Source organism: Bacillus rossius, chromosome 3, assembly GCF_032445375.1.
Source record: "Bacillus rossius redtenbacheri isolate Brsri chromosome 3, Brsri_v3, whole genome shotgun sequence".
NCBI classification, from domain to species: domain Eukaryota; kingdom Metazoa; phylum Arthropoda; class Insecta; order Phasmatodea; family Bacillidae; genus Bacillus; species Bacillus rossius.
In genome coordinates, this window is record NC_086332.1 from 116,720,092 (window position 1) to 116,792,180 (window position 72,089).

Sequence of the window (72,089 nt, forward strand, 5' to 3'; positions counted from 1 at the left end):
ATGGATATAAGAAATTATCTTCCTCTAAATGTTTTTGTTAAAATTTAACAAAAAAAAAAACTTTGCAACATGGAAAAATACAATCTATTGACCAGACATGATTTATAATTTTCATGTATCATTACTCTGGAGGTACAGAACACAGTCTATTTAGTTTAGAAGGAGCCAATTGAAAAAAAAAACTGAAAATGGAAGCAAACACATTTTCGTGTAGCAAAGCATACCGAGAATAACATGCAAGTTAAAAAAATTCTATCGCTAGTGGACAAAAAAAACTGAAACGCATAGAGTACTTACTTTTCTGAGTAATTTTTGGGCATGTTGTCATTACCTATGGGGTACAGATGTGTTTACTGTGAGGTGAAAATCTAAAATTTGTACATTTATTGCCGGTCTTAAGAAAAATTTGTAATGGTACATCAATCTTCATTGAAATTGGAAAATAGGGTACACATTTAGATTAAAAAATTGTGCGTGTCGCTCAGTACATGTGATAAAAGTGAAACTACTTTGTCAAGTCAAACCTCTGAAGTATATATAAGGGGTAAAACTGCGAATGGATAAATAGAGAACAATTTTCTCAATATGTAAACATGAATTAACATAATTACTACCCCAAAATAACCACAGGATATCAATTATTGATCAATAAATGTTGATTAATAAACAATAAATATTACTTTTGAAATAATCACACCTAGAATGTTATATTAAAATACAAATTTTACATGTTTAAAAGGTAAATCAACTTCGATAAATTTTATTCCCAACCACATTTGTAATATTACTTAGTATTGTTCAGCAAAACCATTTATAAAATTTTTATAACATAAAACAGCGTAGTTTTGTTTTGTCTTTTGTTTCTTTTTCAAGTATTTCAGAATCCTAACTTCTTTGTATGTATTAAAAATTTGATTAAAATTAAAATAAATCTATAAACACGAATTTACAAAATTGTTACTCCAGAATAACAGCTGAGGCTATCAATAATTTTTTGATCAATCAATATTGATTAGTTAATAAGTATTACTGTTAAAATACACCAAAGAAAATTTGTTTAGTAATTATCAAAGCTAGCATTGAGAATAATAAACTAATTTTTAATTATATTTTATATTATGTGTAGTTTAGATGTGGTCGAGTATTCTAATAGATTGATTTTAAAGTTCTGTAAATATGACATCATTGAGTTATAGTGCAACATTTTCGGTCAATAGGCTACACAGACATACTGCAATGCATTCATAGGCACTGATAATGTTTTGTCGACGAATGCATGATCAATGACATGCCCACCGGTTCATGACCGGAAAACTAAATGGCACGGACCTTCCTCACGGTGATTCTTTACAATTTAACCATATTGCCACAAAATTGAAAATAAACAAATTTCACACACAGAACTTGTTTCAAAAAAATTTTTAACTAGCATATTGTTCGTTGGACTTAACATATTTACACGCTCCAGGAACACACTCGAGGGCTCATCATTATAATGCGATATGTTATTTAATTCGTAAATAATTTGTGACAATTACCCGGTCAAACTGAAGCGTGAAAAGCATTTTACAAGCAAAAAATTTTTAGTTACACAGCTAAAACAGTACTCATAACACTTGAACAATATTGATTTACACAAGTATTTCAAATACTTGGAAAGAAAACCATTTTCTTGTGAATATTGCCCGTGGTGCGGTGCACAACAATAATCTCAAACCCCGTTGTGTTGCCCTCTGCCCAAATACTCCCCTACTAGATGCCAGCAAGTCGGCTGGCGTCAGGCGCAGGCAGGTCCCTACCGCCGCGACCCGCCTATCCCTGCAGCATGGCGGGGTTCAACCTGAGCCGCACGCCGCCACGTGGAGCCCGCTCAAGGGAACGAGTTCGCTGGATCGTCCGCTACAATTTAGCGTCAGAAATCGTTTCACAACGACGTTTCACGAAAATATTGCATTAAAATTCGGCCTTGAAATTTTACTCCCATCGCACCTAAAGAAGTTTCACTTCATAAAATATGTTTTCATGTTTTATTAAGTCACTGCATCAAAAAAGGCTGAAAAACCGTATCACCACTCAGTTTTTGTTTGTGGGGATGATAGCATTTGGTTGGGATTTCGGGGCGGAAGGGTTGTAGAGGCCTTTACACACGATTAGTCCGACCTAAACAGTCGAACTGCCGTGTGTGCCAGGGCGGTTGACTGACCAACTGATGGCTTCCCATCAAATCGGATTGTGGGTTCGAGAGCCGTGTGTGGGAACGTCTCTTCAACCCAATCAGCTCATTAGCTGAGTGTCGTGGCAAACATCTTTGTGGTTGCTTTGCTATTTTTTTCCCTTCCTTTGTCTAACTAAAAGTGCAACTGCAACATCCAATGTTTCTTCCATATTCTACGATGAAACGATAGATCCAATAGCAACAGCAACCACAAGACTGGTTCTGTGTGGGGAAGGCTTCACTTCAGTCCAAACAGTTCGGGCTGAGCAGTACGAACTGGGGGCTGTACTGACTGTGTGTGGAGATCTTTTATTACCCCCCCCCCCCCCCCTCCATTTCGTGTTAGCCTCAGGGGTAAAACCTATTGTCGAGCCCTCATTATCTAATGTACAACTTAAAACCCCACAAAAAATCTAGACTATTGATGTTTCTGTGGCCATAACTGAGACATGATATGGATCACTTTTTTGTAAGGTTTATGTGTATTATATGTAGTTGTAATTTTCGTCCTATCAAGAAAATCTAAGCATTCGAAAAAAAAAAAAAAAACTGTACCTCTGAAAAACCGCTCCTCTGAAAAACCATCACCGTGCAGGTACTGGCGTTGTAAGACACTAAACACGTTTTAGAGAGAACCTGGGTTTTACCTGGCTGGCCTTTCTGATTTCTACCCACAATGGTTTCTAAAATAACTCCAGTCAAACGCTGAGATTGTTCCTAACAGCAGCATATTGTATTATAAGGGTTTTGTCCGCCATCTTCGGCAATCTTTCAAAGTCCGCTGAGCAGTGTTCCTTCAACTAAGATGTTACGTGATGACAGTGTGTCTTACAAGAAAGTGTTTAACCAGCAGTACTGCTATATCTGTACGTGACTGTGCATTGGGTTGCTAACTGGGTCAGTTAAAAAATATATATATAACGGGCCCGCGTAGTCAGGGGTATATCGGTGTTAGTGAGATAAGTGTGCTACTGTCCCTAATGCTTCTAGAGCTTCTACTGTGTTTATCCTAAATATTATTTAAAAAATGCATTCAAGGCATTTTTAATCTAAAAAAATACAGTGTACATACAAAATACTCAAACATATTCAATACTCAGCATATTCTTAAATGCTTTTCTTAAACAGACACCACACACTGACATCTTGAGCAGTTTTCTAATCGCGTGGGATCTTCTGAAGCTCTACACTCCGTATGTGTGCCCGGGTAGGCCTGGCCTTTCAATGCAGTCTAACAATGTTTTTATAAAATTTCAATAAAAAAAATTGTCTGAAAATTAATTTCTTTAAATAGATACTTATTTCAATGTGTGATTTTTTTTTACCAATCCTATTACGTTTACGGTAATTGTTTTGTATTCGCAAATTATTTTTTCCCTGGCTATGATATATATTATTTTCTAGTGAATTGTATTCATCAGTTCAAATGTTGAGTGATAACGTCACTCGCTCCCACTAAGAAACCCAGGTTACGACCAGGTTTTTCACAAGCGAGGAAAGTGGAGGACATTGTTGTCAACCATTCGCTCTCCCATTTCCCCCACCCATTCATTCCGTTATTGGTTCATACAGTGGCGCGAACACAGGAATTTATTTCGGGAGGGGATATGATAATATATTGAATTATTGTAGGGGAGTGGCGGGTAGTACGGCCCGTCGGGTAGTATGGCCCAGTCATTAGTTCACACACTTGCCGCTAGATAACAGCACGGTACAGAGGTGTGTATGCAGAGCCCACGCCTGTGTACTGTTTGCGAACTGTTGGTAGTGGTCATTGCTGTGCGTCAGAAGAAACTTTTTTTTGTGTGTTTTACTCGTTTCGGCTGCTGTTTCGAATAACTTTTGAGATTAACTGAGTGGAAATAGGTAAAGATTTTAACTATCACTTTAACTTGTGATTGTAGTGCACTATGTGTAGGGAATATCCCCAGACTTTTAAAGATATATTTTCGTTCCTTTAAGTTAAGCGCTATTTTTCTTCCAGTAATGTCGATCGGGTAGTATGGACCATGCTATGTGCGGGTAGTATGGGCCATTAAAATATCAGTGTATATCCAAAGTTAATGGACATAAAAACATATTTTAGAGTCGCAAGTTATACCAAAAATAGTTAGTATCAAATTCTTGACCCCATTAAATGAGCGCAGTTTGTATTTTATTTCAAAATTAAGGCTGTTCCGAATTAAGAAAATCTTTACTTTGCTTTTGGTTTACTTCAGACTATGTTTTTCTTTTGTCCCTAACAGTTTTTTTGTTCAGAATGTTTATTAAGTCTGAAAATAATATGCAGAATGATTCAGTATTCCAGGGACAAATTTTGTAAGACATTAATTTTCGGTAAATTGCAGTTAGAAAAAGTTAGAAAATTTAAACTTTTATTATCGGGCAGTGTTTATTCATAGCCCATGCTGATTTCATTTAGGCCTAATTCATTACAGGGACGATGCCTAAATTTAAGAAGAAGTCCGCTGGAGAAGGGCGAGGAGAATGGTCTGAAGATGCGATGAAATCAGCTGTGCAAGATGTTTTGGAAAACAAAATAGCGGTTCGGGCAGCAGCAGAACGTCATAATGTTCCTAGAACCACTTAACGAAGAAAAATTTTGGCTGTAAGAACAAAATCGCAAGTGGAAATTAAACCTCAGCTTGGAAGCTTCAAAGTAATTTTTGATGAGATGTATGAAAACGAGCTTGTAAGGCATATGAAAGATTTGGATGCACGACTTATGCCATTATCGAGACATGAATTCCTAAAGCTTGCATACGAACTAGCAGAAAGTTTGAAGTTGCCTCATAGATTCAACAGGGAAAGTAAATTCGGGGAAAGATTTTTATATGGGTTTCATGAAACGACAACCCGAGCTAAGTTATCGAAAACTACAATCAACTAGCTTAATGCGATCAGTAGGTTTTAACAAACCACAAGTTGAAAGATTTTTCGATCAACTTACGAAGCTTCAAGAAGACTATTCTTTTCGTCCATCTAAAATGTATAACGCAGATGAAACAGGGGTTACATGCGTTCACGAAAATTAGATGGTGATTTCAGTTAAAGGAAAGTGCCAAGTTGGGAAAATGACTTTGGGGGAGAAAGGTCGCACAGTAACACTCATGTTTGTATGAGTGCAACAGGTCATTTCATACTACCTCTTTTTATATTCCCCCGGAAGATAATAAATGATCGACTAATGATTGGTGCTCCTACAGAAAGTAGCCATTTCCCAACCCCCACCGGATGGATGAATGGTCCAGCATTTTTGTCATGGCTGAAACATTTTGTTTCATTTACAAAGCCTACTGTAAATGATCCAGTTTTACTTATCCTGGATGGGCACAGCAGCCACAAGGAACAAGATGTCATCATGTATGCACGTGAAAACCATGTTCATATGCTAAGTATCCCAGAGTGCCTACCAAGTCGCTTGCAGTTTGTGGATGAGGGCCAATCCTGGACTCAGGATAAACGAATATGACATCGCAAAATTGGTCGCAGATGCATACAGGCAAGCCAGCCGTTTGGAAATAGCAGAAAATGGCTTCAGATGCACAGGAATATATCCCTGGAATTCACAAATATTCACTGATTTGGACTTCATGGACAGTGAGTTAACCAACATATCACTCAGCCACTCGAAATCAATCACACCTGAAACTTCAGCTGCAGTTGCTGTCCAAACCTCTACCATGACATCTCCTCAGCCATCGAGGACGACTGACGTAGGCCTATTAGCTGTTCTATCAACTACTGGAACTTCTGCAACTGTTGTAGTTCAAACATCTGCAGTGTCTTTTCCTGATCCATCAAGGGTGCCTGGCGACCCAGCTGCAGTACCATCGCTTGCTGGAACTTCTGCTGCAGCTGCTGTTCCGATGTCTGCTGTGCTTTCTCCTGATACATCGAGGGTGCCTGAAGTATCAGCTGTTCTACTAATTGTTGAGACTTCTTTGAAACTACACACACATTCACATCTTAGTGTTAGCTGTTCCGAGTTTGTGAAAAACCTCCAAAAATTGTCTCCTCTACCATCGTGTAGTGATAAAAGACTGACAAGTCGTAAGAGGAAGGCAGAAAGAAGTGAGATTATGACCTCAACTCCAATAAAAGATGCACTTATAGAAAAGAAAAACACAGAAATCAGAAAAGAAGCTCAGAAAAAAAACCCAACTAAAATTGGAAAAAGAACAGAGAGATCAGCCAGGACATTCAAAAGGAGCAAAAACTAAATCAAATGTGTTAATGATGGTAAAGACGAAAAGTAAACAGCATAACTCTCATTTTGAGGGTTCATCGGACTTAGCGAATGGTGAAAATGTTGACTGTATTGTTTGTGGTGAATATTTAGATGAAAATTGGATTCAGTGTCGTACATGTGAAGGGTGGGCACATGAACTTTGTGCAGATATGATTATACTTTGTATTACTACTGCGACTATTGTAAACGTAACACTTAATTGCTTAAGTAATGGCTTCATTTGTAAACAATGTACAGTGTTTTAGCACTTCTGTACCTTAAAATGTGTTTTATTCCATTAATATGGTATGGCTTTATGTTATGGGCCATACTACCCTACATCAACCGCTTAATGGTGAATGCATACATTCATGAAATGATACAAAATATGTAATATTTTATGAATTTGAGTTTATGTTTCATCATAGTTGTAAAGTAAATGTGTCACGTATTCTTGTTACAGAGTTTTGCACAATTATTTCTGTAATTTATTATGTTATTGTCATTTTTACTGCCCATCCAGGATAAGTAAAACTGGATCATTTACAGTAGGCTTTGTAAATGAAACAAAATGTTTCAGCCATGACAAAAATGCATCACTACATTTGCAGTTTTGCGATTCCAGTTGTGCTATCACCTTACATTACATCACCCGAAATAACACACTCCCTCCATCGAAATCACTATTGAACGGTCCTGCGCCTGAAGCTGGAGTGTGGATTGTGGATTAGGTCAATGACCGATCGCCCTGACGTCACGGCGGCCATCTTGGATGACGACCCCGGAGACAATTTCTTATCCACCATTTTTATTTCAGTCATTTTGACGTGACAACGTCTAATAAATCGATGAACGCCGGCTGCACGCACGAAAAAGTGTCCCACTACGGATGTGTCCTGTTTGCTCATTGTACGCATGCGTGGCATCTCTCTTCCACTCGATTGGAACAACCATCGATTTGACTTTTCAATTATATTTTCGTCGTTTGAATTATTAATATTATGTAATTTAACGATCGTCCACCGATTTTAAGCACAATCAGTACGGTTATTTAAAAGTAATGTTGAATATTCAAATACGTTTTGAACCAACAATGGTGTTTTACAGTTACACATAATAATTAAAATTACACTCGGGATCTTTTGCACAATGTTTTAAAAAAATATTGTAACACATTGTAAATAAGTTTGGTTTATTTGGGATGCGTATTTGTTATAAAAACGAAATAATATTATTCCCCTAACGTGAACAAAATTTTTATAAATGTATATATAACATCTGAAACGATAATTTTTTTCAAGTATGGCCTCGTGGTCGTAAGAGTCGGCCTACGTAGCGTAGTCGGCAACGCACCGGAATACGGTGCGGGGGCTCTGGGTTCGAATCCCGGGTAAGACATGGTTGTAATTTGTGTTGTCCTTATCGTCTCCTTGGCGCTTATCTATACACCAATAACTACAACTACAACTTCACAACGACGCAGAGTTACATAACAAACATTAAGGGGGGAAGATGAATGGCACATTGGTGACTGTCAAACTTGCCAGTGTGCCAACCAACTAAAAAAAAAAACGGTCATCTACGCTAACTTTCAATCCAAAGGATGTCGGATCGAATCCCGGCAGCTGCGAAATTTTATTTTTGTACTTGTAAAAATAAATACGGCACACGCAACATTTCAAAAGTAATAAATATATTTGAATTAATGAATGCAAATAAATGTAAATTTATTAATTGAATTGTACATTTCATTTCACTCCTTTGTATCCATAGAAAATAGTGATAATTCAATAAAAATGATTCAATTTTATTCATAAAAGTATTAAGAGGTAGATTTTATCATAGAAAAGATAGAAAAATTAAAAAAAATTCTTCCTCAAAAAATATAACATTTTTAATGCCTAACTGGTTTGGTTCCAAAAACCTATTACGGCTCAGTCTCAGGCCGAATATGATATTTCCTTTTCTTCTGGATCAATAATTTCATTAATGTTTTGTTATGACGTCACGTTAAACTATCGTCCGTAAACCGACTTTACAGACAACCAATTTTTTTTTTTCTTAGAATCGAATACCCCACTTCTCGAACGTTGCCATTTCTGGTATGCCTCATATCTTTAAAATCCCTATTTTTAATGCTAGAAAATTAGAAAACAATTACATAATAAAAGTAACTAATTAAAATTAAATAAATACTATTCCAAAATTTTGAAGATTATATCGTCACTGTTACATTATAGTTACAGCCGCCATCTTGAAAATACGTATTTTTAATGCTGGAACATTGGGAAAAATTTTAAAACTAATAAAACATTTAATTAATAAAACTTTAATAAAATCGTACTTATGTCAAGGAGTCTTCGGTTCGAGTCCGGTGAGGTCATTCAATTAAAAATGGCGACAGATACTTCCTCTTCGGAAGCCACCGGCAGGCTGACTTCACCATGTCAAGGAATATATTACATCAATTAGTGCGACATCATGGCCGCCATATTGGATCCTATATAATTTTTTTTTCGTCTGCTAGAGGGCACGCCCACCATGTTAGTTTAATTTTTACCCTCTAGAGTGTAGTATTATTAATTACCTTGACATCGCCATCTTGTTGGTCATCTTTGCCGTCATATTGAAAATCTGAAAAAAAAATACAACAAATCATTGAATAAATCACTTGTTAAAATAATGAATTATACGATCGCATACGATGGTTACTTCGATCCTCAATCAATACAAAAAAGGCAATTTTAGTAAACTTACCATAAAAATGATATGTTAAGAAAAAAACTTTACAAATAAAAAAAATGAAATAATTTTTACTACAAGAAAAAAAAAAAGCAAATCACTAAAATTTCTCGATTTCTGCATCTTATACCAACGAATTGAAGTGAGGTGAGAAGCCCTACCACTTGACATAGGATGGTCTATTTCTTTATTTAAGAATCTTCTCCATCAAGTAGTTATCGAGATACACCGTAGGCTGAAACTCTTCGGCATAGAAGCCACCCCTAATAGGCTATTGGTCCAAATCTTCGAGGTAGTAGGTCCTAGGCTTCGATTCGCGAACGTGGGTTACATGAAAAAGTTCGGGACTCCAATTCGCAGTTAAACCTTTCTCGAAGATGCCTTTCTACTTGGAGATCAACACGTTCACCGACATTAGCTCTATGCTTTCGTGGATCTTTCTTCTTTGTGTTGGAAAACACTGTTCGAAGGAGGTGATCGTCCTTTTAAGTCTATAGGCTTCATTTTCGTGGTAGAGTGAACTGTGGAATTGTATTCGCTTATTAGTTTCGGCAAGATATCCAACCACTTGAAATTCCCGTTAGCCGTGAACTGTCGCCACATCTTGGTGCGCAAAGTTCTGTTAAACTTTTCAGAAACAGAGGCTTTGACATTACTCAATGTAAAGTAGTTTTCGATGCCACACTTCTTCATCAAAGCCTTGAAGGTTGCATTTTAGAATTCTTTGCCCAGATCCGTTTTCAGGACGATGGTACACGCCCATCAAACAAAATGTCTGACATGGCCTTGGTTACGTCGGTCACATTCTTAGATTTCACAGGTCTGGCCCAAGTGAACTTGCTATACACATTGATGACCATCAACCTGTACTTGTAACCTTTATTCATTCGGGAATACGGTATAATCTTAACGAGGTCAACCTGGAATAAATCAAGACCACGTACTACGACTTTGTGCCAAATATATTTCCGTCTTGCAGGAGCATGAAGTTCGCGAGCGATTCCGGTTAGACTCATTGGATGTAGCCGGCTGCCCTCAGTTATTCGAGTATGAGGACTATTTCGTTGATGTGCGTATATTTTCCTGCATTAAGCGAAGCCTGCAACAGTCTCAGACGATCGATTAATCCTCTGGTCGTCCCAATACACATAGCCTAAGTTCTGACCACTTTCTAGCTTTTCTAATCCTTCACTATGTACTGCTAGTTCACTGAAGATATTGGTGAGAATATCGATTTTTTCATGATCTTCATCTTTATATGTATATGCCACTTTCCGGATCGTTATTATGAAAATGGGCATAAGTTAGCTCTAGTAGTTTTTTGTACTCTTGGAAATTTCGTGAAAACAGCCTTTAGGTACCCTGTGAAACGTCAAATTCGTATTACCTATAGTCCCGTGTGTTTTGTACTCCTCTGCACACACGACATTTACTAGTAAAAAGTCTATTTTTGTAACACCGAGTAACCACCTGATTTTTTTTTCGGTACACTCCATTGGTCGTGTTATTATTCCGACTTGTCAAATATCTCAAGTATGGCCTGATCATTGAATTAAACTTGTGTACGCATTTCCATTTTTATTCCTTGTGCATAGACTCTGTACTGGTAAAGTCCTCTACTTCTGGAGCTAGTTCATATTTCCTCTTATTTTTAGTAGGCAATTCGACCTAAAATTCTGTCTTCACATTGTTGGGTGTATCTTCGTTATTTTTAAGTTCATCGAGAAGATTAGTGATTGGTTTAAATAGGATCCTCATTTTACATTTCACTTGCAAGTCTGGCTCTTCTAGCAAGTAGATATATTTTACGAACCGACTGTAGAGCACAATGAAGATCATTGTCCAGGTCCGACATTGTACTGGCTGAAAACATATAACAAGACATTCTTTTATACTATTTTATTCGTTCGCAGAATCATCTTCCCTGTGGTTAGCAATATCTGTTTTCGTTGTCAAGTGAGTTAGTGATGCATTCAGGATACTTTGAAAAGCTCTCAAATCATCACGTCTTTGTGCATTTGATATTTCGATCATATCGCGAATTCGAGAGTCTGAGGCCTCCACACGCTGTTTGATGGCTAGAAGGTACTCTAGTAATTCGTTTTACATACTTTCTACTTTTTGAGCCAGTAGCGAAATGTATTTCCGAATATCGACATCGTGAGACTCGAGAACTATGCAGTTCGGTAGTGCGACTGCTACGACCGAATTTCTAAATGCTATGACTCATGGTTTTATATGTAAACATTACTCGGAATCCATGCCCGTTTTTAGCCCAAGGAGCACATGTCTTTGAATTCCTGAAACGTCATGTCGGTGTTTACATGGTCGTTATAAACGTGACACAAATCAAGTTCGTCCATGAAAACAACACGATGACATTCGTATTGTCACGCAGCAAATGTTTTGAATTCGACAGAATGTTTGACACAAGTAAATGCAGTCTAATTTTGGGTCTTCTCATGGAAAAGTACTCTTGAATCAAGCCTTGCTTCTCGCACATGACGTCGTCGAAAACAAACATGGAATTGTCCACATCTGCATTATCGTTAAACGGAAAATACTCTAGGCCTTCCGCCAATTGTAGAATCGTTGTTGGGCGCTGGTAATTTGGCTCTTGAAACATCTTCGAATAGAGGTACTCATTTTCGAACCTAACAACGTTTGGTTCTTTAGGAAAACATAGTAGAACCCGTATTTTCCCGCAATAGGATGGGTCCGCCATAAAGAATCGTACAGTAGAGGACAATAAAAAGACATGCTGCAATTAATGCGCACTGGCTTCGTCCTCTTGCGTAATTTTCATGAGCAAACACACTTCTTGCTTGACGACTTGCATTGTACTGACGAAATTGTATAAATGCAAACACATTTATACTTTCGACTCAGTTGTGTGTAATGACTTGAAGAGGTAACAGCTAGAAACAAATCGGCGCAAATCTTGTAAACTTGCTAATAAATAATCTGCCTTTTGATCTACATATTAGGCTACAGATTCAGTTGTCCAGGAACTAAACTAGACAAATGACTAGCCCGAGCACAATCAACGAAAACGAAGCACAATTGGAAGCACAATAAACGAGTCGGAAGCACATTCGACAAAGAGGAAGCACAATCAACGAAAACGAAGCACAAAAAAAAAAGAATAAAACATTACAAAAACCGGTTCTGCCAGCTTGTGAACTTCTTCTTAGTTAAGCAAGGATAGAGTTCTAGTACAAGCCAGAATGTTTTGTTATTTTTTCATTCCTCATTGTTTTTTTTTACTTTTATTATTTTCACTATCGTAATTATTATTTTATAATATGGTTATTTTTTATTTTAATTCATATTATAATTTTTATTAATTTATTTTTGTGCTTTGCTGATATCAAGGAAAACGTGCGTTAGTTTTCTCCGTGTGCTCCTGATTATTCCTGCCAATATTTTGATGGTATTCTGAATGTGCTCATTATTCCTACTGATGTTCTCCAACTGCCTCTGGTTATTTCTGAGAAATCGACCGTATTCAGAAAGATACTCCATACTTTGTAAAAATTAAGGACTCTTAAAAAGGAAGCTTCAAGACAATGAAGATGCATCGTCAACGATTTCGAATTCTTACAGTAATCTGGGTGAAGACACTGACTTCTACGATGGTGTCGACAGTGACTCTGAGGCTGGTGACAAAACCAAAGACTGTGATGAAGCACCTAAATATGGCAAGATCGAAAGGTGTAATGATGCCCTGAGACCGAAACGATGGAAACAGCATGATAAAATATTTAATTCTGATCAAGCTTATGATTAACACTGGGACGAGAGTAATCTTAAAAATATTAATAACATATATTCCAGGAAAATGACGACAGCAGATGAAATTGATTATATGTCAAGGGAAGATCCTAACATATTAGTTGATCACCTGAGACTGTTGGTGGCATCGGTTCGTAGAGGAAACTACTCGCACATCGACAAAGTAGCCTCCATACTTAAAGAACTGAGGGAGGCTGGCTACATACAATAATCACCTGTTTAACTTGCACATGTATAATATTGAAAGATATATAAATTAATTAGATTTCAAAAAAATTAATGTTTTATTTCTTGTAATCTGATTTCTAAGACTGAGTTCTCGTATTATAGCTTCCTTTTTTTATTATGCTACCAAATGTTTCCTTTCTTTATTGTGCTTTCTTTTCGTTGATTGTAATTCCTATCTGTCCGATGTCTTCCAATTTTGCTATATTTTCGTTTATGTGCTTCCTTTTTGTTGAATGTGCTTCCACTTGTGCTTCCTTTTCATTTATTGTGCTTCCTTTTCATTTATTGTGCTTTCAATTGTGGTTCCTTTTCTTTGAGTTGCTTCCAAATGTGATTCTTTCTCGTTGATTGTGCTTCTAATTGTGCTTACATTTTTTATTGTGCATTGAATTGTGCTTCCCTTTAATTAATTGTGGATCTTTAAGTCTGTACTCAGGACATGATTGGACTCATCGTTCGGAGATGTCTGGTCTAAACGCCTGTCGTTAGAGATTTTCTGTTTAAAAATGTTTTTCGAGTATCATCGAAAAATACCTCTTGGTTCGAAGATGCTTGGACTAAACGCCTAACATTAAACAATACCTGATTGCAACATATTCCGAGTATCGAAAAATTAGACTTCCTTGTTAGGCATCGCGTCAACATATTTAATTAGACGGTATCTTGTCCAGAGTTGTTTTTTGTAGAGAGAATGATCAATAAACTCCACGAAAAGTAATGGGAAACAGAATTTAAATTTAATTTAAGCTATAGTTACCCTTACAGTGGTCGAGAATCAAACCAAGGACTGAAATTTATCGCGTGAATGATTTTTTAATAAGGAATTTTTTTGATGAATTTTGGATTTTTTTCAAAATTTCTAGGTCAATAAATACAAATTTCCAAGAAGGCAGTCATATCGGCTTAATGGAGGCTGGCATACGAGGAATTTAAGCTGCTTTTAGGATTTTGAACATGATTTACTAAATAAGTATTTTTTTTTCTAAAAAATGTTTATTAAATTAATCAAGTATCGAACCAAGGATGGATATCGATCGAATCAATCAGTATATAAATTGTAGATTTTTGATGAATTTTGGAATTTTCCCCCAATTTCCAGCTAAATAATTACGAATGTCCAAGATGATGGTTAATATGTCGTCATCGACTTATTAGAGGTTGGTGGTAGAATAATTTAAACTTATTTTAGGACTTTCAACCATATTTATGAAATTAATATTTTTTACGTTATATAATTCTATTTTCATCGATCAAGTATTGAACCCAGGACGGATATCTATCGAATCCACCATATTATTAATGAGTGATTTTTTGATGAATTTTTGTATGTTTTCCGAATTTATAGCTAAATAATTACGAATTTCCAAGATGGTGTTAAAATTTCAAGATGGCGGGCGCTACATTAATAATAAATAATTACTGCACTCTAATGAATAAAAATTAAACTAAAATGGCGGTAGCGCATTCTAGCAAACGCAAACCAAGATGACAACCTCCAGTAGACAAAAAATAGATGGCGGGCATGGTATCATACTAGCTGGCGATATATGTATATTGGCATTAGTGATGGGAGGTCAGTCTGCCGGCAGCTTCAGTGAAGGAAGGATCTGTCGTCATTTTTGTATTTTTGCCCTCACCGGGTGCGAACCGAGGACTCCATGACGTGTGTGGTTTATTACAAATTTATTAAAATTTAATTAATCAAATTTTTATTATTTTTATTTTTTTCTCGATTTTATAGCTAATAAATTATGGATTTTCAAGATGGCGGTCGTGACATCATAATCTAAGATGATGGAGTGTTTTTATTAAAATTAATATTAATTAATTTTTTATAACTTTTATATATTTTTTTCGATATTCTAGCATGAAAATTATTTAATTTCAAAATGGCGGTCGTAACGAAAATTACAACGATCTAGAATCCAATCTGGCGGCCGTAACTAAACTGCAGCGATGATGTTATTTATACACATCCAAGATAGGCGGGTGTAACAAAATTCGCAATTTTTCCTAGAATCGAAGATGGTGACCGTAACAAAATGTGTAACGGTGTTTTTTTTAATAATATTATATTACAAATTTATTAAATATTTTTTATGAATTTTAAATCTTTTTTTCGAATTTCTGGCACAGAAAGTACGGACTTTCAAGATGGCGGCCGCAACGAAAATATAAATTTTAAGAATTAAAGATGGTAGGGGTGAAGAATTTTTTAAAATTTAATTTATTAAGAATTCTTTAAATATAGTAGGTATTAATAAAATATATGTTTATTCTTACCGGGAATCTAACCGAAGACAGAAATCGATTGAGTAACTGAACATTTGAAGTAAGCAGTTTTTAAAATATTTTTTTTTGGATATTTTTCATAATTTTTTGGTCAATAATTACAAATTTCAAGTTTATGGTCAAGGTGAAGGTGAAGGTCGTTACCCCGGTGGCTTAGGGACGGCTTGTCATCGGGGAATTTAAGCCATCTTGGGGAATTTTGGTTCTTTCGAAGGAAAAAGTCTTTTGAGGTTTGACGTAACTAATCCGAATTTTTGAATTTTTGAGGAATTGAAACGGGAATTTTCCCTTCGAAATAGGGAAATATCTAGGAATTTTAAGTCATTTTGAGTAATTTTTGAGTAATTTCTAGCCCAAGATGGCTGCCATGACGTCGCAATCTAAAATGGCGTTGACAATCCACAGCCGGAAGCCAGGTCCAGCGGGAACATTTTTATACTACTGTCAAGAAAAAATGGTAGGATTAAAGGCTTAAGTCAAGCAGTGGCGTAGCGTGCCATCTCGGCGCCTGGGGCGGGAAACCCATTTTGCCGCCCCCATTCTATAGGTGCTTAATTAAAATTAAATTTCACATACAATGAGGTACCTTTTATTGAAGTTAAAATAGGATGAGCGGTTTTACAAGCGGGTTCTACGGGCCTTATGAGCAGCGAAGTCAGAAATAACTTTGTCAAAATCAATATTAGCAGCCAATTCTTGTTCAATCGACAATATAGTCAAGTTTGATAGTCTAGCGGAGTTATGTTCTTATATATTTTTAATGCCTTTTTGGTAATTATATTTAATTTTCGGAGCTCCGAAGTATATAATCAAATTATAATTTTTCGGGGGAATTGTTAAAGTATTTTTTTAGTATTATTATATAGCTATTTTTTATAAGTAGTAATAGGTTATGTATTTTATGATGGATGCACCGATTTGTGATGAAACGATTTTATGATATATATATATATATATATATATATATATATATATATATATATATATTAAATGTTGTCATATAAATTTTGTGTCTTTTTAACTTGCTGCCTCCTCTCACTGTTCGCAACCTTATTAGTATTTTTTAAGCCTGCTATTAGTTTGGGTTTTAATATTTTTTTGGGTTTACCTGCGCTCGCGGTACGGGGAAATATATGAGTTTTACTGTGTCCCGGTTTGCGGAAGTTGTTTGGTTTGCCCTGGGTTAAGGTCAAACTTTACAGTACAATGCGTAGTACTAAATTCAATGAGTGCGAAAGAGAGGCATCGACACGGGCCGACGCGTGAAACAAAAGATTTTGTATGAGTAATTAACATAATAAGGAGTGCCGCTCAACTCGGCACGCGCGCGCCGGGCGGCGCGGCGTGATGCGATGTTGCTGTTCGTATGTAAACAAACAAACGTTATAAAGAGCTCTGTCAGTGATTTCGCAGTTTTTCTTTTAAATAAATATTAAAAAATAGTTGGTGCGCAAAATTTTAGATAAAAATGGAACATTATAGTGTGTCTGACACATGTAATGAATGAATCATAGATCAGATCTCAACCCGCTTCACCGGCGACCCGCCCCCGCGGGCTGCCGCCCGGGGCGGGCCGCCCCCTCCGCCCCACCCACGCTACGCCACTGAAGTCAAGATGGCACCCTTAACGACAAGTGCAATGGTAACGTCATAATTCAAGGGGGCCGCCTTGAAGACAGAATCCACGATGACCAGAGTACACACAGCTACCGAACTATGAACCAGTCCTCGGACATACTTATCTATACTACTTGAGGAGTAGTTCTAAAAACTTGCAAATGCATTACAGTTTATAATTATGAAGGGCTCTTTGTTTGAAAAGGACTTCGCAAACACGTGATGAAGCTTGATACACGCAATTCAGATTCTAAACTACAAACAATACCGTCTGATGATTGTAATGATACATCTCTGAATAGATTACTATTATGGTTTTTATTTGTCTGTTTTTTTTCTTCTCTGCCCTGTTTCTACTGAGTCGTCGTCGTCAGCCTCGTGTGTGTTCGTCTGAGCTGTGCTATGTTTTGTGACTAATTCCTTCCTCGGAATTCTCTGTTCTGTCAATTCATTTAACTTTTGACATCGGCTGATTTTTGGCTTGTTTTTTCCGTGTGTTTGTGTAGTCCTTTCTAGTGGTTTCTCTGCGATATACAATGAATGGTAGCAATGGCGTATGTCCATAAACAAGTATTATATCAATCTTCCCCGTTGCATGAGTCATTCAAGGAAGGTACCTACGTACTGTAGTATTCGTCATTTTTCAAATGTTTCTAATTAGGTACTCCATCCATTTTGGTAATGGGGCTCGCATTTACTAGGCGTGTTTTCCTCCAAACAGTGCAAGGAGTCAGAGGGGTGGGGAAAGGGAGGGGGGGGGGGCAGCTGGGAGGATATCCTCCGGCGGACGGAACTGCGGTTCTCGCTGTTATCACCCGCCGACTTGGGCTGCCCCTGCCCCCCCGCTAGGTTCCGGCCGAGTCGCGGAGGCGACTAGCATTCGGGAGCCGCCGGATAACAATCCTGCCCGGAGGCGGGCGTGGAGTCCAGGGCCGGCTCCAATCAAGGGCTATCGTACAAATATTATGCATTATGTAACTTGAATAGTTTCAAACAACTTTTGACGAAATAAAATGTAAACACATGAATTTAAGTTATATTAAGTATACTCTAAAAAAAGGTAAAATTAGATTTGGGAGAGGAAATAACTGCCCCTCCTCAACAAGCTATCGAGTCACTGCTCAGCGAAACAAACCCTAGTTGTTGAACTTAGTCGCTAGGAAGAACCGTAAAAATGCCACCATGAAGTGAGTACTTTTAAAAAAAGATGTTATCATCAGCAAGGATATTAAACTAAAACGTTTTAGTGTGCATTTTTTTTTTAGGTCGGACAGAGTTATTTACTAAATTATTAACTGCAAAAATTTGGTTCCATTTTTGAAGTGAAACTTCTTTGCTGAGGGGCCTACAATTTTCGAGCGATACAAACATTCCGGTCCCACGAGGGGAATAGTTAGGTACGTGGTGGGGGAACCGGCAGAGCAGGAGAGTGCATCAGCGGCAACGCCACTCCAACACATTCGCTAGCGGTCGAATGGGAAAACGGAAAAAGAGGGAAGGGGGATTGGTACGTAGTGTAGCATGCTGCATGCTAGTTGTAACAGCTGGAAGAGGAGACAGCAGGGTAGAGGTATAAATGACGCAGCAGTGATGCTACGGAATACTTGTAAAGGTACTATTTCGCTGGAACTGCCGACCGCGACGGTCGGCAGTAACTGCGAACCGCCGCGGTCGGCAGTTACTGCTGGGGCATTTCGCTCAAACTGCCCACCGCTACTGCCAGTGTGTGTTAAGCTCTGAAATTGTGTAGTACGAATGCCAATCGAGACATGGATACAGAGATGTTTGCTGCGTTTATGATTGAGGAGGAAGAGGAAGAAGCTGAATTGATGAGCCTGTTGGCTTTGAATATATATACTGTATAGAAGTCGCCAGCCCAGGTTAAAATTTCTAATACTGTTTTGAGGTAGTTGGTTCATTCACCGCCGCAATCGCCACCATCTCTAGGGCATCGACTTGTGGTGGTCCCTAGCGGACAAGTGTCGAACTCTTCAAACACCCCTTCCCCCTCCCGCTGAACGACCTTCAGCTGCAGTGAATGATAGATGAGGGGTGCGGGGAATGACAGCGGGCGACAGTGCTGCGCTCTAACGTGTACATAACAACTAAGACGATACAGGGCGTTACGGCAGCGCACTGCAGCGGTGAAGTTCCCAAGCTGCTCTTCATACGCATCTGAAAAACGTAGAGTAAATCCTATCCACTCGCGACTTCTATACAGTATATATATTCAAAGCTGTTGGTGAGAAGAGAAACAAATAAACTGTACAAATGTAGGAAAAGTGAGGGACATTTTATAACAATCATACAAACCCATTTCGATAATGACGAATAAATGTTCAGAAATTTCTTTGGACTTAATACACAACATTTTGATTTTGTTCTTAGTTTAGTTGGTGACGAATTGTTAAGAAGACCTACTAATGCAATGCAAGAGCCGATTAGTGCAAAGGAAATATTAGCAATTACATTGAGGTACGTACATTTATTAGGTAGATCATGTGATTTGGTTGAAAATATATGCCAGTGACACAAAATGTTTTAATTTGAATCTAAAAACTGACAATGAAAAATAATAACTTACATCCATACAAACGTTTTGCCACTTTAACAATGCATGCGCATATGAAACATTATAATTGATACATTATTGAAAACTATCTTGAAGGACGTTAGCAAATACAGTATTTGTATTATCGTTGCATGTATTAGCATTCTGAGGAAGATGTGCGGTCACATATGTAGCAGATGAGCTTGGAGCTGAGGTAAGGTAGGGAAGAGTGGACATTGTCGCAGATGGCATTTCACTTGTCTCGTAACTAGCATGCGCTTCGAGTCGTGTAACAGTACTTAAAATGTCAATTTTCGCCTGGGAAATGAGATGTCTTGGTAGGTTTGTCACTGACAAAGCAATACTTTTCATGAAGCAATCAAAGTCATCATCATTTTTTTGAGTAGCTATGTGTTCAAGTAATGCTAAACGCCTCTTGCTCATTTCCTCAATGCCCTGCATGCGAGATCTTTTAGATGACGCCGATCTACCTATGCGTGTGGACTGGAGACTGGATTTATCACTTGCAGGAGTGAGTGTATTCTGGCTGCTCGATTCATGTGTAGCGTCTTCGATTTCGTCCGAGGTTGCTCCAAACGAAGAACTGTCACCGTCGTTATCTGATGTGTCGCCGACATTGGTAAATTCCTGAGGCGAAATGTTGCAAAAGGTCTCTCTGAGCTCCCGGCGTACGCTGTTTAAAAATGCCAGTCTGCCAAATAGTGCCCACTTGTTAACCGAGGCCGGTGCTGCAGAGCCTGTTGATGATTTGTTCATCTTTAATATTTTGAAGAAGTTGTCTTGTATATCCGTCCACCGTATTTTACACATTTCAGCTGAAACAAAAACCCTTTTATAAACACACAATAATCATTTTTGGGTTCACAAAATTAACACACACCACACTGAAACCAGTATAGAAAACTCAAACATTTTTATTACAATTGTCACGTGTACAAAATTACTTACATTTTTCAGGTTAGACTATTGGGCTATTGAACGTACAAAATATAGATTAAGCAAACGAAAACATTCAATAATATATAATGAATTTCAACTGCAATATTTTAAGCCCTTTAGTGTTCTCTGTAAATAAAGTTTCTTTACATTAAAATTAAATAGATAACATTTATGATAGTTAATAAAATAAAGGCCATTTCACTGTAAATGTTTACTAAACATAATAATTGTTTGTTTACATAAAAAACTATAGTTCATTAGTATGCTGCTTCATCAAACATTGTGATTTTACTTTTTTTTCTTGTGACAGATACTTGGCCACAGGAGAAAGCTTTACGTCCCTTTCGGCATGCTGAATCGACAAGATAACACTTTATAATCACGAATAGGCACGCGCAAAAGCCTCCTCACCGCGGCGGTTGACCGGACAGACTGCTACTCGAGCAGTCGAGTCTCGGCAGTTGACGGCCAGCCGACGTGACGTCACAGCCGCGAGCGGCGCAACCGTTCCTGCGAAATGACTCTCACCAGATAACAGGGGAAGTCGCAACTGCCGACCGCTGCTGCCAACCGCCGCGGTCGGCAGTTCCAGCGAAATAGTACCTTAACGCTGCTTGAATCTGACCACTCAGTTTTCGTGACGGTTAACGATTGACTGTACCATATTTATTTAATTTAAAGTATATCGAAAAAAAAAGCTTTTTTATTTTTTTATTTCAGACCATACCCGCATCCTTACTATTTACAAATATTGTATCTTATTCAATCAAATATACTAATAAATTATCTCTATCTATACCTAATAAGCAAGAAGTATCACTTCTGTCGCACGCTGACACCACGCATACGGTGGAAACAGCCGCGGCAGGCGTCACCCACCACACTGTCTTCGCTGCGCTTCTGACTGCGCAGCCATGGCTGCCTTCTTCAGCAGTAGTCGTGATCTGCGTCATCACGCGTTACTGCTTGTACCCACCTCCTCCGCTGCGCTTCAGACTGCACAGCCGTGGCTGCCTTCTTCAGCAGTAGTCGTGATCTGCGTCATCACGCGTTACTGCTTGTACCCACCTACTCCGCTGCGCTTCAGACTGCACAGCCGTGGCTGCCTTCTTCAGCAGTAGTCGTGATCTGCGTCATCACGCGTTACTGCTTGTACCCACCTCCTTCGCTGCGCTTCTGACTGCACAGCCGTGGCTGCCTTCTTCAGCAGTAGTCGTGATCTGCGTCATCACGCGTTACTGCTTGTACCCACCTACTCCGCTGCGCTTCAGACTGCACAGCCGTGGCTGCCTTCTTCAGCAGTAGTCGTGATCTGCGTCATCACGCGTTACTGCTTGTACCCACCTCCTCCGCTGCGCTTCAGACTGCACAGCCGTGGCTGCCTTCTTCAGCAGTAGTCGTGATCTGCGTCATCACGCGTTACTGCTTGTACCCACCTACTCCGCTGCGCTTCAGACTGCACAGCCATGGCTGCCTTCTTCAGCAGTAGTCGTAATCTGCGTCATCGCGCGTTACTGCTTGTACCCACCTCCTCCGCTGCGCTTCAGACTGCACAGCCGTGGCTGCCTTCTTCAGCAGTAGTCGTGGTTTGCGTCAGCGCGTGTTACTGCTTGTACCCACCTCCTTCGCTATGCTTCTGACTGCACAGCCGTGGCTGCCTTCTTCAGCAGTAGTCGTGGTTTGCGTCAGCGCGCGTTACTGCTTGTACCCACCTCCTTCGCTATGCTTCTGTTTGCACAGCCGTGGCTGCCTTCTTCAGCAGTAGTCGTGGTTTGCGTCAGCGCACGTTACTGCTTGTACCCACCTCCTTCGCTATGCTTCTGACTGCACAGCCATGGCTGCCTTCTTCAGCAGTAGTCGTGATCTGCGTCATCGCGCGTTACTGCTTGTACCCACCTCCTTCGCTATGCTTCTGTTTGCACAGCCGTGGCTGCCTTCTTCAGCAGTAGTCGTGGTTTGCGTCAGCGCACGTTACTGCTTGTACCCACCTCCTTCGCTATGCTTCTGACTGCACAGCCATGGCTGCCTTCTTCAGCAGTAGTCGTGATCTGCGTCATCGTGCGTTACTGCTTGCACCCACCTCCTCCGCTGCGCTTCAGACTGCACAGCCGTGGCTGCCTTCTTCAGCAGTAGTCGTGAACTGCGTCATCGCGCGTTACTGCTTGAACCCACCTCCTCCGCTCTGCTTCTGACTGCACAGCCATGGCTGCCTTCTTCAGCAGTAGTCGTGAACTGCGTCATCGCGCGTTACTGCTTGCACCCACCTCCTCCGCTGCGCTTAAGACTGCACAGCCGTGGCTGCCTTCTTCAGCAGTAGTCTTGATATGCGTCATCGCGCCTACCTTCTTGCACCCACCTCCTCCGCTGCGCTTAAGACTGCACAGCCGTGGCTGCCTTCTTCAGCAGTAGTCGTGGTTTGCGTCAGCGCGCGTTACTGCTTGTACCCACCTCCTTCGCTATGCTTCTGTTTGCACAGCCGTGGCTGCCTTCTTCAGCAGTAGTCGTGGTTTGCGTCAGCGCACGTTACTGCTTGTACCCACCTCCTTCGCTATGCTTCTGACTGCAAAGCCATGGCTGCCTTCTTCAGCAGTAGTCGTGATCTGCGTCATCGCGCGTTACTGCTTGTACCCACCTCCTTCGCTATGCTTCTGTTTGCACAGCCGTGGCTGCCTTCTTCAGCAGTAGTCGTGGTTTGCGTCAGCGCACGTTACTGCTTGTACCCACCTCCTTCGCTATGCTTCTGACTGCACAGCCATGGCTGCCTTCTTCAGCAGTAGTCGTGATCTGCGTCATCGCGCGTTACTGCTTGCACCCACCTCCTCCGCTGCGCTTCAGACTGCACAGCCGTGGCTGCCTTCTTCAGCAGTAGTCGTGGTTTGAGTCAGCGCGCGTTACTGCTTGAACCCACCTCCTTCGCTCTGCTTCTGACTGCACAGCCATGGCTGCCTTCTTCAGCAGTAGTCGTGAACTGCGTCATCGCGCGTTACTGCTTGCACCCACCTCCTCCGCTGCGCTTCAGACTGCACAGCCGTGGCTGCCTTCTTCAGCAGTAGTCGTGGTTTGAGTCAGCGCGCGTTACTGCTTGTACCCACCTCCTTCGCTATGCTTCTGACTGCACAGCCGTGGCTGCCTTCTTCAGCAGTAGTCGTGGTTTGCGTCAGCGCGTGTTACTGCTTGTACCCAACTCCTTCGATATGCTTCTGACTGCACAGCCATGGCTGCCTTCTTCAGCAGTAGTCGTGATCTGCGTCATCGCGCGTTACTGCTTGTACCCACCTCCTCCGCTGCGCTTAAGACTGCACAGCCGTGGCTGCCTTCTTCAGCAGTAGTCGTGATCTGCGTCATCGCGCGTTACTGCTTGTACCCACCTCCTTCGCTATGCTTCTGTTTGCACAGCCGTGGCTGCCTTCTTCAGCAGTAATCGTGGTTTGCGTCAGCGCACGTTACTGCTTGTACCCACCTCCTTCGCTATGCTTCTGACTGCACAGCCATGGCTGCCTTCTTCAGCAGTAGTCGTGATCTGCGTCATCGCGCGTTACTGCTTGTACCCACCTCCTTCGCTATGCTTCTGTTTGCACAGCCGTGGCTGCCTTCTTCAGCAGTAGTCGTGGTTTGCGTCAGCGCACGTTACTGCTTGTACCCACCTCCTTCGCTATGCTTCTGACTGCACAGCCATGGCTGCCTTCTTCAGCAGTAGTCGTGATCTGCGTCATCGCGCGTTACTGCTTGCACCCACCTCCTCCGCTGCGCTTCAGACTGCACAGCCGTGGCTGCCTTCTTCAGCAGTAGTCGTGGTTTGAGTCAGCGCGCGTTACTGCTTGAACCCACCTCCTTCGCTCTGCTTCTGACTGCACAGCCATGGCTGCCTTCTTCAGCAGTAGTCGTGAACTGCGTCATCGCGCGTTACTGCTTGTACCCACCTCATTCGCTATGCTTCTGTTTGCACAGCCGTGGCTGCCTTCTTCAGCAGTAGTCGTGGTTTGCGTCAGCGCATGTTACTGCTTGTACCCACCTCCTTCGCTATGCTTCTGACTGCACAGCCATGGCTGCCTTCTTCAGCAGTAGTCGTGATCTGCGTCATCGCGCGTTACTGCTTGTACCCACCTCCTTCGCTATGCTTCTGTTTGCACAGCCGTGGCTGCCTTCTTCAGCAGTAGTCGTGGTTTGCGTCAGCGCACGTTACTGCTTGTACCCACCTCCTTCGCTATGCTTCTGACTGCACAGCCATGGCTGCCTTCTTCAGCAGTAGTCGTGATCTGCGTCATCGCGCGTTACTGCTTGCACCCACCTCCTCCGCTGCGCTTCAGACTGCACAGCCGTGGCTGCCTTCTTCAGCAGTAGTCGTGGTTTGAGTCAGCGCGCGTTACTGCTTGAACCCACCTCCTTCGCTCTGCTTCTGACTGCACAGCCATTGCTGCCTTCTTCAGCAGTAGTCGTGAACTGCGTCATCGCGCGTTACTGCTTGCACCCACCTCCTCCGCTGCGCTTCAGACTGCACAGCCGTGGCTGCCTTCTTCAGCAGTAGTCGTGGTTTGAGTCAGCGCGCGTTACTGCTTGTACCCACCTCCTTCGCTATGCTTCTGACTGCACAGCCGTGGCTGCCTTCTTCAGCAGTAGTGGTGGTTTGCGTCATCGCGCGTTACTGCTTGTACCCACCTCCTTCGCTATGCTTCTGACTGCACAGCCATGGCTGCCTTCTTCAGCAGTAGTCGTGAACTGCGTCATCGCGCGTTACTGCTTGCACCCACCTCCTCCGCTGCGCTTCAGACTGCACAGCCGTGGCTGCCTTCTTCAGCAGTAGTCGTGGTTTGCGTCAGCGCACGTTACTGCTTGTACCCACCTCCTTCGCTATGCTTCTGACTGCACAGCCATGGCTGCCTTCTTCAGCAGTAGTCGTGATCTGCGTCATCGTGCGTTACTGCTTGCACCCACCTCCTCCGCTGCGCTTCAGACTGCACAGCCGTGGCTGCCTTCTTCAGCAGTAGTCGTGAACTGCGTCATCGCGCGTTACTGCTTGAACCCACCTCCTCCGCTCTGCTTCTGACTGCACAGCCATGGCTGCCTTCTTCAGCAGTAGTCGTGAACTGCGTCATCGCGCGTTACTGCTTGCACCCACCTCCTCCGCTGCGCTTAAGACTGCACAGCCGTGGCTGCCTTCTTCAGCAGTAGTCGTGATCTGCGTCATCGCGCCTACCTTCTTGCACCCACCTCCTCCGCTGCGCTTAAGACTGCACAGCCGTGGCTGCCTTCTTCAGCAGTAGTCGTGGTTTGCGTCAGCGCGCGTTACTGCTTGTACCCACCTCCTTCGCTATGCTTCTGTTTGCACAGCCGTGGCTGCCTTCTTCAGCAGTAGTCGTGGTTTGCGTCAGCGCACGTTACTGCTTGTACCCACCTCCTTCGCTATGCTTCTGACTGCACAGCCATGGCTGCCTTCTTCAGCAGTAGTCGTGATCTGCGTCATCGCGCGTTACTGCTTGTACCCACCTCCTTCGCTATGCTTCTGTTTGCACAGCCGTGGCTGCCTTCTTCAGCAGTAGTCGTGGTTTGCGTCAGCGCACGTTACTGCTTGTACCCACCTCCTTCGCTATGCTTCTGACTGCACAGCCATGGCTGCCTTCTTCAGCAGTAGTCGTGATCTGCGTCATCGCGCGTTACTGCTTGCACCCACCTCCTCCGCTGCGCTTCAGACTGCACAGCCGTGGCTGCCTTCTTCAGCAGTAGTCGTGGTTTGAGTCAGCGCGCGTTACTGCTTGAACCCACCTCCTTCGCTCTGCTTCTGACTGCACAGCCATGGCTGCCTTCTTCAGCAGTAGTCGTGAACTGCGTCATCGCGCGTTACTGCTTGCACCCACCTCCTCCGCTGCGCTTCAGACTGCACAGCCGTGGCTGCCTTCTTCAGCAGTAGTCGTGGTTTGAGTCAGCGCGCGTTACTGCTTGTACCCACCTCCTTCGCTATGCTTCTGACTGCACAGCCGTGGCTGCCTTCTTCAGCAGTAGTCGTGGTTTGCGTCAGCGCGTGTTACTGCTTGTACCCACCTCCTTCGATATGCTTCTGACTGCACAGCCATGGCTGCCTTCTTCAGCAGTAGTCGTGATCTGCGTCATCGCGCGTTACTGCTTGTACCCACCTCCTCCGCTGCGCTTAAGACTGCACAGCCGTGGCTGCCTTCTTCAGCAGTAGTCGTGATCTGCGTCATCGCGCGTTACTGCTTGTACCCACCTCCTTCGCTATGCTTCTGTTTGCACAGCCGTGGCTGCCTTCTTCAGCAGTAATCGTGGTTTGCGTCAGCGCACGTTACTGCTTGTACCCACCTCCTTCGCTATGCTTCTGACTGCACAGCCATGGCTGCCTTCTTCAGCAGTAGTCGTGATCTGCGTCATCGCGCGTTACTGCTTGTACCCACCTCCTTCGCTATGCTTCTGTTTGCACAGCCGTGGCTGCCTTCTTCAGCAGTAGTCGTGGTTTGCGTCAGCGCACGTTACTGCTTGTACCCACCTCCTTCGCTATGCTTCTGACTGCACAGCCATGGCTGCCTTCTTCAGCAGTAGTCGTGATCTGCGTCATCGCGCGTTACTGCTTGCACCCACCTCCTCCGCTGCGCTTCAGACTGCACAGCCGTGGCTGCCTTCTTCAGCAGTAGTCGTGGTTTGAGTCAGCGCGCGTTACTGCTTGAACCCACCTCCTTCGCTCTGCTTCTGACTGCACAGCCATGGCTGCCTTCTTCAGCAGTAGTCGTGAACTGCGTCATCGCGCGTTACTGCTTGCACCCACCTCCTCCGCTGCGCTTAAGACTGCACAGCCGTGGCTGCCTTCTTCAGCAGTAGTCGTGATCTGCGTCATCGCGCCTACCTTCTTGCACCCACCTCCTCCGCTGCGCTTAAGACTGCACAGCCGTGGCTGCCTTCTTCAGCAGTAGTCGTGGTTTGCGTCAGCGCGCGTTACTGCTTGTACCCACCTCCTTCGCTATGCTTCTGTTTGCACAGCCGTGGCTGCCTTCTTCAGCAGTAGTCGTGGTTTGCGTCAGCGCATGTTACTGCTTGTACCCACCTCCTTCGCTATGCTTCTGACTGCACAGCCATGGCTGCCTTCTTCAGCAGTAGTCGTGATCTGCGTCATCGCGCGTTACTGCTTGTACCCACCTCCTTCGCTATGCTTCTGTTTGCACAGCCGTGGCTGCCTTCTTCAGCAGTAGTCGTGGTTTGCGTCAGCGCACGTTACTGCTTGTACCCACCTCCTTCGCTATGCTTCTGACTGCACAGCCATGGCTGCCTTCTTCAGCAGTAGTCGTGATCTGCGTCATCGCGCGTTACTGCTTGCACCCACCTCCTCCGCTGCGCTTCAGACTGCACAGCCGTGGCTGCCTTCTTCAGCAGTAGTCGTGGTTTGAGTCAGCGCGCGTTACTGCTTGAACCCACCTCCTTCGCTCTGCTTCTGACTGCACAGCCATGGCTGCCTTCTTCAGCAGTAGTCGTGAACTGCGTCATCGCGCGTTACTGCTTGCACCCACCTCCTCCGCTGCGCTTCAGACTGCACAGCCGTGGCTGCCTTCTTCAGCAGTAGTCGTGGTTTGAGTCAGCGCGCGTTACTGCTTGTACCCACCTCCTTCGCTATGCTTCTGACTGCACAGCCGTGGCTGCCTTCTTCAGCAGTAGTCGTGGTTTGCGTCATCGCGCGTTACTGCTTGTACCCACCTCCTTCGCTATGCTTCTGACTGCACAGCCATGGCTGCCTTCTTCAGCAGTAGTCGTGAACTGCGTCATCGCGCGTTACTGCTTGCACCCACCTCCTCCGCTGCGCTTCAGACTGCACAGCCGTGGCTGCCTTCTTCAGCAGTAGTCGTGGTTTGCGTCAGCGCGCGTTACTGCTTGTACCCACCTCCTTCGCTATGCTTCTGACTGCACAGCCGTGGCTGCCTTCTTCAGCAGTAGTCGTGGTTTGCAGCGCGCGTTACTGCTTGTACCCACCTCCTTCGCTATGCTTCTGACCGCACAGCCATGGCTGCGTTCTTCAGCAGTAGTCGTGATCTGTGTCATCGCGCGTTACTGCTTGTACCCACCTCCTCCGCTGCGCTTCAGACTGCACAGCCGTGGCTGCCTTCTTCAGCAGTAGTCGTGGTTTGCGTCAGCGCGCGTTACTGCTTGTACCCACCTCCTTCGCTATGATTCTGACTGCACAGCCGTGGCTGCCTTCTTCAGCAGTAGTCGTGGTTTGCGTCAGCGCGCGTTACTGCTTGTACCTTACTGCTTGTAACCGCTTGTAACGACCTCCTTCGATGCGCCTTTGACGTGACCATTACCTTTTCATATGTATGCCCATTATCTTCCCTTGTGTAGTTCTGAGTTTGAATGATTAATGTCATAAGGTAGATGAATGGTCTTTCCTTTTTTGATGGTATCGTGTTTATATGCAATGAAATATGAAATACACATTTTATTGTTTAATATATCTTCAAACGACCACCTCTATGTGGCTTTGTCACGATGAAGAGTTGCAAGTCAAGTGAAAGTGTTTATTTAATCAATAAACAGCAAGGAAGATTATTGATTCACCAGAGACACTTAGTGCGATTAACTATACTAAAATAAATAAAATTTTAAATTAATATTTCGTGTGTATTAAATTAAAATGTTTGTTATATTCAAAAATTGTCAATGGTTACCTTAGGCGCCTAACAGGTAACTAAAATTACGCAAGGAATTAAATATTGAATTAAAATTTAATAATATGATTTTTGAAGATACACTTCTTTGGGCGCGTTATGTAAAAAAAGATGGGAATGAATTATTACGATTCGCGCTCAGCATGAAACGAATAATTGATGAGATGAAAAAACACTACATTTATGTGAATATATATAATTGGGCATCTGGGCCGAGGCTTCAAGGCTGAGGTGCGGAGGTACCAACCACCATCTTGGATTGTGACGTTACGGCGGACATCTTGGACTCAAAATTCCTCAAAAATGACTCAAAATGGCTTACAATTACTAGAAGTACCTATGTCTATTTAAAAAGAAAAATTCCCGTTTTGAGGGAAAATTTCCCGTTTGATTCCTCGAAAAATTCAAAAAAGTAGTCGTGTATATTAAATTAAGATGGATTAAGAGTCCTAAGAGAAATTCTTAAGTCACCAAGGTCAGAACCTTGACCTTGACCTTTAAAATCAAATTCTTTAATTTTGAACAAAAATATCCGAGGAAATTCAAAAACATATAAAATAAATGCCTACTTCAATGTTTAGTTACTTAATCTAATTCGGTCATTCGTTCGATTTCCGTCAAGAGTAATCATGTAATTTATTAATAAAAATGTAAAAATTATAATTAAACTTTAAAAAATTAATAAAAATTTATTACGTTACGTTCAGACATCTTGAATTATGTAGTAACCGCAGCAATCATCGTTACGGCCGCTATCTTGAAAATCCGTAAATATTTTAAGTTAAAATTGGAGCAATTTTTACATTTATAAAATAATTTATTTAATACAAATTTAAATATAAAATACCCGCCATTTGGGATTATGAAGTCAAGGCCTACATATTGAAAATCCGTATTTTATCAGAAAAATGTGGAAAAAATTTAAAATTTATAAAAATTAAATCAATAAAATTTCAATAAATAATTATTTTAAAAAACGCACTTACATCATGGAGTCCTTGGTTCGAACCAGATAATGACAAAATAAAAAAAAACAGCGACGGATACGTCCTCCAGGGAAGCCACCAACAGACTGACCTCACACCACTAATGCCAGTGTGTGTGTGTGTGTGTGTGTGTGTGTGTGTATATATATATATATATGTGTTAATTTTTTTTTGTATCGACCAAGGAAGGATATCGATCAAATAAAATAGTAAATTAATGAGTGATTATTTATTTATGATTTTTGAAATCTTCCCCGATTTTCTAAGTATATCGTTTCGAATATATATATACACACACACACACACATATATATATATATACATATATATATATATATATATACATATATATTCGAAACGATATACTTAGAAAATCGGGGAAGATTTCAAAAATCATAAATAAATAATCACTCATTAATTTACTATTTTATTTGATCGATATCCCTCCTTGGTCGATACAAAAAAAAATTAATTAATTATCACATCCATTTAACAAAAAAGTGACAGATTATTTGTTAGTGATGTAAATATTGGCAATTAATATAACTGTGTAGTAAAATCATTAATTGGGCTATTTATTTACGAACCCAGTAGTGTTTCCCAAGACAATTATTATAGTTTTAATAATTGGTAACACTATTATATATTACTAACAGCTTATTTTTTATTTGACACAGACGACTGCAACTGTCATAATAATCACGCCAGCTCACGATCGTTGATATCAAGTGTCGGTCATGTGATCTGTCAAGCGGCCTAGTCGCAACAGCATTTGCACCGTAAGCCGCGGCCTGTCTTTGCAAAACACAAGATAGCGGGGTCTGGTCCTTATTTCCCAAAACGCCCCCTCTCTCTCTATCTCTCTCTCTGCCAATGACACAACACACAAATTAAAACTATTCAAGTCCATGTGAGTAATCCTTTAGCTGCCTTGCTTTGCTCCCGTTAGCTCTCACGAAATGACTGGATGGTTTGATAGTTTGATAGCGTTTATGGACCCCACAGAGCTTCAGAAGAAACCACGCGATTTGAAAACTGATCAAGATGTCAGAGTGGTGTCTGTTTACGAAAATCATTTTGAATGCGTTGTGAGTGGATGGGTAGTTAGTTCTTTTATTATATTTTGTTTTTGAGCTGTATTTCTAGGAGAGCGAAATGGGCTGGATCGCGTATTTTCATAATTATTTTTAGGAATGAAACTCCTTGTAAACATTCTTGAAACCACTTTAAAAACTTGCATTACGCTTTTATCTTCGTTTCTCAGTCATATGATATTATGGTCACCACACAAATTTCATAGTTGCCACATGCACGACGAGAACACTGCCTTGCGCTTAGAGGCGATAACGCGTTAGAAGCACCAGCGAGCGTCGCACTTATCATTCCGCCTCACTGACAGATAAACCCCTGGCAAGGCGGGCGGTTGTGCACAGAGGTTTAAGGTGACAGAACATTCAAGATTACAGTGGGCTCCGAAGCATTTTATTGTACTAACTCGGTGATTGTAACCGAGAGTCATGCCTTAGCAACCACGGCCCGGGGACCCGTGATGGAGTAACAATGAACTGTGGAGTAACGTCTCCTCGTCGGAGTCCATCGAAGGGCGAATCAGCAGAACGGAGCAGCGACGGAACGCCTGGGTGGTAGAAACTGGAGTACCTCAAGAAAACACCGGCGCTGCTCCATCTCACCTGGCGTCCTCCATGTCATTGCCAGTCACGTGGTCAGACATACGCAGCAAGGGTTCCATACTGACTACTAGGATAATTGATTCTCAATTGAAGATACGCACAACTTCAAAATGATTACATCTAAGAATCCCAGAAGGAAATTTATTTTACTGAAAACTGTCATTTTTTTCCCGTAAATTAGAACGATCCTAACTTAGAAATAAATACATTACAAATATTTATCTGAAACATTTCAAAACAATTATTATAACACTTAGTATAAGGGTGAATATTTTTTTTTGCTTAAATTACAGAAATCAGTCCACAAATTCATCCTACAAATAATCTTTAATCTTATTGAGCGTATTCAACATTTAAAATTTAACAGTAAAAATTTCATCACGAACTTCTTTTATTTTTCATGATATCGAATATATGCAGTACAACAATTTGTTGTGTCTATACAGTATGATGAACTCTGTGCTATATCTACAATTTCAATGTTAACTAGGGGTTTTCAAAATTATAATGCCAGCATTTTAATATATTTTTTAAGTTGTCATTATTTATTTTAATGACATTAAACGTATACATAAAGTATTAAAACATAGTGTGACTATTATAAAGTGTTATTTTGGAAACCTATGCGCGGTGTAAATTCTACGATATTCACGAAAGCACTATATACGGATAAATCACATGGGTCCGCCAGATTTTCGAGATTTCTAAGACTTTTATAGATTACAGCATCATTACACATTTCCGTTCCAATCGACTTCCCTTCCATTTGCAAAGGGGCGATCTCCCCGTTAACGTTTTCCCCTGTGGCAAATAACGAAAATAGTAGTATTCATTGTGTCACAGTTAGGTACGACGAGGCCGGGCCAGAGCCTGGGTAAATGACTGTGACGATCAAATAGACTACGAAAGAGTTTTCCAGAAGCATCGACCAGAAGTGGAAACCTCCGCCGAGAGAAAGAGAGAGGAAGAGACACCAGGCACGACAGATGGTTGGCTCAGATCAGTTGCTAATGCAGCCAGCACAGTCGACATGTGCGTCGTCGCCCACTGAGACATGATAGCCAGCGCCATACACCTCCATGTTCCACAGTGAGACTGTTCGTTTTTGGCGGAGGGGTGTAGGAGACGGGGTGACCCATATTTTATGGGGGGGGGGGGGGGGATTTAGGCAGGGTGTGCCGCGTGGTTTGGGCTACTTAATTGGGAGTCGGATTAGTGTGGTGATCGCAACGGGGAAGTTGATGGGATCTTTTTGTGGCGCGCCTAGACCACAGCCGGGATCAGCACAGGCCCCCGGGGAGGTCGTCCCAGTGGCGTCTCTCGTGGTGTTTGGTGTGGGTGCACAGTGGTGTGTGGGTGGCCAGCTGGGTCCTGGGAACATGTGTGACGGGCATGCTCGCCCCACCCGACTGCGACCCGCCCCGGAGCGCCAGCTCCTGCCCCTCTGGTCAGCGCGGCGCCAGCCGGGTGGTGACCGGCGAGCAAGCGCGGGCAGGCGGGGTCGCTGTGGCTTGTGGCGCGCGGCCAGGCTGCGCAGCTTTGGGAGCGCCTCTGCCGTCTGCTCCCTGGGTGCGAGGAGGGGGAGTCAGAGCAGTGGCACTCCCTGCTCTGGCTGGGCCGGGTGCCCGCCCTTGTTTGTTGTCTGGTGCTGGAGGGTGCTGCGGGCTGCCACCCCCTCCTCCAGAGGGTGTCCAGGGGGCTCGTGGCTCCTTGGTGTAGCATCTCTCTGTGGCAGGGTCACTGGTCTCCTGTAGCTGACCACCTCCTTCTGGTTGTAGTGCCCAGCTCCCGAACTAGTTCGCTTCTGTGGTCCTGGCCGCCGCACAGAAGCGGTTATTCTTAGTGAGGATTATTTGGACGATGAGGGGGCAGCGCGTAAGGCGATAGAGAGTCCTGTAACGGGTGTATAATATGTCTAGCCCTGTTGTGGTACGATAACTCACTTTTCGGCTACCTGTAGTGAGTGTATTATTCGTGTCGCTGCATAGCCCCACACCTCCGTGGCGTACAGAATGGCGGGAACGATTGTTGCTGGGTAGATTCGGATCTTGATTTTGTGTGGTAGTGTCCTACCCTTTAAGAGGAGGTTTAGTACTCCAACCATGTGCCTACATTAGCCTACTTTGTTGTTGATGTGGCGCTACGTGAGGCGCGCATATAGCTTTAGTCCTAGGTATTCAGCCGTTGGGCGAGGGGGGTTGGAGCGTTGAAGAGGTGAAGAGGTAATGGTGGCCGTGGCCTGCGCCTGGTGAACAGGCATCCTCCAGCTTTCCAGCCATTCTTCCAGCGCCCCAAGGTATAGTCACCGCACGGTAAGTTCGTACTTTTGGGAAGAACTGTTGAAAAATGGAACTAAGAATTTTGGTTTACTATTGTGCAATTTGTTGGACAAATAAATAAACAAAATAGGACGACATAATTTATCAAGCTATTACGTTTCCGTACGTGTGTATGAATACTGAAATAATTTGTATTTGTTAATTTTATATGTAAGTTTTTAAACACGCGTGGCAACGATATTTATCGGTATGTTGGCTACACACTTGAAGAAATAGTTACTTAGTATGTAATTTTGAACAGCTGAAATAACGATAAATAATGCTTAAAATGTTTCACATATGTTTACTTCCAGATCCTGGAGTAATATTGTTTAATATATACGAAAGTTAAGTTATTTTGCTTACAGATGACGTTGCAAGCTGTTGCGGATGAATCACCTACGTAACTGTGTGTCGGCCCGAGCCATGTTGAACGCTTGTTTGCTCAAAACGACTTCTGATTTTCCGAAAACATCCAGTGTATTTGTGTACTAATTAATTTTCTAATTTTAAAGGGTTGTCATAATTGTTACTTGTAGTGCACTTTTGCTTTTACAGTGTAACTTTGTGTTAGTTATTAAGGTTTGTTAGGTTATTAAAATGAATGTAAAGAAGGAGACAACCGGTCATCAGAGACAGCAAGATATTATCAACGTGGCACGAAGAGTTACGATGTTAATGAATACAGGTCAACTGGAACAGGGTGATGTCGCAGAAATGACAGCATTTCTTCTAGATCTGGGCGTCACGACCGTGAAAAAGTGAGTGACTAATTAACACGTTATGAAAGTATGTGCGTGAAAACGTTTCGTTAGGTTGGGGCGTGTTTGTAAAATAGTGTAAAAGTACCTTCCTCGCAGCTTTCTTGTTTTGAATGTCGGGCAAATTACAAACAGACACGTTCTTATATTTTCGGTTATATATTAGGTAATGTCCCACAAGCAAAACATATTAAATATAAGGGAATGTACACAGATACTAACCTAACATAACCTATCCACAACCAACATAATGTAACCTAACCCAACCCAAATGAGGTTTATTTACATGAAATTAGGTTTGGTAAATTTTGGTTAGGTTAGGAAACATAATTGTCAATAATTAGAATGCATTTTAAAAAACTTGAGTAGAAATTCAACTCTACGTAGGTTGTTGTCATGACTTTTTGTTAACACCTGTAACCATAAAAAGATACAGCATTTGAATATATGCTCAGGGTAAATGTGCTAATGTATGCTTTTTAATTACAGGTGTTCTGGATAACGTGTTTAGTGATATGTAATTTCTCTGCTGTGTTTATATGTGATTCTTAAACATTAGTTTCAATACAGGATATAACATAATATTGATGGTAGTGATAATTTATTGCTGAGTTTCGATTTATTTAATATATTTATTTTATTACAGATTCTTAAGTTAAGTTTTTTATGGAAACAATTTCTTTTCTGCATTGTACATACTTATATAGTTTTTATATGAGACAAACCACATATACACATAAAAATACACACTTACAGAAATGTTTAATGTATAACTTAGAATTTGAATTTAAAATTTATTCTGCTTGATAGAAAATAATGCCTCTAATTACAAAACACATGTTGGTTAGCCATAACCTTTAACCGATACTTGACTCGGTTCGTAGTGCCAGAAAAGTGTTACTAACTTGTTATTTTCTATTCACAAATGACCTCTCGATGTAATGGCAGTGATGTGCCTGGCACTCACGGCTTTAGGAAACTAACAGTTTACATAGCTACCTCATACTGAATAATTTCTTAAAGTTAAATTCTTCATAAATGATACTGACATAATTTTCATGCTTTCAACCATAGCACTTTGTGATATAATAATCTCGAAGCAGCAAAATTTATTTAGTAAAACTTAACATCAATTTTTATAGATATTATGTGAAGACACAGCACCACGCTGGGTTTAAACTCTAAACTATAAAAATTTGCTTAGATTTTTTTATATTTAATATTTGAATTATTAAACATGGTGTTATGACATTTTCTACTGACATTTAACCAATTATAAAAATTGCAGTGTAATTTTATTATCCATTAATTACATCCCTATTTGACAGTTACCCAACCGAAACATTGCCATGTGGGAGTCACATGGTTTTCCACATGGCAATGTTATTGTTGATATTTGGCCGAAGGATACATAGTCACCTTGAAAATAGATCCCAGCTTGAAGCAGGGCTTCCTAAAAGTATGAACTTACCGTGCGGCGACTATAGTCTTGGAGCCACCGCTGGAGCCCTGGCGTATATATGGCGGTGTCATCGACCAAGAGTTGCACTTGCAGGTCCGGCACCTGGGGCGGGTTGTAGAGGGCGCCCTGCACCTTGACCCGGGAGGCACGGCCGGCCAGGAAGCTGCCAGTCAGCTGGACGTGGCGCGGCGGGAAGTGGAACACTAGGCCGACGAGCCAGCCCTCTCAACCTGTGCTCCCTGTCGTCGAAGGCCTGGTTGGCGGCGTCTGAGTCTGGCTTGCGGGCGGGTCGTTGAGTGAGCTCGCAGAAGCCGAACTGGAGTGAGGGGATGGCGCCCAGTCCCTCTGCGTGCGTCCGGAGCCGGCCTAGGATTACTTTCTCCGTAATCTTCCTCAGGGCGCTAAGGATGCTTGGGCAGCCTGTTCCGGGGGAAAGTTGGGTCTTTCTCCGGCTTGGGCAGGGCGATGATGTGCGCTACCATCCAGGCTTCTGGGAAGACCCCTGTGCCCAGTACTGTGGAGAGGGTGCGTGCCAGGAAGCTGAGCGCTCGTTGGGAGAGCCACTTCAACATCGCGCAGCGTCAGTGGACATGAACGACTTGCGGGTCGCTGCCAGTGGCACGTGGCACAAGGACCACCGCCCGACACCGAACTTCAGGCTGTCAACGTTACGCAACGACGTGCGAAGTATACATGGGCGTGTGAATCAACGTAACCAGAGACCAGCGACGCAGCAGACACAGGTGCTACTCGCAGGCCACAGAACGAGTCGACCAGGCGGAGCGAGTAAGGTGATTTTCGTTGCGGAGCCCTTTTCAGCATCTACAGCTGCCGAAGGACGGACCCAGAGGACGAGTTCTGGGACAGCGTGAGGACGAGTGGCTCCAGACTCGCCCACGACCTTACACTGGAGGTCGAGCGAGTTCCCAGGTCCACCATCCTGGACGGGAGACTACCTGGAGTCCATGCCGGGGCGAGCGAGAGACGGCGAGCCGGGGTCCCGCTCGGAGTCCACACCGAAGGTGACGAGACCCTGAGCCGAGTATCACTCGGGCCCGAAATACCCTACAAGCGAGTAATTACTACAGTTCCGCGCCCGTGCTTCGGGCAGGTGTAACCTGCCATGAACTCGCCTAGTGATTGCACCAGAAACTTTCGTCAACGTTAACGCCAACCACTCTTACGTATCAAGAGCAGTGAATAGTGGACTGGGCAGGATGTAAATAACTTGTTTACAAATTTTACACATGTTAGTGCCAATCTGCCAGTATTATTTAGTTATTCGCCATTTTGAAGTATTTTCGGTATCCAAGTTAACGTTTTTGATAAACTTGTCGCCCAGTTATTTTGCTGTTTCTTTTGGATTTGCGGAGCGAGTATATTGTAGATTTAGTTAGTCCTCACACTAGATAATTCATGAAAATAGTGTTAAACAAAATGGTAATATTGAAACCGTTGTGTTAGAAAACACGTTGTGCTTTTTCACGTCCCTTCAGTCCTGAAGTCCTTGTTGGTCTACTCATAGTAGACCTAACACACTGAAGAAATTACTTCTACCATAAACAGTATACCCAGAGCTAAAATGTTTACACATAAAAATAAAACTTGAAATTATCGTTTCTTTGAAATACAGTAACAAACTTCTTTATTTAAAAAGTATGCACGCAGTAGTATAAGGAACTATAAAAACAGCCTGAAGGAGCCCTTGAGTGTAAACACGCGAGTCCCTGCTTCCAGGTTGACTTGCTACTGAAGCGTGCCTACTCGCCGGACGTCCTTCTTAAGGCAGACGCATGCTGGTAGTAAACGCGCACCAACGTGGCTAGTGACTGTGTCTATTCGCCCCTGAAACCAGGACGAAGGAGGCACGACACATCAGGGGTTCGAACCCCAGTTCGAGCGTTCATTACTCGAGGTTTCACTAGACAAGAACAGTTGGGAGTCAGCCAGATGACTCCAGACTGCGTTCCGCTCGCGTCTATGAAGAGGGCGAACATAACAAGCTGAAGTTAACAATCCTTGATGTGTAATCTCAAACTAATGGACGGTATGCATCATACAATTCTATCTCATACAATTCCGTTACTAGAATGCCTGGTACCTTATACATATTTAATTTCATTATCAAAAATTGCTGAAACCACCAAAATATACGAAAACATGGAATAGCAATCTAACGCATGGGTCAAAGAAGCGTGTACAATGAAAAATACTATAAATAAATCTTTTAACAAACACGTTACATGGAAGACGATAAGCTTGTGTCTGGTGAGTTAAGCATGCATCTAACAGTTGAGCTACAACTGTCATTAGCCTTAGTTCAGTAACAAGAATTCTAACGACAAAATTACACGCAATGAAGTTAACACCTATAACATGACTAGAAAAGGGTAGGTTCATACAAATAAATTACTTAAAATAAAGACCAAATTAAGTCATCATGTTGACATTGTCTCTGTGGACCCTACGCATACTACCAAGACCTAGGCAACGACTCAAATTTACGCAACAGATCAAGCAAAGTACACAACCTTCCAAATGAAAATATGAAAATAGTAATGTAAAAAACACTTAAAATATAAAATATATATAAATAGATAATCTTTGTTATTTTATTTATAATAGTACACAAACATGATATTTTTACAAAAAAAACACTTTTATACGGGCAGTTTCGTAAGTGGTAGATATATTTTGGCGCTGCTAGAGTGGGGAAACATATTGACAATGACAATCACGCGGGGGCGGGATGCGTATTGGTTGATTCAAGGTTACGTCGACTGCAAGCTTCGCCTCCAACGGACTTCTCTGCTGCCGACTTCTGTAAATTTGTATTACTGTGTTACTTACCAAAATGTTACTGATCACACAAGAGCAGATTAATCATTCTCTGATCTAATAATTTTGCTCAATTATTTCCAAGAAACTGTGCCCTGAATCTAAACCGGGACAATTTCAACAACCGGGCGGGACACCGGGACAACCCAGTATATCCGGGACTGTCCCGGCGAAACCGGGACGTATGGCAAGTCCAGTTATAATGGGAATATAATGATAAAATATCTAGAGACGACGTAAGCGGTGAAATGGAGCTATAACGACTTAGTGGTGTTTTTCGAAGTGCTACAGAACTATGAACTTTTATAGATTATTCGGCAGAGTGATAAAAAAAAATTCCTGAGCATGTCTTCCAGTACTCGCCAGCGACGCACAGTGGGAGATTTGCCCGAAAACGTGGTCAAAATGCAAATCGCAAACTTAAAATCCCGACGAAACTGGCGATGTGGTAGTAATGTTAGATCATCCCTGCATGGGAAACCGGATATGGCAATGAGAAATTCCCATATCCTGAGGTTTCACGGAAAATGACAAGTGAGGGTAGAGTGAGTTGGGTGGACCTAACTATGTTGAAGATAATTCCATGCTGTACTAAAGTGAATGTCGCGGCCGTAAAAATTGATATTTTTAAGTTCTGAAAAATGGATGCAATTCCTGGAGATATGGCGTCTATATCGCTGCCTTATGTTGTTATATATAAAGCTGTAATGTTTTTTTGCTTTATTTTCTAAAGCTACTTTGTGAACATAATGAAAATTTAGTTTTATCATATTACATCGAGGCTTTTAGTTGGGTATGCCACATTATGCACCTTTCTTTCGAAATAGAGTGTTTAGTTTATTGTTTTAGTAATACGAATTTACAATAACTAGCTGCTAATATGTGCTACCCTTTGTGTACGATATTTTTTCCTTCATTGCTGCACTGGTGGCGACTCCCTGAGGCTATGGCGGGTCTAAGCCGACCCATCATTGTCGACAATGTGCATAGCCCGTTCAATACCAGATGCCTTTTTTCTTATTCCTTCATAAGTTTCACTAATTTTCAGTTCATTCTCGACATCGTCATCGATGTATGTTAAAGTCTGGAGAAGTTTACTAGTGGTGGTCTAGCCTTTCAGAAATCTTTGATGAAAACCACATTTAGTGTTTGTATAGTGCGATTTTTTTATTGATACGGAATTTTTTACTACTGGTAAGAAACAAATCTAAAGTCCTTCAAAGTTGTTCACTAAGAAGGACAATTCTTCTAGATTTTCCAGCTGTAAAATAACCATTTAATGATGGGTGGGTACACACTAACCCATAAGGAATTTATTAAGTTTATGTCTTGTGTTGTTTTACAATTCAATGATTTGCTATCTAATGAGATGAAGAAACTTCCTAAATTAGTTCACGAGACTATGCAATGATGGGATGGAAGAAATGGCAACAATTGAGAAATTTGAGCGAAGTTTAACAGCCTAGGGCTTCAGTGCCAGTGACTGTGATTTGGGGTAGAATCGAAGCATGAATGGAATACAACAGTGAAATGGGAAGTACTCCGAGAAAACTAGCTTTTCTAGGGCCAAGTCAGTTACATTTCCCCCCTTAAGAAATTCCGGATCGACCATAACCAAGAATGAATCCCGCGAATAAGACATTATTCCTAAGGGTCTACTGTTGCGAATGCAAATGAGCACTGAACGAAGAACTTGTAAACGAATTCACCAAAAACAACACAATGTAATGAACAATTTTTGACATCTTAACTATGGTAGAATTTTGTTGACTATTTCTTTGGTATTTTCTTTTTTCACTATAACAGAATGAAATAAAAATATCAGTGCATTTTATTACACTATTGTAATTATATTCAACAAAATGGTATTAATAATTTGTGAATAATATGTTTTTAATATTCCAAATTGTTTTTCATCTATGTTACTCTATTCATACAAAAAATAATCCAAGAAAGGACTCCATTACTGCAAACCAATTTCCCTCTTTCCCCGATCTGAATATTTTTACCCGCCCAATGATTTTAATAAGTGCCATTGCATTGCAGTCATGCAAAATTTTCATTTTAGGATCAGGAGAAGAAGAACTGGCATATACTAGGAGGGAGCTATTCTTAATGCTGAAGGGCTTCTTAACTTCAGATATAAGAACTAGTCTGGAACACCTACAGAAAGTGTTGTCCGAGAAACGGGGTTGCATTATAACAATACCTGCGAGTGCAAGGCCTGCTTTGTCCACGTTTTTTCTAAGCTAAACACTAGCCTAAATGTAAAGAATATTCAAGAAACATTGACTATTTTCTGAATAAAAATCAAGCATGGCTCAGCAAGAACATTTGTTTTCCGGTAAGTAATCCCAGTTCTGGAGAGTCGGCAAAGAAACGTGGATGCCCTTCCGTGAAATTTTGTTCAAGTAGTGAACGAACGAAACGAAGGAGAACAGAGCAACTACGTACAAATGTAGACATGTCGATGTTGTCTTATGCCACTCAGATGCGCCTTCGTTCATCTGGTAATATAGATACTGCCAACATAGTAAAAGACATAACCACAACTACCCCAACAAGAGCTTCGAAATATCGGAAGCGTTATATAGTATGCAAGTCAAGAAGACAATATCTGCAGATGAGGCTTTGTCTACAATAATTGAAGCTAAATTGAGTAGGCATCAATACAGTGTAATTAGATCAACAGCGCGAAAACACAACTGCAAATTGTATCCCAGTTATGAAGCAGTAAGGGAAGCGAAATCGAGGTGTTGTGCACCGCGTACGAGTATCACAGTTACTGAGAAAAGTGCAGAAGTGAAGTTTCAAAGTCTGTTAGATCACACCTGTCAACGTATTTTACTAGTCAAAGAAGAAGTGATACAAAGTTTACATCCCGACGATGTGCGTGCATTAAGTTTAATTTGTAAATGGGGATGTCATGGGAGCTCGGGACACAATGAGTAGATACAAGCAAAGATTCAACAACGATTCTGATTCGGATGAAAATATGTTCTTAACGTCTTTTGTACCATTGCAACTTGTTTCTTCTGAACTGAAATCTCGGGACGAAATTGTTATATGGAAGAATCCGAGGCCTTCATCTCCCAGGTTTTGTAGGCCAATCAGACTGCAGTTTCTCCATGAAAACACTGAATGCATTGTAAGAGAAAAAAAACTATATCGAGCAGCAAATTGAATCACTTGTTCCACTGACTGTAACGATAAATGGGAATGAGATATCTGTTACATACAAAATGTTATTTACCATGATGAGCAATTTTCAATAAAATTACAAACATTTAATATGCATATTATAGACTACAAATTATATGTATTTTTTTGTTATTTTAGCCTCTATAAGATGAACCGCCATTAACTAATTGATTTTAACATTAAATTCGTAATCAGCGACCTCGAAAACCCCTATAATGAAGTTTGTATGAAATAACATTGGTTTTTGTATTTTTGACCACGTTTTCGGACAAATCTCCCACTGTGCGACGTGTAAACATCTGACCTCGGTAACGAGCAAATTCATGTGTTCTCATGTTGTTCATGTTGCAAATAAACTTATAACACGAAACTCGGGAACGAAATTTAATACTTATAAATATTGCCGAGCGTGCTTAGTATGCTGGTAAATAAAATATTCGTTTTTTAAGTAAAGAAATTTCTGGACGTGAATCACACACACGTACATTCTGCGGCCGCTATTCAAATTCGCTGACTGATTCGTAAACGTTTCTTGCTGCCATTAAGCGCAGATAACCGCACGGCTCTTATTAAAGCGAAAAACACTTGAAAAAATCGTAAACCCCGGCTTTGGACCTGATTTTTGACCATGAATTTTATTAAAATACTGCTCATATTGTTAAAATTCACTAAACAGATAATGATATAAATTTCAAAACATTAAAACGATACTTATATGGCATTGCTAAAATATTAACGTGAAACATTTTAAAACACATATGAAACTAAGTATATTGTTACTACCAATACGGGGAGAACTGGGACGTAAGGGAGGACACCCATATTAAGTTTTGTTACAGTTTTATCACTTACTAATATTTGAATTACTAATAAATAATTGTACTTAAAATTGTCCGATCAACAACACTGTCACTTAAAAATTTATATTCGCAAATCACTTAATATCTGTCAAGTTCCACAGTTCGCACTCCTCACTGGAGCTAGGCTCAGCAGTGGTTCGCCGCTTACCTCGCGCCTGTCAACACACAGTCTTGCGCCACTCAGTCGCACTCTCTCGATCCCATCGCTCCGCGTCGTGCCACTTTCGAAGAGTTTTCTCACCCTCTTCGCCGATGTCACACTTCCCTTCACTCACGGAAGTGTCCGAACCCTCAGAAATCGCTAGGAACTCCCGCGGAGGCCGGCGTTGCTGCTTAAATACTTGTGGCGACCTTCTCGAACCGACGAGAGCAGCCGTGACGATTCGCGTCATCCCGAGCCGACCTGACGTCCAAAATATCGAGAATTGCGACACTTATTCATGCCACTCCATGTGTTTGGCCTCTGTAAGCCTGGGATTCCCAGGCCGCTAAAGGTGATAATAGCCCGAGGCGGGTTGATGCGCGGGGAGTGGAGGGTGGTGGAGGGATCGAGGACCCTTGTAATACGACCAGGCACGCGTGGCATGCCTTATGTAAATGGACGGTGCGTGACATCAGTTGCCGCCAGCTTGCGCCGAATTTGGCGTCCATCGCTGTCTTGTCTGCATTCGTAACAATATTTTTGATTATTTGTTTTTGTTTAAACGACTGAAATCAGTCTGTAAATACGTCATACAAACAAACCTTTATCTTATTGAGCTGATTCAACATTATTATTACATAATATTGTATCATGATGACAATAAAATAAATGAAATAATTCAAGCGACGAGGTTTGAACTATGTAAAGAATTCGCCCTGAAGTTTTATAAGCACGCTCTCTACCACTGTGTTACGGAGACTGTCCAGAATTTTGAAGGAGAAATTGTACTATAATTATTTTAATGCCAGTTTTATTACGTTTTTTTTTTAATATCGGGATTACATTTTACTATGACTATTTTACTTTACCAAATATATTGCAGGGTGGTTTCACTATTATAAAGATTAATTTGGCACACCAATACGGTTGGTATGTACCCAAATGTTTACGAAAGTGACTATAAACTGGTTTATGTTGCTACACGTAGATCCGCTATCTTTGTGTCACATTTTCTTTCATTGACTTCCGTTCTGTTTTTAAGAAATGACTCCTACATATAGGTGTATATATATATATATATATACACACACAATAAACATAGTTTGATATTAGATTGTATTCACAAGGAGTATGCCCTACAGCTATTCTTACAATATGTAACAGATAACTAAAAGAAAAATTATCTCAGAAAAAGCCCTTAATCTTAGGAGCGTACGCATAATTTCGTTCGGGGTAGATATAGAACCACCTTTCCTGCTGTTTGCTTTCAGATAGTTACCTTTTGTTAGTGGATATGCTACATTTTTAAAGATTGTACACACCTTCTTAATCTATTTGGTTACCGGCTACTCTATTCAGTCGCTATATGATCATGTGCTGTAAAACCAAGATAATTTATTGATAGGCAAAATGACGCTACATAGAGCTGTTTGGTATCTAGTGTTATCGACAATGTGGTCATTAACATACAGACCTAGGACCACGGTGGCCGAGTTGTCAGAGCACTTGCCTCCTGCCACGGTGTTTCGGGTTTAATTCTAGACGGGGTCTCGCCCTGATTATTCACAAGTGGGAGATGTGGCGGACGTTGTTATTCATTCTGGTTATGCTCCATTAGTAGCTCATATTTCACTATATGTATTGACTTTGATGTCGATGAAACATTCAGTTCATAAGTTTAAAGTCAGCAAAATTAGGAAAACAGTCAGTCATGGCCTATAATAAGATAACGTCCCAGTATTTTCCTGGAGTAATTTCGAAAAACGAAAACAAGAATGAATGGGGCAGGATTCAAACCCGGATCTTCCTGAATATGACTTCATTTTCTTTTACGCAACCTTGTATTGCAAAGTTAATATTCAATTCAGTACTTTGCTGTTTTACACTTCAGTAAACTGCTTTTGACTTACATAAACAGTTTTTTTAGTACCATATACATTTATGATAGTTTAATTAGTACCTAACCAGGGGCCGATGCGAGGGGGTGAATATAAGCGCCCCCCCCCCCTCATAGTTATGAAAAAATTAGCAAAAATATCAGCGAATGCAGTATGTTACTGTGTACGAAGCCACGTTGCATACGACCTATGTTTCAGTGTATAGTAATGTAGATTTTTGAACTACACTTTTTCAAATAATAATTATTTTTTTCTATTTTTTCATTTTCCCCTCCCTTTCACAGAAAAAATTCCTGAATCCGTCACTTACGTTCACTAAATATAAATGTATAACAAAATGAGCAACGATTTTTCACCAACCTATATCACATAAATTTAAGCATCATAATTTTAGATATACATTTACATTTTATACAACTGGTGAATTATCTGCTGAGTCATTACTTTACTTCCATGAACTGAATAAAAATATCCTATATTTTTCAAATAATTATATTACTTTTATGCAATGAAAAATTAACCTGTGCTCTTTGTGTATCCAAATACCCCGAAATTGTTTATTCTGCTTCATTTAAAGTGAAAATGTATAAATTTGATTTTGTAAATTCTATTAATGGCTATTGCTACCGAAGTTGCACGAGTGAGCGGAGAACTCCTGTGAACTTCAGAACTGCCCAGGAAGGTCTTGTGAACTAAGTGCGTTGTAGGCTTCCCGCGCAGAGTGCACGCGGTGAGCTGCAGCGAGGCCGTAACCGTAGCGGCGCATACCTCCACCTGCGCATAATTCCGACAGCGCTATCATAACATAACCTACAATATGTTCAATTAAAATACTTAAACTATATTAATTTACACATAAAATATATTCCAGGAGTAGTTTCAGGACCATAAAGTTGCATTTGGCACACCAATACTTTTGATATGTCACCTAATGTTTACGAAAGAGACTATATACGGGTTTGTGCTGCTACACGTGGGTCCGCCATCTTTGTTACATATTTTCTTTCATCGACTTCAGTTCCATATTCGCAAAATTACTCATACCAAATACCGTATACCACGAGTTAAGATATTTACTCATCAATAAGTGTGAAGTTGCAATTGCTAAATCTAGCGAGGATCTGATTGCTTATAAAAATGTATTCCCAGGCGCAAGCTTCCTGAGATGACAGGCCGTCAGCACTTGCCGCGCGGGCAAGTGACCTCCTGGCCACACTTGCCATCAGTGGCCCGTCCAGGGGCGCCGCGCGTACAGAGGCCATGTTGTTCCCGAGCAGACGACCACTTAGGTGGCGCGCCGCCGCGTGAAGTCACTTCCTGTTTCCTACTCTGTGGCACGGGCTCTGCTTCTGTGTGCCGGGCGCCAGGACTCTTAGCGGCGCCATTACGTCAAGACATCACGACATGCACAAGTATCGTTGCTTGGCTTTAATGACATTCAACATCGAAAACTCACTGACTGAAAATTAACACAGCTGAAATTAGTTCGCTCAAGCAGTGAAGACAACGCCATTACCATTTCAAGAAATATCGAGATAATATAGCTTCAATCCCACCTTCACAGGTTCGTTTGTCTAGTGTGCTTGGTTAATAGATCAATGAAAATCTTATTATGCTTACGTGCAACTTAGCATTCTGAGACATCCAATGTTACGGGCAGTGCCCTGACTAGAGTGCGACACCAATGTGACACCTCGCTCCACCAACTGTTTTTAACTTTGAACAAGTTGTATATTTCTATGAGCTGTGAAATCCCATGTTCTCACAACTTTGAATCATTGTGTAGAGAAGCTTATCGCGCCGGGCCATTAAGTGTGCAGTGGGGTCACAACCACGGGGATAAAACACTCGCTTGTCAAACAGAGCTACACAGTCAACAAGTCCGAGCCTTGGTGAGAGGAGAGCATCTTCCCTCTAACTAGTCAAGGGGCGCCCAGTCAGGGGTGTGTCTGTGCTCGTGAGGCGGGATGAAAAGTGCGACACTCGCTGATGCTTCTAGCGCGGTGCAAGGTTGTGAGATTATATGGCGGATAAATGAAGATAAATATGTGAGTGCTATAAAGAATCTCTACCAATTGTTCTATTCCTACCAATTACCTACTCTGAACACACGCCTTGGAGCCATTTTCTTAACTCTCTTGAAAATAAAGTTTGAAAACTGAATACGGAAACAGAACTACCCCTCCGCCTCAGCGCATTCTTAAATGATTTTCGTAAGCACACTCCACTCGTATATCTTTAGCAGTTTTCAATTCACATGGTTTTTCCTGAAGCTATGCACACTGCATGTGTGTCAGGAAAGTCCTTAAAGACTACCCCACGAGAGGAAAAACCAAGTGTGGCGAAGTACCGCGACCGCTGAGGCCATTCATTCTTCAGGGCCAGCCCCATCCTTGCACCACCTTTGCAGCACCCCTGAACCACCCCTGTACCACCCTTGCATCAACCTTGCACCATTCTTGCACCAACCTTGCACCACCCCTGCACCACCCTTGCACGACCCTGCACCACCCTTGCACAACCCTGCACCAACCTTGCATTTCGCATATATATGTAATAGGGCCCTGCCACTGTGAACAGTACAAAAAATTCTGGCTTGTGCAAGAACTCTATCCTTGCCGAACAAAGAAGAAGTTCACAAGCTGACAGAAGATGTTTGTGTTATTTGAAATATAATTTTTGTGATTCACTGAGCTTGATTTAGCAAAACGGGCGTTGGTTTACTGCGTGAGCTCTTGATTATTCCTGTTAATATTTTGTTTGTTTTCTTCGTGTACTGGTTATTCCTGGCGAGACCTTTGCTAGATTCTACGAGTGATGCTAATTATCCATGAGAAAACATTCCCTGCATGTATTTTTTTTTTGTAATGAGACTTGCAATTTTATTCAGAGTTCCATTTAATTTTTGAATTCCTGTTACCAAATCAGCACTTAACAATATGTTTTTATCAGGGTGGAATTTAGATAAAAAAAATTCACTAAGAAGACGATTAATATGTCTTTAAACAACTGAGAAACACTATCATGCAAGACATTTTCTCTTCCTTTGAGGTCTAGCGAAGCCTTCCTTCTCTTGCGATTGTGAGTGAGCATCCCGAATCCCACACGAAATTATTTACCTTCACGCAACATGTGGTGATATCTGTTGTTGAAAAGAATAATTAATTGGCCATGAGTTTTTTAAAATAAAGATTAACTCTTGCTGATGGGATTACTCAAATTCATATTTAAGTATCTGTTTCTAATTTAAAATCTCACTATGCATCTGGTATTATTCGCAGAAGCTATATTGAAAGTGAAAGTGTTCGACCCTGGTTGGATAATTTTGTGTTTGAAATATGGAGTACGATTATGATCACATATAAAGGACAGCCGGCGTGGTTACAAAAGCAGTGGTGTCATCGTCCGGACATATGTGTCTGTACTATGGCATAACATCCACTAAAACAAAGATCGATGTCATGAGTAAGGCAATTATGCAAAGGGAACTTTGCGGAAAATCCTACGTTGAGACTAGTAGTGATAAATAAGAAATAATCAAAACATGCCAAAGTATACTTTCTTCGTCTACTGAGAAAAATTCAATGTTTGAATGTTTGTGTAATTGACATAAATAATACTATTGCATCGCCTGCATTGATTTGTATGAGTTTCCAGCATCGAAGAAACAGAAACAAGTTATAGTACTACAGGAAGAAAAATATGACAAGTTTTCTAAGATGGGTCATTAAGGATTTGATCTTCCTAAAGAATTCTCTGATGGAGTTAACTGTTACTCAAGCTGCAGTATTAAATAATATTACTGGAAACTATGGTAGCAGCAACAGCTTCACAGAAAGTGACAACAAAATAGAAGAATATAAAGCTACCAAGACAGAATATTGTGATGATGTACTCAGATCAAAATGGTGGAAACAACATGATAAATTAAATTATTCTGATCAAGCTTATGATGGCTACTGGGACGATGAAGATGGTGACTTTAAGGTTTGTGTTAACACTAAACCAAATAATAAACAACATATCTAAAACACTTATACATATAATTCACACAACCCCCGTAATCCACATATTTCAAACAATAATTCACATATCTCAAATATTAATCTACTTTCTTTAAAAATCAAACAACATTTTCTCAAACACATATTTCAAACACTTATCGTCTCATTTCAATCACATTCCGAACAACAATCAAGTTTAAAATGTAAAAATTCAAGGTATAATATAAAACTCTTGACTAACACATAAATATAGACAACCAACATAGGAACACTCACAGACATACTGTCACCATTATACAGCCACTTCCTGGCTATGGTATATTTAACAACAAATATAGCTGGAGGTGCACTATATTAAAAACATAAAAGATTTTAATCGCAGACGTATACCCCTATACATATATCGATATTGATTTTACCAATGATCACTATCTGCTGACTATCAATTGTATGCAGATTTTCAGATAAACTTCTTACAAAAAGCAATCGTTTCCTCTCTGGAGTCATTTTCATCAAGCTGCGTCGTTTCCATTCCAACAGCAGCATGTTGTTTGCAGAGCTCACAGTGTTTTACAGAACACTGAAGACCAGCGACCCCACCCACCATTTCTGGATCATTGTAATGCTTGAAGCATAATTTTTATATATGAAAGTCATCACGGCATGTAGTGAGTTGAAAATGTACCAAAGTGGAAAAATAATTGATAAATTCAAAAGGAAGCAAATCGTCACTGACAAAGAGCAGGAGATAAAATGATGTTCTTTCTGTTATGGAGTGACACGTGCTGGTACAATCTTCTGATTCTCATCGATGCTATAGATGTGGATAGAAACACTAGGATTATTTTTCTCAAACAGAGGTATCTGACGAAGTGGAGTAGGAAACTCAATGTTAGTGAAGTCAAACTTTCTCTCCATGTCATGGTAGCATTGATTGACTCACTCATGATGCTTACACTACACGAACTTGACCAGGACAGCTCACTTAAAACACAGGGAGACATCTAAGTTTTGCAAATTGATTACTGAAAATGTATTTTTGATTCAGGTAGGACACTCGATATAGATCAAGCTTGTTAATTCGCTGCTCAAAATGCTTCACATTAGTCAAAGTCCACCCAGACCCCTCCCCCATGGAGTCATCCTCCTCCTTACAGATCTTAGAGATGGACTCTGCAAGAGCGCCCTCCATCTCACGAATCATGAAAACAAGGGGGGGGGGGGGGGTGTTAAATTTGTGGTTTTGAAAGTCCTCTTGTCTTCGCTTGCATCCATCAGCTTTACTTAATAGCACTCAAGCACAATATTGTACTAAAGTGGACTATTCTCAGTTTCCTCCACAAGTTGTCTTATTAACTTAACCTTAATCGAGTCGAGTTACATGCATATATCAATGACAGAACTGGAGTTGTTTTCTACCACATACATCTTAAAATTATCCACTTCTACAATGATGAATCTGTAGGTGTTGGCCAAACCCGTACCTCTTAAATAATTTTTGTTATAAATTTGAAATTGTTTTAAAATTTCTAACTTAATAATTACGGATTTTTAATATGGCGGATGTGAAATCATAAATAGCAATGACGGAATGTTCTAGAAAACAAAATGGTGGAACCCAAGATGGCCACATGGTCAAAAGTCAAGGTTAAGATCATCCAAGATGGCTACCGGAAATGACATAATCCAAGATGGCCACAGGAAGTGACATAATCCCAGATGGCCGCCAGAAGTGACGTATTGTAAAATGGCCACCGCGAATCCCTGAATCCCGAATCCCCAGCCCCTGTCTCAGGACCTACAAAACCTACCTACTATAACCTCTGAGAGGTTCCTAAAAATAAGACGTTAATTGTATTCAGAAGTCTTTAAAGCTGATTTTAGTTCCTATAATAGAGCATCTACCTCTACCATGTTAAAATCTGACAAACCAAAATGAGAGAGACTATCACATAACTAATACCTACCTTGGACGATTATGGTGACGAGGTTTAGTTATAGAACTATTTTATTTTTATTTTGTATTAAATGTTTAATAATGTGTATTTTAATTGCCTAAATTTGTAATTTAGGTTTTGATTTCTTTTTATTATTAGTTTTTCGGTTATTTTAGTATTTATTTGTATTTTCTATCACTCAAATGGTTTCTTGTATAAAATATATTAATTTATTTTTTTAATTTAATTTAATTATTTATGGAAATAATCTGCAATAAAGGTTATTTATTAATATAAATGATTTGTATTCTTACAATATTACGAAACCGATCGATATAAATGAAAATAATGCTGAAAAATAATTTTATCCACGTACAGTGTAAACTCTATATAACGTCATTTAACGGACTGAGCATTTTTCGGCGTTATAGAGAGTGGTCGTTAAATGGAGTAAAATAAAAGATATCATTTTACTATTCTATAATAATATTTATTTACTAATATAGTACACATTTTACACACGAACATTACTATTCATACAAATAACACTTATTGCGTATAGTCTGTTATTTTTTCTTTGTTTTTCCATATTGTAGACACTGTAGAGCGGCTAAATCCAAAGTGTCTTCCAACATCACTGATCTTTTCCCCCGCTTCTATTGAGCGTATTAATACAACTTTTTCGTCAATACACAAAGATTTTCGTTTACTCGCCATGTTTACAGTTCGAAAGTGATAATGTGTCATGGTATTAGGAAAGAGAGAAGGTAAAGGCGCGCGCATCTTTCCCCCTCCCTAAGCCAGGCTCGTGACGTCACGTGGAAACATCGTCTCCCGCCGAGCCGGGAAGGGAGCGCTGAACGACTGCGGATACTTCCTCGCTGCTCTGTGGCTTGCTCAAGTCTTTGCGGCGGGAAAATGTCACGTTGTGCTGTGTTCGGGTGTAACAATGACAGAAGGAACACTACAGATGACATCAAGTTTTTTCGTTTCCCTACAGAAGAAAAAAACTGCCAAGAAGTGGGTCGTTTCATTTAGGAGGTCAGATTTTATAAACACTAAAACAGGTAACTATAGCCAAACAATGTATCAGAAACCATTTAAAATTTTCGTTTTCTTGTTTTTTAATAATCCTATATTTCCTTTCTAACATTTCAGCACGTATTTGTTCAGTTCATTTCGCAAGTGATTTGTTTTACAAAACTCTTCGGCAGAAATTGCTGAATTACTCACCAGCAAATTCGAGGAAAATACGGAAAGATGCGGTTCCGAGTTTGCTGTTGCCTAACAATGAAGACGCAATGCCCAGCACAAGTGAAGTTTACACAACATCATTTAGAGGTGAAAGGCAGTGGCCGGTAAAAAGTTAAAATAGCAGTTCAGCTCTTATCGAATAGCGTATCTCAAGATTTAGGTTACTTAAAGGAAAATAATTTAGGGACAGGAGATTCCACCGCCACAGCGAATTTTTGTAAAATTTTCAATGACTGGTTCGATGTAATGAATTCATCACAGCCTGATAATGCTTATGGCTCACATAAAAACCAGCAGGACAAAGTTTTAAATGAAATGACAAAGCTCATGGAAACTATCAGTGCCAATGGAGTTAAGAATAAATTGCCTTTCCAAGAAGGTATACAAATTTGTAATAAATCCATGCAAGATTTATTTCACTTTTTAAATGAATTTTTACGTGCTCGATATGTGACTACAATTAAGCTGAATCAGGACATCCTAGAATGTTTTTTTCTTATATAAGAGACATGGAACACCAGAATAATCACCCGAATCCAGTGGACTTCAATATAGAGTGCGAAACTATATTCTGGGTAAACACTCTGCAGCAGTATTTTCTACCAAAACAAACATGGAAGACAAAATTGACGAGACATGCTTAATACATTCATCTGCTGGAATTACGAACTTCGACGTAGCGGAACCAACACAATTACTGTTACATAAAAAAATGAATTTAACCTGCAAGTTACAGAACACAGTCAAAGTCAATACTTTAACTGATTCGCTGGTTACAGACATGACTGAAGTAGAACTACCAAGCGAGGATATAACTTCAAGCGAAGGGTTAAATACATCGCGGGTTATGTGGAATTTCATTTCAAAACTAAGTATCCTGAGCTTGGTACACTTTCATTAGAATCAGATAGCAGTAGCTGGATTAGTTACCTTTCATATGGTGGCCTTCTTATTCCGAGTTCCGAACTTATGAATGCCAACAAAATTTCGGAAGATAGATTTATTGCCATGCATGGCGAGTGAGTTAGTCCGTTTTTATCCGAATCCGAGCGCCCTGCATTACACATGATGCAGTGCGCAGTAGCGCGAGATTCCAAACCGCTAATGCCTGCCCCCTGATAATGTGTAACAACTTGACAAAAGTCTAGTGACCTAGGTAAACATGTGCAAGACCATCATACAAAAACATATGACAAAATTTCTTAAAATCTCGCGTACGTCAGTCGAAGTAAACACGTGCTAGATAATACAACAACAAAACAGCAAACAAAAGAACGCACACAGCTGCAGTTCGGCAACATAGAAAGTACTGCCAAATGATTTACAATGCCGTATTGTTGTCGTTAAATAAAGTGAGCGTGACGCTATATAGAGTGTATTATTGTATAGAAAACAAGGTAAACCAACCAGAGTCAAGCAATTTCGACGTTTTAAGGAGTTTGTCGTTAAATCGAGTGACGTTATAAAGAGTGTACACTGTATATTGTTTACATGAAACACTGTGCAGCGGTCCGCAGCTGAATGTGTAAACTTCCTACCTTTGGATGTTTGCTTAGGAAATGTAATAAATATCACATTAAAATATAAGTGTACGTGAATGTAAGTTTTGAGTAAACTTAATAAGTGCTCTACAATCCCATCTTGAGTGACAAAACCATTAGTTTTTTTTCATAACTCCTAAAGCACCACTGAAAATATTCTGACGAAACGTATATTTATTTCCGCACAAGAAAAAATATTTTCCTTAAACAGTCGATTTTTTTTTTTTACTGTGATGCTAAATATTTTTCTAGCGATAACACCTAAATTGTTGTTTGATTTTAAGTTTATTATGAAAAAAACCTACTTGAATTTATTACTAAAGTAATGAACGTTCCAAGTTGACAATTCACTAGAAACAGTATTTCAAACGTGATTATTCTCCAGTTATGTCTCTAGCTGGGGCAGACCCAGAAGAGCTGATGACGGGTGAGTTGCGGCTGTGGAATTTCTTACCTCCTAGGTAAATAGGTTGTCCGATATTATGAGAAACAATTGAGCTTTAAAAACTTTTTTTTTCCGCATTTCTGTAGTCTTGAAAAGTCTTTACCAAATCTGTGGTTTGATCTGATTGAAATAAATATTGCAAAATACGTAATACGTTTGAAAAATATAGAATTATACATGTTTACAAAAACAATCTAACCAACTTCAAACGCCAAGTGTGGTCCGAAGCACGGTCATATAGTCAGGTCTGGCAACTAACTACCTTCATTATACGTCCGGCCTGCGAACTAACAGCGCTGTAGTAGACAAGCCCATCATTAACATTATACCAAATGGGAGTTTCTTATATGTAAAAGTAGGTAGTCTACATTACAAAAACTGTTATGTTTTAAACGTCGGGTAAAGTTTATAGTTTTTAATTTATTTATAAGCTTTGTAGGGTTTGATCAAACTCATTCATGTTACCATTATATCACCCCACTACTTAACAATCGAAGAAAAATATATTTGTTAGTTTAAAACTTTAGCTGACAATTGCGGCAAAGTAACAAGTTATTTTATGTATTCAAACCATATAAAGCTGCCAAATAAATTAAAAACCCTAAACTTTACCCGACGTTTATAACAAAACAGTTTTTTTTAATACACCTAATTTATAAGAAAATCCCATTTAACACAATGTTACTGAAGGGGACACCTACCACTAGCGCCGTTAGTGACCTTCACTAAGAGGACGGAGAATGAAGGTAAGTTGCCAGACCTGACTATATGACCGTAGTCTGAGTTAAATTTTTTTGTTATCGCTCAAGTTTATTTTTCTACTTGTAGGTGGGATAAGGAAAAAGAGAGACCTCTCCCATAGACCGCCACAGATCTCAAGAGCGACATGTATTTGCTATCAGAAATAAACTTGGTCACGCTGCTTCATGTTGCTCATGTTGGTATTGTCTCGTGGCTGCGTGGCTTCGAGCCGGGCTCGGTACCGGGCAGGAACTCGTGAGGGGACGGACCACGCGCCTGCTGTACGAGCCACCATTTTTCAAAATAAAACAATGTAAACATGGGTTTATACTTAGCATTGCATTTGGCTTAGTTAACAGGAAATTATAGGTAACATTCACTCATGGCACTGCACAGTTGAGGCATTAATTGCACGTTTAATGCTGGAACCACTTTACCTAAACCATGTATCTGAATTTTTATGTTAGTTTTAATTTTAAAAAAACTCTAAAAAATAAATTTATTTAACGCGTTGACCTCAATCAACTTGCGGGATAGTATTCCGAACGTTCTTCAAGTGTTTAAGAGACTCGAAACGTAATGGAAAAGTAGTTTTCAACGTGCGTCAAATCCGACCACGCTAGTACTGTAAGTGCGTGTTCTGTTCCAACTTCACGGCCAGACAGTGCTTGCAGCTTCTAGCCGTGGGCGCCTGCTGAGGTCAGCGCCAGTGTTCTGGCGACACCTTCACGGCAGCTGCAGCGCCAGTGCAGTCAGCATCTGCATCCTCGCGGGCTTACCGGCGCTAGCGGCATAGAGCGCTGAACACATTTTTGGACTTGTCATGCCAAAAGTTGGGATAACCGCGTTAAGATTGGAAATAAAACAAAAATTAAAAAAATAAAAGCTTAAATTCGTTAAAAACAAATTGTGTTTACAAGATATCGGGGCATATTCGGGAAGAGGTAGCAAGGAGGTTTGTAAAGTGGAAAATATAGAAAACAAAAAATAAAGAATCAACACATTAAAAATAACATTACGGGTGGTTTTTGGAATTGAAACACTTTGAAAGAAATTCATTTCAAAGTAGATATTCTGCGTCATCCTTCCAAATAAGTCGCTTTATGGTTTGCAAACGCGATTTCAAATCAACCTTTTCGTTCAACAGGCTATCAACGGGCGACGTAAATAATTACTATCTTTATTTAGTGGAGAAGGCTAGCTGATGTATCCGGAAGCCTACAAGGAAAACACTTTTGCACTGCACGTTATTTCTTATACTCCGTATACAGGATGTAATATGTATATTAAACTCTATATACATTTTAAAATTCTCAAACTACCTTGGCTGAAACTGTTGGGATCTCAGTTGTAAGTAGATGGTCATGGATAACTGGGAACTTGAAGCTTGCAGAGCAGGCGCTGGAGTGTTCCCACGGGCCCGGGAGCAGCAGCTGCCGTCGCGGGTTCGAGTCCAGGTGCTCCGCTGTGAAGGGGGGGGGGGGGGAGATTGACAAGCAGGAGGCCTGCTGCGCAACCAGCGTCTTGAGCAGGGGAGGGGCAGCCCCAGAGACGGTTGTTCCTGGGGAGTCGCGGTGTGTTCCCAGGCCCGCGGAGACATCTGGTGCCGGTACCCGCTGACAAAGAGACCTACCCCTCCCTGCGGCAGACTGGCTGCACCCCTGGGGTGCCGCGGGGCGTGGTAAACACGGCTCCGAGCTGTAAACACAGCGGCCTTCCGCAACCACCGGCACGCCTGCGTCACTTGTTTACATCTCGTCTGCAACTTGTTTACAACTGTTGTAACATGGTGTAAGACTACGTTTATAGTCCAGGAAACGAAGACTTAAAATGGCACAAACCTCGAAAAAATTTGTCCAAATATGAATTTTTGCGCAATGGTATAATCTTCTATGCTTAACCTAGACCTTGTGCGGCACACCGAAAACGTGAAGTTAAGTCCTAAATAATAGGTTCTTGCACGCTCCACAATATTGCACTCTGTAAACTTTATTATTATAATAGACATTCAGTAAACCAAACGATAATTAACGACAAACTTTTTCCATGTGATAAAATAAAAAAAAGTATCATAATGTTTTAACAAATATGCAATATATTAAATAATATTAGGAAAAAGGATTTTGTTAAAATTTACGAAGAATTATATTAGATATTAGGTAAATAGAAAACGCCTGTCGTGAAAATCGCTCAAATAAACGTTTCATATTTCGTAAGCTTTATACTGGCATATTTGTTGAGAGTGTGGTACCATGTTCAGACCGCTGTAGCTGCTTGTGTGTGCCTACTGTACTGCGGCGGTGCTACAGCCGCTCGGCTGGGTGCACACACAGCTCGGGACGCTCAATTGTACCAGACTCTCAACAAATATAACAATATAAAGCTTAAGAAATACGCAACAACGTTTTTTAAAAATATATTTTCGTAGGGTCTTCAAGTTTATGATGTGTGAGTTTTCATTTATTGTACCTAAATTTTAATAAATTCATTTTTCCCTAATATTATTTAATATATTGCATGTTTAGTTGAACATATTGAAACTTTTTTATTACATTTTATCACATGAAAACAGTTTTTCGTTAATTATTGTTTGGTTGACTGAATGTCTACTATAATAATGTTTACAGAATGCAATATTGTGGAGCGTTTAAGAAGCTATTATTTAGGACTCAACTGCATGTGTTCGGTGTGACGCACAAAATGTGTGGAGGTAAACATTTTAATGTTACTAGAAAATATTGAACTTTCCACAGTAATAATTTTCCGTTTAGGTAACATTTTTTCCAGAGACTCAAAAACCTCGATATTGTGGGATTCAGTCACCCTAGAGCTTGCGACTGTAGCATCGCACACACACAGCACCGCTGCGCCCGGAACGCTCTAGCGATGCAATCAATTAGGCTAGCCTCTTGAAACATATGTCACTTCAAAGCGTGACATGTTTCAAGAGGCTTTATTTATATTTTAATTACGTTTTTGTGTCCTTGACCGAGATAAAAAAAATTATTTCATTACTAATGGATTTATATCCCAAATTTAATATAAACATTCGGAAATTTTTTCAACATGAATTTGTGCAATAGCTATTCTAGATTATTTTTGGTAGGTTTATGTAGAGTCTAGGTTAAAAACAGCTAAATGGGAAGCATTTTAATGGACTGCAGTACGTTGCCATCACATAGTACTTAACTGGACGTTTCGGTGAAACGCACAAGGTCTACAGCGGTAAACTTTCGGTATGTTTTGATGCATAGTAGATTCTAACATTGAGCAAAAATTTAACTTTAGACAATTATTTCGAGGTTGAAATCTTTGTTTCCTGGCCTATTAAGCTACATTTTGTGCAATTGTTGACAGGGATTGTTGCCAGAAATTTATCCCTATCGTGGACTAAATACCTAGTTACGATTCGCAAACAGAGTTGTCATACTCAGCTAATGTAAATAATACTGTATGGGTTTGTTTACAAACATCACAGCAAAAGACAAACGTTTTAGATGCAATTTTAGAATGTAAACTTCTAATTTGACACAGGACTTAAACTGGTCAAAATAATTAGGGCAACAGACAAACACTTTTGGAGAATCGCACATAACTAGGGACAACACCAGGTCCTTGCCGGGTTGCTCCGTGTTCCACGCTCCCTCTGGGCGACAACACTGTGTTAGCCACGGTGTTCCACCGCGCAGTCTCCACGGGCTGTGCTGTGCTCTCTTGTTAGCGGGACACGCACCAGGGGCCTAGATGCATACAGGCCGCCTGCTGAAGACTGTTACTGACAGTTCCTGTTGCTGTTTGCATGATGCCCCTTCTTCCAAGGGGCGATCTTGTCTGACCCCCTAGGTAATTATGTATGTCGGATTCTCTAATAATTTTGCACTGATTCCCTAATTATTTTCACCAGTGTATATAAATGCACTGGTGAGGAAAAACCAAACACTTATTCTACTGAAACACTTACATGCCAAGTGACACGAGGTTGGGTAAGCTCAAGGTCACGCCAACTGCTTTCTGCCGTGACGTCTTCCGACAGCGGCGCAGTTACCGACTAAAACCAACTGCTACTGCGCCTACTGCGCGCGGTCTACGTGAGTCTGCGTGTAGTCTACTGTTGCTGCTGTCCAGACCAGCGGGCACATTCCTTGCGCTGTAGCGTCCTTGGATTGCAGTGTGCCGTGTAATGAACATCCACTCCCTCTTTCTAATACATCATTTCTGCCATTAGCGCTGCCCTTGTTTCATTGTGCACTGTAGTCCGCTATAGGCCATAGAGGACACAAGTTTAAAATACAACTTTGTCGATTTTCAGAAAACTTATGTTTCTGTAAGATCAAAAATAAAAAAATTCTGAATTAAAGAATGCTTTTAAAGGGAAATTTTTAAAAACAAAATGGAAAAAAAATCCATCTCCTTGTATTTCCTCAAAAGTATAACATAATTTTATCTTCTAGGAAGACAGAACATAATTTTTTATTCTGGTTACAAATGCCTTTGTGTTCAACCTTTTTGATGTGTAAACATGTTAGCTTTCGGTAAACGGCATTTGGTAGGAGTAATTTCGTGAGTGGAACGGAATTCGATTGGAAAGGAAATGTGTAAACACGTAGCTGTCACCTGTCGTAGTCTCACAAATCTCGAAAAGATGGCGGAACTGCGTGATTCATGCGCATATAAAAACTTTCATGAACCTCGGGGGATGCAATAAGTGTATTGGCGTGCAAACTAAACTTCATTATACTAAAACTATCCTTTAATACTTTATGTTATTATATATATAGTCATAAAAATGATGACAACTAAAAAATACGAATTACAATTTTGACAGTCCTTAGTTAACAATGAAACGTAGAGATAGCATAGCGTTCGTCATACTGTAGAGACAAGGAATTGTAAGCCTACATATATTTGCACAATGTTGAACAAAATAATATCGTCATGAAAATGTTACTGTTAAATCTTTAAAGTAGATTCAACTCAATACGATTAAGGTTTGTTTGTAGGAAGTATTTACAGGCTGATTTCTGTCGTTCAATCAGAAATTAATACTTACATATACTGATTGTTACAATATGTGTTTTAAAATGTTTCAGGTTTTTTGGTTTTAATTTATCTATTGAACTCCCAACTGTTAGTCTGAAAAATACTTAGAAGATAGCACCGCGTTCGTAATGAAACAAGAAAACAACAAAATGTTAAATATCTTTGACGCCATGTTTATTCTGAAACAGTTTTCTTGAATAATTAATTATACCTATAGTTATTTTAAGAGTTACGATTATATCTTGTTATGACCATTCAGGTTTACAAAATGTATTCCAGGATAGTTTATATACCATAAAGTTTCCTTTCGCACACCGATATGCATAGTAAATCACCCAATGTTAGCGAAAGTTAATATATACGGGTGCATGTTGCCACACTGGGGTCCGCCATCTTTACGCCGTCGATTCGTGGCTATAGCAGTTTCTGCAAGCATGCGCATTGGACAGTCAACGTGTTAAATTCCGTTGTGTAATGCACTCTTATTTCATTGCATTTCGGGTGCATGATAAAAGTTTTCTTATATTTACCACGCTGGGCGTTATTTTAAAGAATTCCACATTAAATATCGTGTCCTAGTTTAGTATTATAAGTGCAGTGCAACATCATAAATTTGCTCATTACCGAGGTTAGATGTTTATACATCACTGGCGAATACTAAAGACTCGTTCACTTTTGTTTACAGTTTGTTATTAACATTTAGCTTCTGTTCGAGCATAGCTTGTGATTTAATGGAATGCTTGAAATAAATACTGACAGGCTGCTACAAAGAGTTTCTCGTGTGAAATAATTAGCATTTAGTACTGAATTTGTGTTTTCAGAATGACAACAGCTGTAACGATAATATCAATAGACACTATAATTGGCTTTTAAGAATATAGGCCTACAGAATTATTAAAATAAAAATTAAATCTCTATATAATTTACGATGATGTACAAAATGAAATTTTTAGTGTAAATAAGCCATATGACCAATTAGTGGAACGCAACTAATCAATGTCGCCAAGTAGTATAACTTGGCAACAGTGCATGTCCACACTGCGAACTCTCGACCGCCTCGAGGGGCGGTAGTTCCGTTCCTCTCCGCAGGGGAGAGTGGCGCTGTGTGCTAGGTGCAGCACGACAGTGCTTTCTCTCTCCCTGTCGTGGTGGCTGCAGTGTTCCCCAGTTAGCTCGCGGCAAATCTATTATTACTCTCATATTTCAATGCTTATTAGTTTGCTTTTTATCGTCGTAATGATTCTACTCCTGATTTCTATTACTTATCCACCCCATACATTTATTTATCAGGCTTGCACCCCTCGCAAATGATAACGGAGTATAATTTAATTTCATAACATCTTAGTAAATTGTGATTTTTAAATAAGTTTATATGGGCTCTATATTCTGCAACATTTTTAGGTGAAAATTGTCAAGCGCAAGCAACACGTTTTGCAATAACTTAAAAAACGCAATCTCACTTGAAAAGCAACTCTGTAGTTTTAGCAAAAGAACACGTGAAATATTCCAGCATTTTAACAAATTTGTGGATCTGTAGGTTTTGTCAATTTCTCTCTGCAAACGATAAGCGAATCTGTAATGAATTCCAGAGACCTTGGGTTGAAACAATGTTCAGGCATCGTGATTTCTGTTCTCAGAGAGAACACCACTGATGATCTATCTGTATGGTTCCATGCCACATTTCGTGGTCTATTTATTCTCCAATTTATTTTAGTCAATTTATCTTGTCTTCATCTGGTACATCGCTAAAGTCAAGTTGATTAAAAGCAACTGTTAATTATATAAATGTTATTGAGTCCACAGAAGAGTTTATCCTGGTCAGAGCTGGAATACAGTTGTATTGAATCAAGCCCGTAGTACGGCCTGGCCTACTCAAACAGCATAACAACATGAGCCAGAACTGACAATATGAGACAGCAATACAGCTATGACAACATGAAACAACTGTGGCAACTTGAGACAGATCTAACAATATCAGACAGCTCTGACGACATGAGACACCTCTGACAACTGGATTCAGCTTTGCCGACATACATAAGGCAGCTCTGACAAAGCATGTTAAAGCGAGGTGTTCAACTGTATCACTAGCCTACCAAAATATCAGACAAGTCTCCACGCGGCTAAAAAAAGCTTCTCGGTGGCTGAGAGGGTGAGCCAAACCCCCGGCAGTGATGTAGTGTTCACCAGCACGGGTGACAGCACAGTCAGGTGCCGGAGTTTCCCTCGTCTCACGCCGCGCACGACCGTGAAGACATGTCTCACAGCGCGTGGACCTGTCCGCCTCCCGCACTGTGCCTCACGAGCCGCGACTGTAGCACAACTGTCCGTGACAGACATTCTGAGACGTTGTTCCTAACAGTCCCACGCGTTGTGTTGCAGGAACTCATAACTGTTGTTTCCAACATTTTAACATCACGGGATACCTCACATCATAGTTTATTTCAGCCTGCCGCTCACTGAGGCAGAAACGGCACGCAGCAAGAACTGGGAGACCTTGGTTGGGCTCTGGACAGGCAGCTCGGCGAATAAAATAAATTAATTTCTGGCTGTTTCTAACAGCGCAGCGCGCGAGAGACGCGACCAACCGGATCCCACGTCTGCTGGGGGGAAGGGCTCGGTAATTGACGACTCGTAGCGCACCCCGATCACGTCTGTAACCGCTCGGCTGCCTGCTCAGACCGTTTTATTCGCCAGCGGAGGGGTTGTATTCGAGGGGGGGACAGGGGGATGAATATTGCATGGGTTCCGGGTTCCCCCTCCTTCCCCCTGGGAGGACAAGTCCCCCACCCCCTTAATTGACGCGAGGGTTGGAAGAAGGCATGTCACGTTAACTCCCGTGAAGAATCGCGGGAAGTTACAACCCCGACCCCCTGCTTCTTGATATTCATGCGTGTGTTAGCGGGAGGGAGGGTGGTCTCCGCTCCGACAGCCACGCTCTCTGCAGCGCCCGCCGCGGCCTGTCTAATGCTGCCCGGCTTGCTAGCAGCACACGTATTAGTTTGTGGACCATGGTGGGTTAGGATAAGCTCTCATGGTTTTTAAATTGTACTATTTGTTGATTTTATAAAACCATAGAATGGCGTCTATTGACAGTATTATTACAGTTGTAGTCATTCCGAAAGAAGAAAATTCAATTCTAAACCACAGTTATCTTCTCACAGGAGAAACTATTTGCAGCATTCAGTCACGATTAATAAAAATTCAGTCCAGTCAATTATGTAGTATGCTCAAGCAGAAATAAAAGTTTTCAATACTAAATCATAAAAAAAATTGACAAAAAGATCGAAACCAAGTACCTTAGAAGTACCTCCAATGATTCCCTTGACGAAATATGTACAACACGAAAATGTATTTCTAATGTTGTCATTCCAAATTTTTCTTTACAAAATACGATGGTTCTAATACGTAAGAAATTGTAATTACATTATACATTATAAACTCTTGTATTACATGACGTTTGTCTGGCAACACAGCACACCGAAACAAGGACAGTGCTAATGGCAAAAACGTGCATTGGAAAGAGTAAGTAAATGCCCTATAGCTGAGTCTAGGCTTACAACACCAAGTGCACACAGCTCTACATTTCTTTACGCGCACCTAATCTCTTCTTATACCAAAGGCTATTCAACATTTTCCGCGGGAACAATGGGCCAACAAATTAACTTGCTTTTAATATTGTAACCATTCAGAATGTTTGCATGTTGTTGATAATGGCTATTTTTCAGATATTTGTTTCTAAATATTAGTTTTAATTATTGTAATGTTTCCTAATAAAGTTATCCGAGTATTATAGCGAGCTAACCTTCATTAGGAGTGTTGGTTAACCTTTTATTTGCAGTTTAATTTTTCCCAGTTTGTTCTTTATATGTATTTTTAAAATTGAATAATCCCTTTTTGTACTGAGTCTCCACTAGGCACACATTCTTCGTGAATTTACACCTGAACACCATTTGCCAGGTAGAAATCATGTCATCAAATATTTCTCATAGGAATGTTTCTCTTTGGTGCCTCACTCAGTTCATATTGGAAGCTTATAGTAATAATGCAGTTTAAGCAAGCGTAGGGCAGAGTCGCTTCAAGCAGGACATCTGGCAAGAGGTCTCCTGTGTGGGGCGGTGCCAATTCTCACGGGACCCGCACAGGAGGCGAGAAAACCTCGCGACGACCGCGGATTAGTTGTTTGTCTTCTGTAACACCTCAATTTCAGGACGTCTGCCATTTTTAACTTCAGGGGTAGGGTGTAGCGCCGAAGCCACAGTGAACTTCCGCGTCGGCTGATTGAGAGATTCCAGCCTCGTAGTTTCGGCCTTGAAGCCTTTACGTACTTCACCCTGATCTTCGAGTATCATCTTTGGCGTGATTGTCCCAAACTACTGCAGTTTTCAGCAATCTGGAGAAGCTGGTATAGCTGAGTTCCCGACATCTACAATGGTACCATATCGCTATAGCTGACGTTTCCTGGAGACTATGCTGTCCACTCAAAAGTCCTGTTGACGAAGATTTCGCAGCTCTACCGAACCCTGAATATCTCGCAACGCATTAGTGTGGTGAAAGTGCATTCGAGTTTTGGTGCATATAACCCAGAAATTCAAACTCACAAAGAATTCAAGGGTAGCCCAATCAAATACTATATATATATATATATATATATAATATTAATTCGAATTTCAGCTATTTCCAGAAATTTATTTAAACGTTTCGCTTTTGGAATTGATTACTTTTATATTGTAATAAACTATATTTTCGTATTTTTTGAACTTTCCAAGTAAAATCATAATAATCTGAACGTTATTCTGAATTACTGGTTTATATGCATTCATTGTGCGATCATGTAATTAGTTTGGCATACACCAATCACACTGGATTTCATAACTTCACCACAACTATACATTCTGTGGGGCTTATTTAGAAAGAGATTCTGCATTTAGCGTGGGCCCTGCCACCAGCCGTGCACTATATCAGCATGACCCGCTCGATTCAAAGTATCGATTACAATATTGGATATTCTTACCCGTTCATTCCTTCTGAAATGGCACAAAGTGATCTTTTTCATACGGGTATGAACCACTTATGACATACCACATGATGCACCCATGCTTCGCTACTGGCTCTGCTCATTATACACGCCCCTCCTCGCCAGTACGCCACTGCGACGCCTCGAACAAAGAGAATAAACAAAATCGCAATTTAAAATCAACTCGTGAAACAAAAAGATCGTTAGAACTATGATAACCGTAAGAAATATAAGCCCAAGATGCTATATTGGATTCGTTGTTTGCAATGGCCTTCAAATTCACATCTATTTAACCAATGTCGTGTCAGTATAATGGCAAAGACGATTACAGAAATACTGGATTATGATCCGAAAGGGAATTAGTCGTAATAGGGAAGCCTACAGTTCACAGGGTTGAGAGCCAACTCCAACAGTTCCGTAGTTCTCAGGAGTTCTCGTGTTAAAACTACTTATTGCAAGAACTTATCAATGTTACGGTCATAATGTATTTAAAACAACGCTAACCTTACCTAATCAATCTGTTATTGTAGTTACGATAACGGTCATATAGATAGGTCTGGCAACTTCATATCCTTTGCCTCGGCGTGTCTCGTCGGCTTAGAGATGCCCACGGTGGCCTGCGAACTAACGGCGCTAGTAGTAGGCGAGACCATCATCGACATGTATTAAATGGGAGTTTCATATAAAAACATGTATTTTTTTAAAAAGAAAAGAAGACTGTTTCATTTTGAACGTCGGGTAAAGTTTAGGGTTTTAAATTTATTTGGAAGCTTTGTAGGGTTTGATTACATAGCAATAACTTGTAACTTTGCCGTGTAGCCAGTTTAAGTTCTAACCTCGTTATCAAGATCATTCTATTGCAAACACAGCTATATGAAGAAACTCGGACACGATTGCGAACGTTGAATTTTTTTAAAATCATTCCGAGCGTGATAAATATACGAATATTGTGTTTTCAGCCAACAACATTTCTTGACGCGAATCACGCGTAGTTTCAGCACCCGCCGCTAGAATTCGTTGCCGGAGCAGCCACGTCCACTATTGAAACATTTGATTTGCAGACCAACATTTTGAACTACATAATGGAACGGATCAGATAAAAGTGAGAAAGACTTGTAAAAAAACTACTAAACCACGGATTTGGAGCAGATTTCAGACAAGGAATTGTTTTTAAATGCTTGCCATTTTGTTAAAATATATTAAACAGTTAATGCCATAGAGTTTTCGGTCACACGAAGTCACTCCTCCCGACTGCCGTGGGCCGAGAGCCGTCGCTGCCACCGGGGCAAGGAAGGGCTCTATGCGCGCGGCCAGTCCGAACTGCGAGCTCGGGCGGGTCGATGCCACCCTCCGCACGCTCAAATATTAACGGCTCAGGGGCGGAGGCAACGCAAAGGTCACGTGGCCATGCCGTAATCCTTTACGATCCATGTTTCATGAAGCGGCGGGGCGCAGGGGAAACACGGCCAGCTCGCATGAATCATGTGCCGCTCGACGTGCTCAGAATGACGACATAGCACGCCCCGTAACTGGCTCATAGTTTATGGACCGCTTACCAGGGACTTTCTGAAGGGACCGACTTTTTGGAGCGCGCGAGCGCTAAGTACTGTGGTTGCGTCGCACGTACACCGAGGAAATGGCTGAATTTAAGTCAGAAAGTATTTGTTCTTATACGCTTAACAGATATGTAATTTCTGAAATTAACTTAATTTCGTTGGAAACAAAATATATGTATTTTTTAAATAACTAAATTTATTTATTTGATACAAGCGCTTTATTAGCTCAAAAAATGTTCTCCTGCCAAATAATTATTTCTTCATATCAAATGACTTGTTCGGACAAATATTTTGCCGATACAAATAACATTCTTTCAATGCAGAGGCACTTCGATTATTCAATCATTGCATATAAATTGAATATTAAATCATATATTCAAAGCTTTAAAAAAAAGATCTGTAAACATTGGCGTGTGCAGTTGGGTGTGCAGATACGACCAGTTGTAATCTGTATACTGTCTACATTCTAATAAAACAATGTTTCTGTAGACGGTATTCTGATCAGTTAATAGTGGCCAGTGCATATACTAATGGGATATATGGAGAACTTCCAAAACCGCAGCTGAACTCTTACATAGGGAGGTGAGAAATAGGTTTTGTGATACATTACGTATACATACGAGGTTTGTTAACTAAGTAAAGAGAATGTTTTCAATTTTTTTATTAGAATATAATAATAATGCAATATCGATATTATCTTTGAAAGATTTGTGCAATGGGAGTGCATGACTTGATGTAAGCTTTTGGACATACGCCATTGCTAAGCACATGTATTTCTGTAGAAGAAAACTACAAAAAACCAAAAGACAAAAAACACAAATTAAGCACAAATTGCTGTTGTCAACAGGATATATACACCACATAATATTCCATAACAGGAATATGGTCAACAAACAAAGAAAAACAAAGAAAAATGGACTAAGAGAACAAAAAAAAAACCACAAATGATGAATTGATCATTTGTGTTTTTTTTTTTTTTTCGTTGATAGGAAGCACTGGCTTCCAATTGCCATCATATTAGCTTCTAATTTTTGTCTGGGAAAACAAAATGCCATCGGGTGACAGGCAGAAGTGTCTATTTTGTGGTCAACTGGCTTGCTAGATAACTGCAGGAGAATAGTTTTGCAGTAGTCATCAGTTTTCTGACATATATCTTGATCTTGTAAGAGCTGGTTCAATTAAAAAAAAATCTTGCAGTATAACGGCTGTCATTGGCATGAATTTGGCTGTGGGGGAGTTTGCCAATATTATGATGACAGATATATCTTAACAGGATCTTAACACCTTGGTATAACCACAGTATTTCACAGGTCTAAAAAGGGGATTTCCTGTCTTTTACTGTCACACAGTTCAAATCACATGCATGGAGGTACAGCCTCACAGTGCCATCCTATTTACTCTTACCCCTATGGGGTAAGCATAGGGGCTCTTCTCCCGATGTACCATATTCCAGTCCACCATGAGATGTAAGTACTTGGTCGCTTCTTGTAGGTATTTAGCCGGTATCAGGAACGACTTCCTGTGATAGGGCTCATCTTCATAAATCTTGATCTTTGCCTGATATTGTCGATTCAGTCTGGGTTTGTCTGAGAATACTAGCTGAAATTGAGTCACCACACATATAGTTGATTCACCTGTTCGGCTGTGACTGTTGACACTCTGTGTAAGGTGTTACGAAAATATTCCAGCGATGTCACTAACTCTTGGTTCAGCTGGCTGCTGTACACTTGTCTGTGTAGCTGTACATCGGCTAGTAGACCTACAAAATTTTGCCTAACATGTCACTTGTCTGTCAGCTGGATTGGCGCGTGACTGTTGCTCGCGGCTATAGTCCAGAGCGAGAAATCAATTATTACTCCAAATGAGATAAAAAATCAGTCCCCACAATTAACGGTTGGGCGAGGCCTCTTACTACCAACACAATCATATTCTTAGGTTCGCCTAGGCCTGTGACCTGCAATAGCACCTGCCTATTGACTACAGGGCTTGCATGTTATGTTACACCAATTATTTTCATTGGCGGAACTGGTAATTTTGGCAACGGTTGTCCACTAAGTTCTACTTGTACCAATTTCTCAGTAACTTCAGAACAACTGTAAATGAGTGCGATGGTGTTTTGTTCCAAAATCTTCAAGGTTACTTCAGGACACACAGTCCTAAACTAAGGAATTCCCTCACTTGCAGTCTCTTGGTAGAGATATTCTTTCTCACTATCGCGGAGCATAACTGTACAAATAAACTGGTGGTATCTGATAAAGCTGTAGACTGGATTCGGTAACTCTGGATTCGTCAATAGTACCCCTTAGCCTAGATAGAGAGTCTCTGTTTGGAGCGACTCAACCTGGACAGTTTAATAGTAGGTTTCTGTCACGCCTGTCCTGTTGCGCAAGTGTGCCAGAGTTGGTATTTACCCATGTTAACCAGTTTGCTGTACTGGCCGCCGCAGCCTGGCAATCAGCTGCTATTTGATTCAGTGGTTTATTCCTGGCAAAATTTCCCAATTGCTGGCTTGTTAATGGCTGAGTGATGGGTGGTAGAAATGGCGGTGTAGATTGCTGGCTGTTAGAGACACTGCTGAGTAGCGCATTGCCGCAGGTTGTCTCGCGACCAGCTGGGACGTGTGGGCGGCAGTCGGTTGTCTTCATAACGTTCGGTGCGCTGTCTCTCACTGGTCTTCCGGTACTTCCTGAAGTCTTTAAACTCATCCTCGGAATGGACACATCGACTGTCATGAGACACCCTGGGGGGAGGGGGTGGGCTTTCGGTCCAGAGATAATGACCTGCGGTGGTTCTCCCTTCTGGAGACGTTCTGCCAGTATTGTGCTCCCTCATAGTTGCTTTGGTAGCACCACCAGTAGGACCACCAGGTGCGCTTATGGTAGGATCTTCCATTCTTGGGCTGGAACCATAGCCTTGGTTCCCTCGTCTGCATTGTCCGTGGAACGAGTAGTTAGATCGCCTCTTCTTGCTTTTGCCAGCTAAGGGTACTCACAGCTGCCTGGTGATCTTCTCGCTGGTTTTTATCTCGGTTATGTCAATAATTATGTACTGGCACTGTTTAAGAAACTATGGCTGGCTTCGTTCGATGTCCTAATTCGGCAACTGGCCGATTCATTCTCTGCAGCTTATCCACTGTAAGTACCTGCTCGCAGAACTCCGTGACATCTTTGTAGGCATATATGCTAGCTGTAGTTGGTAACTGAGTGGCAACTGTGTCAGTAACATGGCAACAAACTCATAGTCGGACATATTAAGGTCTAGATATATTGTATGCTCGCACATAGCTGACAGATGGGCTTCCAGGGATGCTCCTCGCTTAGAATCATATCTTTCGTAATGTATTTGAGCCCTTAAGTTTCCCTGTATTCGCAAAATCCAAAAACAAAATTGAAGAAACAGTGCCCCGAACTTTTCATACGTGTGGATAGTGGCTCTCAACATCTCCCACCAATAATACACAGTACTCGTAAGTGTAGTGCTCATGCACTTAAGTCATTCTGCATCGTTTAGTCCGGAAGTAGTGGCATAATCATTCAATTTATTTTTAAATCTGATGGGATTTTCACTAGTCTTGCCAGCAAATGTAGGCAGTGCCACCGACCAATTCCTCGCTGGACGGTGAATTAAGGCTGCCGGGTATAGGTTGAGTTTACAGATTGGAGCATGGATGACTTGGTGGTCAGGTGTAAATGAATAGAGGGCCTAGCAGGCATCCTCTTCTTCGCTCGGAAGGTGACATCCTGGAACATAATTCCAGCATTTGACCCTCTAGCACTCTAAAATGCTCCTGAAGGTGCTGGCAGATCCTTGAGGTCCATGAATCTGCTGCTTTCTCTGCCATCTTTACTGCATCAGACCCGATGCTGTTCACTCGACTGTGTAGGGCGGCCGTTGCGACCTCTACTTGTTCTAGTCGATCACCTAGATGCTGGGTTTTCTCGTAGAGCTACTCCTTTAAGCTGGCCTTGTTCAAGGAGCTCCTGTCGTTCTTTTGCGGCCGTAAATAGTAGTGCTGTTGTGTGGAAACGTGATCACCAATACGAGTTGGGCTCTGAGCAACGTGCTCTGTCAGCTGTCCCAGAGCCTGACCTTGTTCAGTAAAACGAACTTCCAGCCTACTCTCAAGGTCCGCTAGTCCTACACTGATCCTGCCTTTGTCAAAGTTGCCCTGGTCTACGTCAGCATTTACCTGGTCTACATTTGTACTGATGTCGGCATTGCTCTGGTCTGCTTTAGCACTGACCTGGGCTATTTAGTATTGCCCTGATCTACTCTAGCACTGACCTTGGCTACTTTAGTATTGACTTGGTATTCCTTTGTACTAGGGTCAGCATTGTACTGGTCTACTTTAGCATTTACCTGGTATACTTTTATACTAAGGTTGTCGTTGAGCTGTGTAAACAACTGCTGCAGCACTTCAACAGTAATGGTGGTTTCAGTAGCTGGGGTGGGTGGCGCCATCTCACTGGCAGATGTCTCCTGCTGCGCCACAACTACTGGGTTCGAGGGGAGTATTACTCTGCAGTGCCTAATATGTTTGGAGATGTGACAGCTACAGCTGCAGCTTGCATCTCTGCAGGTAGCCATGTGTTCACATGAGCAGCAGGCTGTGCAGGGACCAGGGGCCGCTCCAATCCTTCACTCACCACGTTCGGTGATGTCAACGTTCGGTCGATATTGCTCTGTTCCAGAGAGCTCAGCCCTGAGTTGGCTGTTAATGTTTAGCTCCCTGATGTCAGAGCACGTGAATCACCCATTTCCTCTCCTACATCATCTGTTATGTTCCTCAAGCGTATACAGTATGTCGTGACATGTTACACAACACCTTTGAACACCCCCACAAAAATATAAATAAATGTAAAATCGGGTTAAAACTTTCATGATGCTTCGAAAAGAACGACTTCTTCCCTGTGCTGCACTTTTGCCGTATTTATATTGTCATTTACTACTTCACTTTGTAGGGAACAGTCAAAGTATTGTTAATATGATACAGACAGGTAGAAAAGTATTTGCTATAAGGAAATGTGTGGCACATGAACGCATACGATGTATCCAGAGAAACCAACAACTTGATTATTGTTAGGCTGAAAAACAAGAATATGAAACAAT

At 41.0% G+C, this 72,089-nt stretch overlaps 1 protein-coding gene across 1 annotated transcript; it reads right to left on the reverse strand.

Annotated features, from left to right (window-relative positions):
* Positions 1-5,956: 5,956 nt before the first annotated feature.
* Positions 5,957-31,982, reverse strand: LOC134531367 (plectin-like). Its single transcript, XM_063367068.1, has 15 exons — positions 31,969-31,982; positions 28,048-28,107; positions 27,312-27,371; positions 26,668-26,727; positions 26,392-26,451; positions 25,564-25,623; positions 25,012-25,071; positions 24,460-24,519; positions 23,540-23,599; positions 22,712-22,771; positions 21,976-22,035; positions 21,792-21,851; positions 21,608-21,667; positions 21,511-21,575; positions 5,957-6,165 (listed from the first exon to the last, which is right to left on the reverse strand). The coding sequence occupies exons 1-15, from the start codon at positions 31,980-31,982 to the stop codon at positions 5,957-5,959; spliced, it is 1,008 nt and encodes a 335-aa protein (XP_063223138.1).
* Positions 31,983-72,089: the final 40,107 nt, after the last annotated feature.

What these genes read in the sequence shown, in the direction of transcription:
- LOC134531367 (XM_063367068.1), bottom strand. An exon ending in TCAGAAGCAGAGCGAAGGAG is followed by an intron (nt 26,728 to 27,311) that starts GTGGGTTCAAGC and finishes GCGATGACGCAG; the next exon opens with ATCACGACTACTGCTGAAGA. An exon ending in TCAGAAGCAGAGCGAAGGAG is followed by an intron (nt 22,772 to 23,539) that starts GTGGGTTCAAGC and finishes GCGATGACGCAG; the next exon opens with TTCACGACTACTGCTGAAGA.